The sequence below is a fragment of the Triturus cristatus genome, chromosome 2_1, assembly GCF_964204655.1.
Source record: "Triturus cristatus chromosome 2_1, aTriCri1.1, whole genome shotgun sequence".
Classification (NCBI taxonomy): domain Eukaryota; kingdom Metazoa; phylum Chordata; class Amphibia; order Caudata; family Salamandridae; genus Triturus; species Triturus cristatus.
In genome coordinates, this window is record NC_140581.1 from 1,190,955,401 (window position 1) to 1,191,027,489 (window position 72,089).

Below are 72,089 nucleotides of genomic sequence, written 5' to 3' on the forward strand. Positions count from 1 at the left end.
GCCCCCTGTGGAAGACAAAGGAGTCTGACTGTGCAAGCAAGCTAGGGGACACACGTACCACTGTGTCCCCCATCCGGATTGGAGTCATGGACTGCCCTATGGGCCTTGTATATATTGACATTTATGATGGTTATTACTTACATCCTTCTGAATAAAGCAATTTGTTTTTTCCTTTGAACACTACTGTTTATCTGGTATTGCTGTTGGTGGTCCTGCTCCATGATTTTGGGTGGTGATAATGTGTTGGGTGTGTGGGAAATGTAGTCTTGTGCTGGTCATAGGGTGGACCCTGGTATCTGTGTGCCATCACAAGCTGTTGGCTAAATTACTTTGTTCATGTAAACAGTTACTGCATGGTGACATCGTCCCAAGGTGTGTTCCTTCCTCTGTGTAACCTGACATCTTCCCTGCAGGGTGTTTCCACTATGTGGTGCTGAGCTGTGTCTACATCAGCTGGGGGTGTGACGGACTCCTTCAACTTTGCACATGCATGCTGAGCGATGTCTCCACCTGCATCATTCGTGGCATCCTTGGTGGTCACTGTACTTGTGTATGTAGACTGTTAACAAGACTTCATGTGGACATGTTCTCTTTTAGGCGCTATGCATGTGTGTACTCCCAGCCTCGCACACATGTGGTACATGTACTGCAGGGTCTTTGTGCACCTGACTGACATTTGTGGGCATTTTATCTGTGGGTACTCCACCCTTTGCGTTCCATGGGCACTGCTGGGAAGACTCTGCACCCACCCCTCCTGCGTCTGGGCACTGCTGGGAGGACTCTGCACCCACCCCTTCTGTGTCTGGGCACTGCTGGGAGTGATAGGCCCCCACCCCTCCTGTGTCTGGGCACTGCTGGGAGGACTCTACACCCACCCCTCCTGCGTCTGGGCACTGCTGGGAGGACTCTGCACCCACCCCTCCTGTGTCTGGGCACTGTTGGGAGGACTCTACACCCACCCCTCCTGCGTCTGGCCACTGCTGGGAGGACTCTGCACCCACCCCTCCTGCGTCTGGGCACTGCTGGGAAGACTTTGCACCCACCCCTCCTGTGTCTGGGCACTGCTGGGAGTGATAGGCCCCCACCCCTCCTGTGTCTGGGCACTGCTGGGAGGACTCTACACCCACCCCTCCTGCGTCTGGGCACTGCTGGGAGGACTCTGCACCCACCCCTCCTGCGTCTGGTCACTGCTGGGAGGACTCTGCACCCACCCCTCCTGTGTCTGGGCACTGCTGGGAGGACTCTACACCCACCCCTCCTGCGTCTGGGCACTGCTGGGAGTGATAGGCCCCCACCCCTCCTGCGTCTGGGCATGTACGCTCCATACATACACTGTTGGGGTGGGGGTACGGTCCGTACATTCACGGGTGGGGGTACGCTCCATATGTACACTGTTGGGGTGGGGGTACGGTCCGTACATACATGGGTGGGGGTACGCTCCATATGTACACTGTTGGGGTGGGGGTACGGTCCGTACATACACTGTTGGGGTGGGGGTACGCTCCATAGATACGCGGGTGTGGGTACGGTCCGTACATACACTGTTGGGGTGGGGGTACGCTCCATACATACGCGGGTGGGGGCACAGTCCGTACATACACTGTTGGGGTGGGGGTACGCTCCATACATACGCGGGTGTGGGTACGGTCCATTCATACACGGGTGGGGGTACGGTCCGTACATACACTGTTGGGGTGGGGGTACGCTCCATACATACGCGGGTGTGGGTACGGTCCGTACATACACTGTTGGGGTGGGGGTACGCTCCATACATATGCGGGTGGGGGCACGGTCCGTACATACACTGTTGGGGTGGGGGTACGCTCCATACATACGCGGGTGGGGGCACGGTCCGTACATACACTGTTGGGGTGGGGGTACCCTCCATACATATGCGGGTGTGGGTACGGTCCATTCATACACGGGTGTGGGTACGGTCCATTCATACATGGGTGGGGGTACGGTCCGTACATACACTGTTGGGGTGGGGGTACGCTCCATACATATGCGGGTGTGGGTACGGTCCGTACATACACTGTTGGGGTGGGGGTACGCTCCATACATAGGCGGGTGTGGGTACGGTCTGTACATACACTGTTGGGGTGGGGGTACGCTCCATACATTCGCGGGTGGGGGCACGGTCCGTACATACACTGTTGGGGTGGGGGTACGCTCCATACATACGCGGGTGTGGGTACGGTCCATTCATACACGGGTGGGGGTACGGTCTGTACATACACGGGTGGGGGTACGGTCCGTACATACACTGTTGGGGTGGGCGTACGGTCCGTACATACACTGTTGGGGTGGGGGTACGCTCCATACATACGCGGGTGTGGGTACGGTCCATTCATACACGGGTGGGGGTACGGTCCGTACATACACTGTTGGGGTGGGGGTACGGTCCGTACATACACTGTTGGGGTGGGGGTACGCTCCATACATACGCGGGTGGGGGTACGGTCCATACATACACTGTTGGGGTGGGGCTGCGCTCCATACATACGCGGGTGTGGATACGGTCCATTCATACACGGGTGGGGGTACGGTCCGTACATACACTGTTGGGGTGGGGGTACGTTCCATACATACGCGGGTGGGGGTACGGTCCGTACGTACCCGTGCCCACGCTGTGGAGTGCTTGTGCGGCCCGTACCCAGGCCTTTGGCACATGGGTACGGGCCGTACCGCCATTGTTGGGGTGACGTGGGTGTGGGCATGGTACGACTCGTACCCACGCTCTTAAGGCGTGGGTACGGTACGTACCTGTATTGTTGTGTTGCCGGTTCGCGTCGTCGCCCACTTGCGTTGTGGCGGACGCTGGCGTTGCTGGACACGCCCCCACCCCCTCGAAGTGACCAGGGCCTGGAGGTCAGGTATGTCCAGGGCATGTGTGCTGTGTGACTTGGGTGGGGGTTTTGTGTCCTGCCCCTGCCCCCCCTTTGCCCCTGGGTGTTGTTCTGACCTTCTGCGGCGTCTGCGTCGGTACCTGTAGAGGAGGTCGACTGCTATGAGGGCCGGGATGACTCGTAGGTTCGGGTCCATGTCTGTCCGTCGCGTACAGGTGCTCCTTGTGCGCGTCGTCCTGATTTCCCAGCAGTTTTTGGCTGCCGGAAAATATTCTCCGCGCGGGATGACGTCGGTGCGAATCGTACTTCCTGGTTCGTGGAACGCAGGCTGCATGCATCCCGACGTCACGTCGGCGCTTTTCCGGATGTCATTTGTAAGTTTATTTTCCTCGGTTGGTGTTTTGTACGATTCGTACGGAAATAGTGTTTCCGTGCGAATCGTACTTGCATGTTTGTAAAGTTTTGCAACCGGGTACGAGTCGGACGGAGAATACGCTCCGACCGACGGTTCGTACCCGGTTTCTCCAGGATCCTAATCGGCACCTTGCTCTTATAAAGTGTCACGATTTCCCTAATTGGCTTATTGCCCATTTTTTTGAGAATCAAAGATTGCCTCAATTATCCTGATTTTTTTTTATTTACAGTGTACAATGTGGGCTCCCTAGTGTCCCTTTGTTGTAAATACTAATCCCAAGTATACAAAAGAATTTGCTGCTTCAATAGGGATGCTGTGAGAAGGTGGCCTGGTATATGCTGTCCACTAATTAAAGTGGGAACCATGTACCAGCCCACACGACCCTTATGATGTATGAGATAAAAGATAACCTTTAGAAAGCTATCCTAGTGGTAGCTGTGGAGAGCAGCCTTCAGGCTTAATCTTGAAGGAATGTAAAGCTGCTTGTTTTACCAGAATATCACCTCCTGAATGACCAAATGAAGGAGAACCACACAGTAGTTATGTAAAAAGATGTATTTATTAATATATCACTTTCTCCGATCCTCTACACGAGGATAGAATACAAAGCACACAATACGAATTCAATAGAACAGTTGTAAGTAGCACAATACACACTGGGCTCCAGGGGGGGACCACACCATATACTAAAATAGTAGTATACCAGTCACGACTGAGATCAAGTCAAGGTCTGGAGCACGTAGAATCTCTGGGACCCCAAGGAACCACCCAAGGTGAGTAGACAGGGACCCCACGGAGGCTGAATGCAGTGTGGGAACACCACCGTGGGCTCCATACAATTCTATGAGGAAGTCGCTGTTACACTTTTAAAGTTTATGGAACCTTCCAGGAGGACTTTGAGTGAACACTGTGGAAATTAAGAGTTTGAAGAGCCACCCCACCCGTGGATACCGTAGTACCAGAGTGACCTATCCCAGGGGAGCCGGGTGCATAGGTCTGAAGTGGCACCGGAAACTCTCTTCGTTCTCAATGGAAGGCTGTGAAGAAGTACTGCTTCCGTGAAGGTGAAAAGGGTCAGGTGGAATCCAAGCCTGGATTCTAGAAGGAAGGGACCTGAAAGCAGAGGGGACAGAGTCTGGGTCACTTCCGAGTGGCCAGGGGCTTGGGAGACGAATGCCCACCCATTTTGGGTGCTTCAGGTGCGAAGAAGGGATGCTTGACTCTGCAGCCACGAGGACCAGGAGATGTCAAGGATGACCAGGAGCCGGAGATGAGCTGTCCTACGAAGGATGTCGAGTGCTGAGGGGTCGGAGTCCAGCGGGAGCACCAACAAGCCTTGGCAAAAGCAACCCATGCAGGAAGGTCAAGCAGGTTACGGTGAGTACTAGCAAGGTCCAGAATACTCACCAAGCAATGGAGAGTCAGGGCACGTCTGAAGCAACCAGGAAAGTCCACGAGAAATCAAGATGACCCTCAGGAGGACCCACAGGCCGAATGACAAGGAGTTGCGAGGGAACCTCAAGCAAGATTGCAAAACACCAGCCCACGGAGCACTCGGTGTGAGGAGGCTGGAGTTCTTTGGTACAAATACTGCTCAGGATCAGGACTACATGGAGTCCACTGCACAAGTGCGGGAATCGCCAACAAGTATATGCAACTGCAAATGGACGCGGTGCACAGGGGTTCGTGTTTTGCAGTACCTACGATGGATACTGGCCTCAAACTCGGTGAGAGGGCAGATCGACCTCAGTGACCTTCAGAAACCCACCTTCTGTGTTGCTGAAAACTTAGGAGTCAGCAGGAGCTCAGGAGCAGCAGACCGGTCACTTGCAGTTAGGTGCCTGTGAAGCAGGGTAGTGACCCCTTCACTCCAAAGGATATTCTTCTGTTGTCTTAAGTGCACCACAGGTCCTGTACGGAGCCTGCATGAAGCAAAGGCACAAACTAAGCTTTGGACGGAAAGGGGGACAAAGTAGAGCCCATTCGAGGTCCAGCGAAGTCCAAGGTGTCCAGACGGTCAAAGGTCAGTGGTTTCTTCTTTAGAATCTTGTCCACATAAAATCTAAAGTCTTGCAGCCAGGTAAGCCCACTTTTGTACCCACAGGACAGAGTTGGACAGATTCAGGGGACCCTCCTAGGGGAGGGGCAGGACAGAGGGGTGGCTACACCCATGTCCTTTGTCTAGTTTCGCACCAGAGCCGGAGCCAGTGGCTCCCAGAACTGGTTTGAGCTGGACTATTCACAGGGACACCAAATGTGGCCCAAGTGCAGACTTTCAGGCACTCTCAGAGTGCACCCACCCAGCCCCAATACACTAAATCCTACAAGATGCCTATTTTGCTGCCTTCCTCTGCTCTAGCTTGGCTCAGCAGCAGGAGGGCAGAAATGTGTCTCTGGTCGGCAGCATCCATTTTTTGCTGTCCGGGTCGAGAATACTGGCACCAGTTAGACCAGTGCCCCCACGAAGCTCGCTTCAGAAGGGTAGAATCATACCTCCCCTACCAGTTACTGTTGTGTAAATATGATTCCAAGGTGTTTGATACCAAACTCGATATGTTTCTATGCAGCCATTTTTAAGATAGCATTTATCGCGAGGTTTTAATCCACCTCTACCTATAGGTCCGACTGAGTCACAGACAACCCGGGAGAATGGTCTCCAAAGGCTGCAGGGGTGCTCTGCTCATGCAGGGGCACCCTCTCACATAAAACCCAGCACCCTGCCTTCAGGACTGTTAAGGCCTGCTATAGGGGTGACTTATAAGTTTTAAGGGTAGTGACAATTAGCTATAGTGAACCTATATCTAAAAGTAAGTGGTGTAAGCACCATCTTACCCAGGCTGCAGTAGCAGACCTCGAGTTCTATTTTGCATGGCCTCTCATGGGTGGCATAATACATGCTTCAGCCCATGGGAGGCCTCTGGGGTACCTATGCCCTGGGTATATGTGTACCATATACCAGGGGCTGATAATGGTACCCCAGTATCCAATCTGGAGTGTACCAAAGTACATGTATGTCAATTTAAGGAAGAAAGCAGATAGAATGGGGTCTTGATTAGCAGGATCCCAGTCAGACTAGTCAAAAACCGTGAGACATCAAGCAAAAAGTGGGGGTAACCATAAGAAGCAGATACTACTTTCTTACAGACGGTATTTACATGGTGAATCCTAGTTTTAACTTTTCCATGCCCACAAACCATCGTAAATCGCTTTTTCAAATTGAGTACTAGATCCTTAAAGTGCATGAATTCAGCACATTTTTCAATGACAGTCTGAAGCCCATTTTCAGTTCTCGACAAAAGAACTGCGCTGTCCGCACAGAAAGTCGGGATAGACGTTTGCCTACTCTAGGAACATTGACATTTAACATTTGCAAACCCTCATCAACTCCATTTATGTACAGGGAAAAAAGAAGTGTGGCAAGCACGCATCCCTGCCTGATTCCCCGTATTACCCTGAAGCTGGTGGTGCATTCTCCCTTTAGACCATAGCGAACTCTTGTACTCAAAGTCAGGTCTTATCAAGTCGTAGAAAGGTTTAACTCTTTCTGCGTAATCCAAAATGTATGTTTTGCCAAAGTTCAGGAAACCTAGTATTGATTGTAAGTTCTTTAATGATTTCGGAGTTTGGAGCAGCGCGCCTGTTTCTAAAAAGTCGGCTGCTAAGCTTTTCCATTCACTTCAGAGCTCATATATATCCTAGAAATAGGACATTGAGGTGTGCTATCTTTGATTTCTTAAAATTAAATTTCTAGCCTTCAGAGGCAAATCCCAATATTATGGTATTCACTCTGTTCAAGTGTTCCTCCAGGTCATCATCCGTTAGATAAACGTCATCCATATAGGACAATGCCTCTTCATCCAGTTTTTGAAGTAATTCAGTTACTCTGGCCAAAAATAACCCTGGGCTGATCTTATACCCCTGGGGGAGTCTACAAAATGATGCTGGGAGGGTAAAAAGACATAATATCGAATTCAAAATATCGACAGGACAGAATATCGAGTTTTTAATATAGAATGGACAGAATATCGAATTGCCAAAATATAGTGGTGAAGAATATCGAAAATCAGGTAAGAAATAAAATATCGATTTAAATAATATAGAAGTAATATCGACAGTCATAATATAGTTGTTAAAAATATCGATTTATTTAATAGTGTTTTAAGTGTTAGTATATGTGTTAAAAGTATGTATAAATTTTGGAATGTATGTTTGAATATTTTTAAAGTAATGAATTTTATGTTATTTAATTTTTGTGTAATTTAATTCCGTAGCGGGTTGTGGGTTTATAGGGGATTAGGGTGGGAAGTAATTTAATTATAGTACATTAAATAATAATTTTTAGGAATTATTAATTATTTTTAATTTAATTTTGCGTTTTACTTCTGTAGCGGGTTGTGGGTTTATAGGGGAATAGGGTGGGAAGTAATGTAATTGTTATTAGGTAATTATTAATTGGTATTGAAAATTAATTGGTTGTTGATTAATTATTAATTGGTACATAATTTTTATTAATTGGTAATTAATTAGTATTAATTGTTTAATTGATAATTATGTTAATTGTATTAATTTATTATTTGTAGCGGGTTGTGGGTTTATAGGGGAATATGGTGGGAATTAATTTAATTGTAAATAATTAATTATTGAAATAATTTTTGTATATTGCTAATTAATTTATTCTTAATTAATGATTAACTGGTATTAATTTTATTTATTAAATTTTGGTATTGAAAATTAATTGGCTAATTAATTATTAATTGGTATTTATAATAAAGTAATTATTAAATATTGTTTGATTGGTAATTAATTTTAATATTTTTATTTGGTATTAATAATTTATTTATTTTTAATAAAATATTAAATTATTATTTTCCCTACTATTGCACTCACTGGAGTGGGAATAGTAATTTGTACCCCTACGCTATCCAACACTTTCTCTACTATTGCACTCACTGGAGTGGGAATAATAATTTTTACCCCTACGGTATCCAACGCTTACCCTAGAGTTGCACTCACTGGAGTGGGAATAGTACATTTTACCCTCCCGCTATCCAACGCTTTCCCTACTGTTGCACTCTCTGGAGTGGGAATAGTAATTTTTACCCCTACGCTATCCAACGCTTTCCCTACTGTTGCACTCTCTGGAGTGGGAATAGTAATTTTTACCCCTACGCTATCCAGCGCTTTCCCTACTGTTGCACTCTTTGGAGTGGGAATAGTAATTTTTACCCTCCTGCTATCCAACGCTTTCCCTACTGTTGCACTCTCTGGAGTGGGAATAGTAATTTTTACCCCTACGCTATCCAACGCTTTCCCTACTATTGCACTCTTTGGAGTGGGAATAGTAATTTTTACCCTCCCGCTATCCAACGCTTTCCCTACTGTTGCACTCTCTGGACTGGGAATAGTAATTTTTACCCCTACGCTATCCAACGCTTTCCCTACTGTTGCACTCTCTGGAGTGGGAATAGTAATTTTTACCCCTACGCTATCCAACGCTTTCCCTACTGTTGCACTCTTTGGAGTGGGAATAGTAATTTTTACCCTCCCGCTATCCAACGCTTTCCCTACTGTTGCACTCTCTGGAGTGGGAATAGTAATTTTTACCCCTACGCTATCCAACGCTTATCCTACAGTTGCACTCACTGGAGTGGGAATAGTAATTTTTACCCCTACGCTATCCAACGCTTTCCCTACTGTTGCACTCTTTTTAATTAATATTACGTTAATATATATGTATTATTATTTTTTTTTACTTACATTAATTATTTATTAATTTTAAAGTAATTTAAGTATTTTTAAGTATGTTTCAGTTAATTACATGTTTTATTTCATTAATTTTACATTAATTTTAAGACATTTACAATAATTCGATATTGTGACGAACTATATTTTTTACAACGATATTTTGGATTCTATATTTTTGTACTTACCTGTTTGGAGATAGGGCTTCGATATTTTGTCATTCTATATTTTTACTTCGATATTTTGGCAATTCGATATTCTTCTTCTCGATATTTCGTCAGTGATCAGCTGGGAGCCTAACGCTGAGAATGTGGTTAAATACTTGCTTTCAGGCGATATATTCTGGTAAAAAAAATCAATTTGAGATATCTAGTGTCATTTTGTGTTTTTTCCGCACAATGTTATTCATTAGTGCGGCACTGTGTGCATATTGGACTGCAAATGTTATTGTGCAAGTGTTTAAATGACTGTAATCTAAAACTAGACGATATGAGTTGTCAGGTTTCATTACAGGAAACAAAGGATTATTCATTTGAGAGGTGCAAGTTTCAATCACCCCTTGGTGTTCAAGTTGATCTTGGATTTCCCTGACCTATTTTTAGCTTCTTGCTTTATTGGATACTGTCTCTGTGGAGTCGGAGTCTTTTGTAATTGGAATTATGTGGTTGGTTGAATCCTCATCCCATCCAACCTGGTTTTTATTTAATGCCGGGGCTATGGCTACCGCCCACTCCCTTGCATATGTGTGTTTTAGATATATTGGAACAGGGTTGGAAAAGGCTGGTAAAATTACTGTTTCTCCCCTAGGGCAGTCCATGACAAATACTGGCGGCCAATCTTGTTCAGCTAGCAGAATGTCGTAACCAAACATCAGATACTCCCAAACGAGACCTCTAACTTTCCTGGGCTTGTCCCCCTCCATTTGGAGTGTTATTTCATATAATTTATGTGGGACACATACCCTAGTATCAGGTGTTTCCACCGTGATATAATCATTCAAGTCCGCTGTCACCAGAAATACCATCAGGTTCTGGTGAGCTATTGTTACTTCTGCCGCACTGTCTAGCATCGTCGGAGCCCATTCCCCATTCATTAGTTGAGTCCTCAAAATTCTGGGCATTTCTGATCTTTAGACCTGCAACTTTCTTCTTTTTGAACTGAGGTTTTGATTTAGATTTATCTTCTTTGTTGAAAGTATATTCTTGAGCGTTCTGCTTGTCTCTGGACTTTGCACTCTCTTCTTGTCTTTCTGACCTTCCTTCTGTCTTGGAGTGTGTAGTTGAACCCTGATAGGAACGGGATGAACGTGTATCAGGATCCTGATACCTGTCAGGTTTCCTAATATTGTCCCTATTCCTAAGGTTGTACCTTCTTTCCGGGGGCTCCTGTGGTGGAGATTCCCCTCTAGATTGAGATCTGTTTTCTTGAACTTTTTTCTTATTGTTATTGTCCCACTTCTTCCTTGATGAAGCAGGTGTCTGTTTGAAAGTTTCCTTTTCGGGACTACCCATTAATTGGGGTTTTAATGCTTTTCCACCCAAGCTGTCTCTGCCTAACTCTGCATACGCATTCTCAATTATTTTAGGTTATTCATGTTCTTGTTGTAAAGGACTGAACTCCTTTAGGCGTTGTCGGATTGCCACTGATGCTGCTTCCCCCTTAATGTTTGCTAATATTATAGGTGATAGCTGGGCGTAATTACCTAGTAATTTCATCCCTAAAATCAGAGCAGGTTCTGCTCCGTACTCATTCTGTATTTGTCTTAGGACATCTGGTACTACTGCTAATGACGGGATACCATGTTTTCTGGTATATATGGCAGCAAAAACGGTACCCCAAGAGGTACAATACTCTATCTGTGGTGTTCTCCCCATGGGCAAGCAGATTGTCAGCATTCTGTGTTTTTCATAGGGGCTAGGATTGGGGAATACTGCCTCTAGCTGTGTTATTCTTTGAGCTACCCAGAATAGCATTTGTTCACGTTTTGCGGGCATTTTACCCATTACTACATGTAAAGTTTGTGGTGTGATTTTAGTTGCTGTATATTACCTGTATTTGTGTTTGTTGTAACCGTTGCCGGCTGGACCATAAGTGTCCCCATGACAAATGGGCCATGTTTCTGTACAGTTTTATTAATTCATTATGAAGTATAAGTAAGTCTCCTCCTGGCATTGTTTCAATGTCAGGATGTGGTGTGTAATCTGCTAATATTGGCCATGTCGCTCCTTCCATTCCGAGCAGACCAAGTCGTACTTCATTTCTTGTATGGGGGATGGCGCCTTTAACCAGTATAAATGCTCCTGATAAGTGAGCGGAACTTCAATGTCTCCATAAGGACAATATTCATTTGGTATTTCACTCGCTGTGTAGAAATGAAGTGTTTTTGTTCTTGCATTTGCAACTGGGAATGTAACCGATGATTAGATTACCTCTGTCCGAAATAATTTGTGTGCCTCAATCACGAAAGCTACTGGTCCACCACTGGATGTTAGACCGTGTGCACCTAGTTTTATGGTAACAGCATTTCCAACATTCTCCTCAATGGAAATTGCATCTGCATCTTCTTTCTCTGCTGAGAGATTTAGTTCTTGCACAACTCTATCCGCGTTTACTATTTCTTCAGTCATTGTTTTAAGAGAAGAAGAGTTTTTCATGGGAACCAATATAAGGTGTTTTGCAAAGTTTAGGAACAATGTGTCCTTCAAGCTTGATTAACCGACAGCCAATAAATAGGATGTTTGCCCACTCAGCTGTGGCGGAGTATGCACCCACCCACTCCAGATGTCTCTGGGGAATTGTGAGTAGGGGTCTCTGAGACTTAGCACGACTGAACTACTCACATTCTACTGTTAAATAAGAACCCAATCAACGTTGGTGGTGCCATGTCGTGTAGTTCCTATAAAACCTATACAGGATCTGTGAGTTCAGACAGCATACACTGTAGGATTGGTGTTTGACTGATTCTGAACACCCCCACAGGGTATATTGGACTTTTGTATCAGCTAGCTCACAGTGCCACTAGAATTTCCTCTTACCAAAGAGAGAATAGTTCTTAGCAACCATCGAACATGACAACCCTGATCCCTCAGGACCGTGGGAACAATATATTACTTTTCGCTCAGTCGCTCGTGCTTACTTAGTCTGTCTTAGAGAGTGTGACCGTGTGGGTAATTGCGAGGGGTGTGAGGGAACACAACACGGAAGGACTGGGGTAAACGTCTTTTATTATATACATAGAGTAGTAGTCTCTCAAGTTCTCATGTGGAAAGTGGCAGGCGAGAGTTCGACCAGGTCCTCTGAAAGATAACAGGAAGGGGTGAAATGTCCTCTCCTTGGGTCTACAGCCGGGCTACTTGGGGTCTTTCTGGTTCTCATATCTGTTTCCGCTTTTATTACCGTCGGGGAGGGAAGGGAGAAAAAGAAAAGAGAAAGAAAATGGGATCAATGTCTTGGCCTTTTCTTCTTATTAAGGTGCTCGTGCTACCGTCACCACAGGAAGGGTTGTGAAACTGGGGAAAGGTCGGTGTTGGGATCGTACACGCACAACACACCCGTGTACTCTATTCCCCAAAACCTCCCCACCACCCCCACCAGAACAATCCATGTAGAGGTACTCGCCTCAGGCCACGACCCCTTCCCAGGGCCGTGGCTTCAGGACCCGGGGCATCTTCTCCCTTCTCTGGCCCACTGGGTATGCGCGCTGTATACAATATCCGGGCGGTGTCCCACTGTGCTGGTCCCTTCGTGCTTCCTTCGTCTCTCTCCTTGGTCTGCTCCGTACGTGTCCCCTGCTCCTCTCTTCCGCCGATGTTGTCCGCCGCCTCTCTCTGTTCTGCTCTTGACTCCCGCTCCTCTCCTTCCGCGTTGCTATCAATCGCCGCCTCGTTTCGCTCCGTATCCTCCTCTCGCTGCTCCTCGCTCTTGCTGCTCTCGCCCTCTGTTCCGCCTCTCTCCTTAACCTGTGGGCATTTTCCTTCCAGATACGTCATTGACTCCTCCCCCCGGCTCGTTCCACCACTAGACCGCCACTCAGTTCCGGTGCAGTTGGTTTTTGTCTGTCCTGCCCCCACTTCCGGTCCGCCGCGTTCAGGCCCTCACTACACATCTCCCACCTCTGGAATGGACGGTGGGGCCATTCAGTGGAGGGGTTCCTGGACAGATAGTCGGCACAGACTTGTCGGGGGCCCGGGACATGCAGGTTCAGAAACTAAAAGGGTTGCAGTGCTAAAAACCATCGTAGTATGCGCGGGTTAGAATCCTTGTTCTTCACAAGCCAGGTGAGCGGGGCATGGTCAGTGAGTACTGTAAAAGGCCGTCCTAGCAAGTAATATTGCAGGGCTTCAATGGCCCATTTAGTGGCTAGGCACTCTTTTTTTATTGTTGAGTATGACTTTTCCCGGGTAAAGAGCTTCCTGCTGATCTATAGGAGGGGTTTGAGATCACCATGTGAGTCAGGCTGATACAACACGGCACCCAGACCCAGCCCGAGGCGTCAGATTGCAAAACAAATGGTTTATGGTAATCAGGACAGTGTAGTACCGGTGCTGTACAAATGGCATCTTTTAGGTTTTGAAAGCTGTTTTCTTGTGCAGTGCCCCAGGTTGTTATGCGGGAGGAGTGGGCTTTGGTCAGGAGGTCTGTTTGGGGGCCGGACAGTGATGAAAAATTAGGGATAAACCGCCTATAGTAACGAACGAATCCCAGAAAGGATCATATGTCATGTTTTGTCTTGGGGGCAGGGAGTGTTTTGATGGCCTTGACCGTACTCATTTGGGGTTTTATGAGCCCCCTCTGGATTGTATACCCGAGGTATTGAATGGAATCAGTGGCCAAGAGGGATTTTTTGGGGTTTATTTTGAGACCAGCGGTTTGAATGGCTGAAAACACCGCATGTAAGTGTTTAAGGTGTTCTGTCCAGCTTGGACTAAACACGACTATGTCGTCCGAATAAGCAGCAGCATATTCTATATGGGGTTTTAATAGGCGGTCCATTAACCTTTGGAAAGTTGCTGGTGCCCCATGGAGACCAAAAGGAAGTACTTTAAATTGGTAAAGACCGGAAGGAGTTGCGAAAGCGGTTTTCTCTCTCGCCTGTGGTGTTAGGGGTATTTGACAATAGCCCTTAGTGAGGTCCAGGGTTGACATATATTCGGCCTTTCCCAATCGCTCTATCAACTCATCAATCCGTGGCATCGGGTAAGAATCGAACTTAGTGATGCTGTTAACCTGAGGATGTCTATGCAAAAACGAAGACTCCCGTCCGGTTTTGGGACGATCACGATTGGGGAACACCAATTGCTTGTAGACGGTTCTATAATTTGTGATTGTAGCATAGCCGTTACTTCTTTTTCTACAGCTTCTCTGCGGGCTGCAGGAATCCAGTAAGGTTTTTGTTTTACTATAGTTGGGGTCAAGGATATGATATCATGTTGAATCATCGAGGTTAATCCTGGAATGGAGGAAAAAAGGCCGGGAAACTGATTTAATGTGTCTTTTAGTTGTGACTGTTGTTCCGGGGATAACATGTCCCCTGTAGGGGGTTCCCCGGTTGGGGTAGCATGAGTGGTCATGGTAGGGATCTCTAAGGGTTTTTCAGTGCTTACGGATAGTATGGAGCCTTCTGTTTCTTCCGACTCCTTAGGCTCTTCCCACTTTTTTAACAGGTTTATGTGATAAATCTGTTTACCCCCAGGCCTCTGGGGTAGTAGTACGCTATAGGTAACCGGAGACACTCGTCTTTCAATGGTTCTTGGTCTCGAGTTGGACACCCCGAGAGGGATGTTTGACCACTGCGAGTTGGAGTGTATGCATGCAGGAACCTCCGCGTCTCTGGTCAGTGTGTCGGCAAGGAAGTCCTGCTCTCTTCTGTCTGTCTTAGCAAGATGTGATGTATATATACCCATAGGTCTAAGGATGACGTTGGGCATGAACTTTACACATAGATATTATACAGGAGATGGTAGTCCTGCTGTGCTTCCAAGAATCCTCATGCATAATGTATGAGATTTCAAACTAGGGAAAACCCGCGTTCTGAATGCAGTGTCGTATCTAGGTAATAGGTCAGTCCCTGTAAACTGTTATAAGTGTCATGTAGGGAAGAATATAAGTGAGAGGTGACAAAGTTACCTGGGCCTATATTATGGTACCTATATGGAATATAACATGCCTATAGACATATAAAGCATTGAGTTTGGGGCTCGTAGCTTTTTTTCATTCTTCCTCAGCCTGACCATAGTAATCAAGACAAGCCACCCTCATTCAGCTAAAGCAAAACAAAAATCCTTCATCACCTGCTATTCCCAGGCAGTCTCCCATCCAGATACTAACCAGGCCCGACGCTGCTTAACTTCTGAGATCAAACAAGATCGGGTGCTTTCAGGGTGGTATGGCCGTAGGTATTCACCTAAAGAAAAACAAAAAGCCTAGTGCACCTCCTTTCCCAGGCGGTCTCCCATCCAGGTACAAACCTGGACCATACCTGCTTAACTTCTAAGTTCAGACAAGATCAGGTGCTTTGATGGTGGTATGGCTGCAAGTATGAAAAGCACTGACTTTGGGGCTCTTAGCTGTTTTTATTCTTTCTCAGTGCTGGCCACAATAAGCTAAACAAGCCACCCTAATTCATCTAAAGCAAAACAAACAAACAAAAAAGCCTAAAGCAAGTCAGGTGATTTCCCATGCAGATATTAACCAGCCCCAACCCTGCTTAACTTCTGATGTCAAACACGATCAGCTGCTTTAAGAGTGGTATGGCCGTAGGCATGAAAAGCACTGACTTTGGGGCTCTTAGCTTTTTCATTCCTCCTCAGTGCTGGCCATAGTAATCGAGATAAGCCACCCTCATTCAGCGAAACCAAAACAAAATGCATTCATCACCTGGTATTCTCAGGCAGTCTCCCATCCAGGTACTAACCAGGCCCAAAACTGCTTAACTTCTGAGATCAGACAAGATCAGGTGCTTTCAGGGTGGCATGGCCATAGGTATGGAAAGCACTAACTTTGGGGGTCTTAGCTTTTTTCATTCTTCTTCAGTGCTGCCCATTGTAAGCGAGACAAGCCACCCTCATTCACCTAAAGCAAAAAAAAAAAGCCTACAGCAGCTGGTATTCTCAGGTGGTCTCCAACCAGGTACTAACCAGCTGCAACCCTTCTTAATTTTTGAAATCAGACGAGATCAGGTGCTTTCATCGAGGTATGGCCGTAGGCATAAAAAGCACTGACTTTGGGGCTCTTAGCTTTTTTAATTCTTCTTCAATGCTGGCCATAGTAAGCAAGGCAAGCCACCCTTATTCAACTAAAGCAAAACAAAAAGACTACAGCTCCTGGTATCCCCAGGCGGTCTCCCATCTAGGCACAAACCAGGCCTAACTTTGCTTAGCTCCAGAGATCAGACGAGATCTAGGGGCATATTTACAACAACCGGCGATAATTATCGCAAAGCGCACTTAGCGCTAGGATAATTATCGCCGGCTAGCGCGGATTTTTATCGCTGAGATAGCGTGCTATTAGCAACGCTTATCTCAATAGCGATAAAAATCCCCAAACTAACTGGATAACTTGAGATTATCGCTGGAAACCCAGCGATAATCTCACGTTACCTTGTTGATATGGACTCACAAACTTAGCCATGATATCCTCCTTCCATAGGATATTATGGCTAAGTCAGTCCTGAAGCAGGTGTTAGGAAAGTAGCGATAACAGGTGTTATTGCTACTTTTCCTGACGCTATGCTTCATAGCGTGGGGCTTTTTAGGAGAAATGTCGCTTGCCAAGTTTTTGTCAGCGCTCAACTAACCACTCGAGCCCAGCTCCAGAGGTTCCGGTCCTACAACCGTTGATGGTTTCTAGACTCCTCGGGGCCGCTTCAGTTTGGAGAAAGCAGCGCTTTGTACTTCTCCTGCATTCACCGCGGTGCTACCTCGCAGACGCTGACGTCGATAGCGGCAGTCCAGGAGGGGATATGCCGGGAAAGAGTTCAACATCGCGATCTGGCCGCGGCAGAGGGGCTGGGCAATCTGTGGTCCTCCCAAGAACGAGGCAGATGGCGGCGGGGGAGAAGCCGGCGGAGAAGGTAGCAGATGAGATTAACAAATTTAATCGGCATGAGGAAGTTAATGCACAGCAGCCTCTCCAGCCTCTCCAGCCTGGAATCACTGTTCCTGCGGTGATGGAGAGAGACGCAGTACATAATACTCCAGCGATTCCAGCGATGTTTAAAATAAATAAACCACGAGATGAAGTGGCCTCAACCAGTATGCTAAGTAATATCGGGGGGGGGGGGACGCCCCAGAATCTGGTTCAGGACGTACAGCAAGTTATACAGAAAACTCCGGTAAGCCCAAGTCTGCCAAATTCTGAGAAGGGGATTCTGGGTGATGTAGTTTATGGAGGATTGGTGCAAGTCAATCTGGAGGCTGAATCTATTCTGCAACAACAACAACAGCGGCAGAACACTGAAGGGGCTGCAGTCGTTTTGGACCAGCCTGGTGCCGGTCCCTCAGTTTTGGAATTTAACGCTAAGTCTGGGAGCGTAGAGGCATCAAGAGAGCTGCACGATTTACCGGACAAGGTCTCGATAGTTGAGGATTTCTTCTCACTATCCGATAGGTCTTCAGTAGATAGTGCTGTACAGGAATGGCTAGAGGGGGGCAGTATGGGGGGAGAGGAGGAACATTTGGAGCTCTCTATGGATGCTTCGGGTCAAGGCGATCAAGTACCTAGGGGAGGGGTAGGGAGGGGGTCAGCGACCTCTTCTGCTTGGGATGAACAGAACTCTCCTAATTATGCTGCCTCTGCCATATCGGGTGGAATTACCCTACAGGACCAATTAATGCGAAGAAGTTCCATCTTAGTACCAGTACCAGTACCAGCACCAGAGGAGATTACATTGGCCACTATTTATGATCTGATTATGACCCACAGAGCAGAGACACAGGCTGGACTTTTACGCACTCAAAACGCATGCAAGCGACTGCAGAATGCTGTAAGACGGGAGGCTTAAACTTGTTCGGAGGTGGTTATAAGGATGACCGAGGCCGAAACAAGGATCTCTACATTAGAAGACGAACTATGTGCTCAGAAGGAAACAGTAGGATCCCTTAAGACACACAGGGATGAGCTCCATTGGAAAATAACGGACCTTGAAAATAGGTCCAGACGAAATAATTTAAGAGTATTGGGTGTGCCGGAGGGGAAAGAGGGTGCGGACCCGTTACGGTTTATGGTGGAACTGCTCTCAGAGGCATTCCCAGAGCTGGGGCACTGGGACTGGCAAAGGGAAGTCCAAAGGGCACATAGATTTCCGTTTGTACAAAAGAGGGGGCAGAGCTCAGAATTTCCTAGGGCTATTCTGATCTCGCTGTGTAATTTCAGAGCGAGAGAGGAGCTCTATGATTTAGCACGGCCAAATAAAAGGAGAAGTGCTAAGGGGTGTGAGTTTTTTGTCCGCCCGGATTTTTGTCAGGACACGGTTGGGCAGCGATGGAGGCTTAGACAGCTTATTCCAGAGTTTCAGGCTAAGGGGGCTCAGGTGTTTCTGCAAAACCCGGCTAAACTGAAGGTTGTTAAGGCTGGTCGTAGTCAGTTTTTTATCTCAGAGATAAAGGCAAAAGAATACCTTCAGTCAATGTGATAAATTGATAAGTTGGATAAGTCTCTATGGCTTGTGTCTTATATTAGTTGCCTCGTATTTACTGTTGGGGAGGTGCTTCATCAGGCACTGCGTGAGGCATCGCGTCAGGTGCCCCAGTGTACTTTAGAGGGGCTCTAGGGTATCTTGGAGTGTTAGCTAATAAAGCAGGGTAGTCTGAAGGATGTGGGATATGGAGTTTTGAACGTTATTTGTGGGGTATAGGGCTATGGGTGGTTGGTTGGACAATGGTTCTTTTTCGTTTACTATGAAGGTGGTTGTTGGGAGGTGGAGGTTGGGCACTGGGCTTTATCATCACCAAGGGAAGGAATTCCCAATGCTCCTTATGGGTGGTGTGAGGGGTGCTGGGTGGAGGGTGGGTGGAAGGTGGGTTCAGGGGGGTGCTGGGAGGGGGTTGGAGGGAGCAGGGGTTAACAGATTCAGCAAAAAGCACAGTTTTTATTTTGTATAGTCTTTATCAGACCGTCTCAGTTAAAATATGTAGGTCTACATATGTCAAGATTAAAAATGGCTTTATTATGTGAAAGGAAATTTGCTGTATCAACTGTATTAATTCTGTTGGATGTATCAGATGTTATATGTCATGTAAGATGTTGGGTGAAAAAACTCGATTTTGGTGGGGTAGATAGTATAATGTTAGGTGTCTGGCATCAAATTTGATAAGGATACGGGATGAGGAAACTAATATGTTGTACACTTAACATCTGTGGGTTGAATGACCCTGGGAAAAGAAGAGTTTTGTCCAGAATTATATACTCAAGCTCATGGGACCTCCTGTTTCTGCAGGAGACACATATTGCATGGACGAATAGGGCATGGCTCGGCTCCTTAGGGCTCGAGCTATTGGCCTGTACTACGCAGACAGTTAATGTTAAGGGTGTTGCGATTCTCACTAAAAAGGGATTAATTAAAATGAAGAAGTACAAAGCTGATAATTCAGGACGTTGGGTAATGATAGAGGCGCTGGTCTCACAGCAAGTTATTACATTATGCTCAGTATATGCTCCAAATGCGGATGACCCAGACGTCTTTCAATCGATTAACACAGAATTATCATCTTTTCCACATCCTATGATTATCTGTGGTGATTTAAATATACATCTCCACTCACAGGTGAATTTAAGGACAGCCGAGGCTTATATTGGCAGGAAGCCGCGAGGATTTAGGAGTCTGCAGGCGCTTGTCCAGGATCAAGGGTTATATGATGTATGGGCAGAACTCAATGCTGGCCAGGACGGATTTACGTATTTCTCTGCCCCACATGGGAAAATGGCACGGTTAGATTATTTTCTGGTATCTGGTGCTGTTTTATCGAGGGCTTCAATTAAGATTCTCCCTAAAATTATATCAGATCACAATCCGGTAGTTTTGGAGTTTGATTGTTTGGGCTTAATGGTCAGGTCTCAAAAATGGACATTTGATAGAAAGCTCTTGCTTAGTGAGGATTATTGTAACTGGATGGCTAAATGGATTCCCGAATTTATCCAGACGAATATAGGATCAGCGAGGATAGATATTGTCTGGGATGCATTGAAGGCGGGGATAAGAGGTGAGACATTAAGATTTGCTGCAAGGAAGCGCAAGATAGAGCGCCTAAAGGTTCTAGATGATCTAGGGACTCTCTCTCGGCTGGAGCAAAAATTGGTGCAAGAGATAAAGGTTGGAGGAAGTGTTAAGGAGGCTCAAGCTGAGGTGGCGGCTTGTCGGGCAAAAATTTATCAAGGCTATGTGGATGTGGTTGCTGCTAGCTATCAAATACATAGGAGAGAGCTTTATGAGTATGGGGAAAAGGTTGGTAAGGTTCTTGCCAATAGATTACGGCAAAGGGAGGTGGATTCTAGGATAGCTAAGATCAAAGATCTTGATGGAAACATGGTGGAGACCCCTTCCATGATTCAAGATGCTTTTAGAAAATACTACGAAAAATTATATACATTAGAACCAGTCGTAAGTGCAGAGAGGTATTTAGCGGGAATGTCCTGCGTGGGGGTAAAGGAACAGGATAAAGAGGCATTAACGCAGGAGCTCTCTCCAGAGGAGATTGAAAAAGCAATGATGTCATTAGCATTGGGGAAGGCTATGGGATCAGATTCGATCCCCTTGGAGTTCTACATTAAATTTAAGAGGAAATTAGAGAGGATAATGACCTTAGTATTTCAAGCAGCATTTGCCGGGATTCCTCCGACTTCTTGGTCTCAAACTATAATAGTAGTCTTTAAAAAAAAGGGAAAGGATCCTCAGGAGCTCTCCTCGTATAGACCGATTTCGTTAATTAATGTCGATAATAAGATCTATTCGAAGTGTCTGGCAATGAGATTGGGAGATGTGATCAGCCCCCTTGTCTCATTACAACAACATGGGTTTATAGCTGGGAGGGGGACCACGGATCATGTTAGGCGACTCATCGCGATATTCGATTGGGCCCAGGCAACGAACACTCCGGTTGGGGTGGCCCTGTTGGATGCTGAAAAAGCATTCGACAGGGTCTCTTGGGAATTCTTATGGGCCGTAATGAGATGGAAGTCATTTCCTAACGGATATATACGGGCAATACAGTCAATGTATCTAACCCCGAGGGCAAGTGTCCGATTGGGGGGGGAGGAGACACAGACTTTTTTGATTAGCAGAGGCACACGTCAGGGGTGCCCCTGCTCACCACTTCTGTTTGCTCTGTTTATAGATCCTCTCATCGAAAGGTTAGAGTCGGATCCGGTTATCCTACCGGTAACTTCGAGCTCATACTCAGTTAAAGTTCTGGCATATGCTGACGATCTTGCGGTTTTGTCATCAGATATGAGTAGTGCTATGCCTAGAATCGAGACTATACCTGGAAATTTCGGTATAGTATCCGGTTATAAACTAAATTTGGGGAAGACTCAAGTGCTACACTCAGAGGCCGGGTTCCCAGTGGAGTTAGGGGTGGGTGTGGCCACAGAGGCAATGTATCTGGGTATAATTATCTCACCTAAAATCCAAGACATCCCGAGTATTAATGTAGAGCCGATACTTGCCTCTTCAAATAAAACATTGGAGAGAATTAATCGGCTGCATCTTTCCTTATATGGAAGGGCTAATGTTTTGAAAATGTCTATCTTTCCTAAATTACTGAATCTGTTTCGGGCCATCCCTATCCTTTTTCCAAAAGAATTATTTGACAGAATAGAACGGATGTGTTCACGATTCCTTTGGGGATACCGTCGTTCTAGAAGGGCAATCAAATGGCTCTACCTGCCATCGGAACGTGGTGGCTTGGCTATCCCAAATTTTTACTTGTATTACTCAGTCTCGTTGTTTCAATTAATGGGTGTTTTGATTTGGGGTAAGATGGTGGTGCTGGATCCCGCTTTTTCTCCATCTATTTACGAGTGGTGTTTGGGAAATTCAGCACAAGGGCTACTTTTAAAAGTATTAGAGCCAAGCTACTATAAAAAGACTAGGTTTAAAATTATTCAGGCGGCCTACTCAGTCTGGAAGAGGCTTCGCAAATTGTTATCTATTCCCTGTATTATACGGTATACACCTTTAGATTCGACTGTCTTATCCCATGTGGTGTTTCAGGATTCCGTTATGCGTAGGTGGTCACAGCTTGGTATTAGGTTAGTAGGCGACTTGCTGGAGCAGGGTGAGATTGTATCTTTTTCAACATTACAAAACAGATGTGGGGTCGGAAAGGCGGATTTTTTTAAGTATTTGCAATTAAGAAGTGCCTTACAGGCCGCAATTGTGGGGGGGAAATGTCACCCCTCACAAATCCGTATTTTGGATTTAATAAAAGGGAAATGTAAAATAGGGCAATTATATGTGGAGCTCATGTTAATACAAACTGATGACCTGGGTAGGCAGGAGGCAATATGGGAGGAGAAAGTGTCGATAGTCAACTTGGACTTACAGCTGGTAATGCGAACGGCCAGTTCTATCTTGCTTTCTGGTAGTCTCAGAAGTCAATCGTACATGGCCATGTTCAATCTATACTATACGCCAGCAAGGATAGCCAAGTGGAAGGCTGGCAAGGGGACTAATTGCTCAAGATGTGGACTCTATGCAGCAGACTCGTTGCACATGTTTTATTCTTGCCCTGTCTTACAGCCACTTCTTTTGGATATCGAACGGTTCTTGTCACAATTTCTGGGAATACCAATTTCTGTTACGGCTTCTTTGGTTTTGTTTGGAATAGAATTTAGCACAGATATGGGTAGGCAGGCGTCATCCAATAGAGGTTTTAAGTTTATTTGTATGTCAGTTTTGAGGTCTTGTATAACATCTCAGTGGCTGGACTCTGAGCCTCCCGCCTTCACAAGTTGGAGGGCAAAACTTATTGCTATATATAATACGGAATGGGCATTATATAAACTGAAAGGGATTACAAAGAAAAAGCTGGGGGCGGCTATTTGGGAACCGATCAGAACTTGGATACAGCAATGATGTATTTAGTAATGCATTATTGCTTTGATTGTTTTGCTCTCTTTTTCTCTTTTTTTTCTTTCTGTCAAGAAATCAGAGATGTGTATATCTGGATTTTCTATGTATGGGTTCTATTTATTTCTCTGTTATAAATAATGGTCTGTAAATAATGAATTGTGCTGCTGAATCGAGAAAATAAATAAAAAAAAAAAAAAAAAAAAAGAAGGAAACCCAGCGATAATCTCACGTTACCTTGTTGATATGGACTCACAAACTTAGCCATGATATCCTCCTTCCATAGGATATTATGGCTAAGTCAGTCCTGAAGCAGGTGTTAGGAAAGTAGCGATAACAGGTGTTATTGCTACTTTTCCTGACGCTATGCTTCATAGCGTGGGGCTTGATGATAGGAGAAATGTCACTTAGCGACATTTCTCCTATCATGTCAGGTCAGGAACGCCCACTTTGCATCTCATTAGAGATGCAAAGCTGGGCGTTAGAAATCCCCACGCTAAAGCAAGGTTTCACGCGTTAGCGTGACCTTGCTAATATAGCGATAAAATTATCGCCGCTTTTCGGCCGAAAACGGACGCTAAAGCGGCGATAATTTATTATCGCCTCGTTGTAAATATGCCCCCAGGTGCTTTCAGGACCCTGCTTAACTCTTGAGATAAGACTTGATCGACTGCTATTAGGGTATAATGGCTTTGGGGCTATTATCTTTTTTCATTCTTCTTCAGTGCTGGCCATAGTAAGTGAGACAAGCACCCTCATTCACCTAAAGCAAAACAAAAAGCCTACAGCACCTGGTATTCCCAGCTGGTCACCCATCCAAGCCCAACCCTGCTTAACTTCTGAAATCAGACGAGAGCATGTGCTTTCATGGTGGTATGGCAGTAAGCATGAAAAGCACTGACTTTGGGGCTCTTAGCTTTTTTAATTCTTCTTCAGTGCTGGCCATAGTAAGCAATCAAGCCACCCTTATTCAACTAAAGCAAAACAAAAAGACTACAGCTCCTGGTATTCCCAGGCGGTCTCCCATGTAGGCACAAACCAGGCCTAACTCTGCTTAGCTCCAGAGATCAGACGAGATCAGGTGCTTTCAGGACCCTGCTTAACTCGGAAGATAAGACTTGATCGACTGCTAATAGGGTATAATGGCCATAGGCATGACAAGCCCTGACTTTGGGGCTATTATCTTTTTTCATTCTTCTTCAGTGCTGGCCATAGTAAGTGAGACAAACACCCTCATTCACCTAAAGGAAAACAAAAAGCCTACAGCACCTGGTCTTCCCAGCTGGTCACCCATCCAGGCCCGACCCTGCTTAACTTCTGAGATCAGATGAGATCAGGTGCTTTCAGGGTGGTATGAATGTTGGTATGAAAAGCACTAACTTTGGGGGTCTTAGCTTTTTTCATTCTTCTTCAGTGCTGACCATAGTAAGCGACAGAAGCCACCCTCATTCACCTAAAGCAACACAAAAAAAGCATACAGCATCTGGTATTCCCAGCAGTACCCCATTCAGGTACTAACCAGGCCCGACCCTCCATAACTTCTGAGTTTAGATGAGATCAGGCTTTCATGGTGCTATGGACGTAGGCAGAAAAAACACTAACTTTGGGGGTCTTAGCTTTTTTTCATTCTTCTTCAGTGCTGACCATAGTAAGTGACACAAGCCACCCTCATTCACTTAAACCAGCGCAAAGAAAGCCTACAGTATCTGGTATTCCCAGGTGGTCTCCAACCAGGTACTAACCTGGCCAAACCCTGATTAACTTTTGAGATCAGAGGTGATCAGGTGCTTTTATACTGGTATGGTTGTAGGTATGAAAAGAACTGACTTTGGGGCTCTTAACTTTTTTCATTATTCTTCAGTGCTGGCCATAGTAAGCAAGGCAAGCCACACTCATTTACCTGAAGCAAAAGAAAAAGACTACAGCTCCTGGTATTCCCAGGCGGTCTCCCATCTAGGTGCTAACCAGGCCCAACCCTGCCTAGCTTCTGAGATCAGAAGAGATCAGGTGCTTTCAGGGTGGAACGGCTCAAGGCATGAAAAGTACTGACTTTGGGGCTCTTAGCTTAATTAATTCTTTCTCAGTGCTGGCCATAGTAAGCGAGACAAGCCACCCTCATTTACCTAAAGAAAAAGAAAAAGCCTACAGCACCTGAAATTTCCAGGTGGGATCCCATCCAGGTACTAACCAGGCCTGACCCTGCTTAACTTCTGAGATCAAACAAGATCAGGTGATTTTTGGGTGGTACCTCCATAGGCATGAAACGCACTGACTTTGGAGCTCTTTGCTTTTTTTTAAATTATTTTTTAGTGCTAGCCATAGTAAGTGAGACAAGCCACCCTCATTCACCTAAAGCAAACCAAAAAGCCTACAACACCTGGTACTGCCAGGCAGTCTCCCTTCCCGGTAGTAACCAGGCCGGACCCTGCTTAACTTCTGAGGTGAGCTTTCAGGGTGGTATGGCCGTACGCATGAAAAGCACTGACTTTGGGGCTCTTTGCCTTTTTTTATTCTTTCTAAGTGCTGGCCATAGTAACCTAGACAAGCCACCCTCATTCACATAAAGCAACAGTAAAAAGAAAAAAACCTACAGTACCTGGTATTCCCAGGCAGTCTCCCATCCAGGTACTAACCAGGCCAGACACTGCTAAACTTCTGAAATCAGACACGATCAGGTGCTTTCACGATTGTATGGTCGTAGGAATGAAAAGCACTGACTTTGGGGCTCTTAGCTTTTTTCGTTTTTCTTCAGTGCTGGCCATGCGAAGGGAGACAAACTACCCTCATTCACCTAAAGCAGAACAAAAAGCCTACCGCAGCTGGTATTCCCAAGCAGTCGCCAACCAGGTACTAACCAGACCAGACCCTGCTTAACTTCTGAAATCAGATGAGATCAGGCGCTTTCAGGGTGGTATGAACGTTGGTATGAAAAGCATAACTTCTTAGCTTTTTCATTCTTCTTCAGTGCTGACCATAGTAAGCGGCACAATCCACCCTTATTCACCTAAAGCTACACAAAAAAGCCTACAGCCTCTGGTATTCCCAGGAAGTATCCCATCCAGGTACTAACCAGGCCCGACCCTGCATAACGTCTGAGTTTAGATGAGACCAGGTGCTTTCATGGTGATATGGACGTAGGCAGAAAAAGCACTAACTTTGCTGGTCTTAGCTTTTTTCATTCTACTTCAGTGCTGACCATAGCAAGCGACACAAGCCACCCTCATTCACCTAAAGCAACACAAAAAAAGCCTACAGCATCTGGTATTCCCAGGTGGTCTCCCATCCAGGTACTACCCATGACCAACTGTGCTTAACTTCCGATATCAGACGAGATCAGGTGATTTGAGGATCGCATGGTCTTAGGCCTGAAAAGCACTGACTTTGGGGGTCCAGCTTACTCATTCTTCTTCAGTGCTGCCCATAGTAAGCAAGACAAACCACCCTCATTCACCTAAAGCAAAACTAAAAACTAAAAAAGCCTACAGCAGCTGGTATTCCCAGGTGGTCTCCAACTAGGTACTAACCAGCCGCAACCCTTCTTAATTTCTGAAATCAGACGAGATCAGGTACTTTAACGGTGGTTGGCCGTAAGCATGAAAACCACTGACTTTGGGGCTCTTAGCTTTTTTAATTCTTCTTCAGTGCTGACCATAGTAAGCAAGGAAAACCCCCCTCATTCACCTAAAGCAAAACAAAAAGACTACAGCTCCTGGTATTCCCAGGCGGTTTCCCATCTAGGTACTAACCAGGGTCTTAGCTTTTTTCATTCTTCGCAAGTGCTGACCCTAGTAAGCAGCACAAGCCACCCTAATTCACCTAAAGCAACACAAAAAAAAGCCTACAGCCTCTGGTATTCCCAGGCAGTATCCCATCCAGGTACTAACCAGGCCCGACCCTGCATAACGTCTGAGTTTAGATGAGATCAGGTGCTTTCATGGTGATATGGACGTAGGCAGAAAAAGCACTAACTTTGGGGGTCTTAGCTTTTTTTCATTCTACTTCAGTGCTGACCATAGCAAGCGACACAAGCCACCCTAATTCACCTAAAACAACACAAAAAAGCCTACAGCATCTGGTATTCCCAGGTGGTCTCCCACCAGGTACTAACCTGCCGCAACCCTTCTTAATTTCTCAAATCAGACGAGATCAGGTGCTTTCACGGTGGTATGGCCGTAGGCATGAAAAGCACTGACTTGGGGCTCTTAGCTTTTTTTAATTCTTCTTCAGTGCTGGCCATAGTAAGCAAGGCAAGCCACCCTCATTCACCTAAAGCAAAACAAAAAGACTACAGCTCCTGGTATTCCCAGGTGGTCTCCCATCTAGGTACTAACCAGACCCAACCCTGCTCAGCTTCAGAGATAAGAGGACATCAGGTGCTTTCAGGGTGGTATGGCTGTAGGCATGAAAAACACTGACTTTGGGGGTCTTAGTTTTTTCATTCGTCTTCAGTGCTGGCCATAGTAAGCGAGACAAGCCACCCTCATTTGCCTAAAGCAAAATTAAAAGCCTATAGCTCCTGGTATTCTCAGGCGGACTCCTAAGCAGGTACTACCCAGGCCTGACCCTGCTTAACTCTTGAGATCAGACTCGATCAACTGCTATTAGGGTATAATGGCCATAGGCATGGCAAGCCCTGACTTTGGGGCTATTAGCTTTTTTCATTCTTCTTCAGTGTTGGCCATAGTAAGTGAGACAAGCACCCTCATTCACCTAAAGCAAAACAAAAAGGCAACAGCACCTGGTATTCCCAGCTGGTCACCCATCCAGGTCCGACCCTGCTTAACTTCTGATATCAGACAAGATCAAGTGCTTTCAAGGTGGCATGGCTGTAGGTATGAAAAGCACTAACTTTGGGGGTCTTAGCTTTCTTCATTCGTCTTCATTGCCGACCATAGTAAGCCACACAAGCCACCCTCATTCACCTAAACCAACACAAAGAAAAGCGTACATCAGCTGATATTCCCAGGTGGTCTCCAACCAGGTACTAACCAGCCCCGACCCTGCTTAACTTCTGAAATCAGATGAGATCAGGTGCTCTCACTGTGCTTTGGCCGTAGGCCCGAAAAGCGCTAATTTTGGGGTTCTTAGGTTTATTCATTCTTCTTCTGTGCTGACCATAGTAAGCGAGACAAGACTAAAATCCGTACGCATACTAACAGTAGTATATGTAATAAATAGAATACTGCATGATATATGTTGCTTTTATGATGTCTTTGTAATGTTGCTCGAGAGGAGGACCCAAAAGGGTGAATATAAATGCTTTAAATGTTGCTAAAGGCTATATAAATCAAACACATAGAGGGATTAGTAAGGGGTTAACATTAGATTTTATTATTTCTATGCATTAATTACTCTTTTGTGTTTGTTTCGCTTAAGTTGGAGTTTGGGCCTAAATTCCAAAATGGCCGCGGACGCGACACGACGAAGTGGCCACTGTCCCAAGAGGCATGGGGTGAAGTGCGCAGAAGTGACAAAGTCTTCCAGACCTCGTCGTGAACCCTGATCTCTGTGTACCGAAGCAAGGACACTGTGGGATGGCGGCCAAGACGAAAGACAATAGGCTTTCACAGTAAACCAGAACGGACCGACATTAAATGAACTTGTGACATCACCCCTTGAACTGTACCAAAATCCTAAAAAGACTCCATCGGACGATCTCAACCAACCAATCACGACCGTATTAAAATAACGAAATGTATCTTCTTGGTTTGATTTTATTATAAAAATACGCGGTAGAATAGAGAGGGTCTCAATCGTTCTTTCCGATGACAACGACGACGACGGTGACGCTACGCGAACTCTACTACTTAGGGTGACTGCTGTGTTTTCCTGAATCCTAGATGGTCCAAATGCTGCCCAATTAACTGATGACTGCGAACTTTCCTAATTCGATGGGCACTGACAGATGCTTGCACGCCTCTGGTCTTTACCGATCCTTTGAGACTGTAGTATTCTGAGCAAAGAACTTTGAACTTTTAGACGAATGACGACAGATTTGAGTATGCAGACCCAATGACTTAGAGGACTTCAGATAGTCAGATTAGGTAAATATGATGTTCTGCGATTTACTTGAAATTTGATATAAACTTTCCAAATGCAAATCTAACTTTTCAAGAAATTTTAGATAAACAGATATTGATTAACAAGAAATGAGTTTGTGGTTTATTAAGAAGGGTAAGATCTAAATCTTGAAATGTGTTTTAGCTGGTTCTAAATCAGGGGAACAACCTTTACAACGCAACTTTTACAACGCACTACCATTACAACGCATTTTTTACAACGCATAATCCATTACAACGCATGACATTACAACGCATGACACTACAACGCATTTTTAAAAACTACCTTTACAACGCATTCCATTACAACGCATACTACCATTACAACGCATACCATTACAACGCATAATATTACACTATACTATCCAACACTTACCCTACTGATGCACCCCCTGGAGTTAGAATAGTAATTTTTACCCCTATACTATCCAACACTTACCCTACTGATGCACCCCCTGGAGTTAGAATAGTAATTTTTACCCCTACACTATCCAACACTTACTCTACTGATGCACCCCCTGGAGTTAGAATAGTAATTTTTACCCCTATACTATCCAACACTTACCCTACTGATGCACCCCCTGGAGTTAGAATAGTAATTTTTACCCCTATACTATCCAACACTTACCCTACTGATGCACCCCCTGGAGTTAGAATAGTAATTTTTACCCCTATACTATCCAACACTTACCCTACTGATGCACCCCCTGGAGTTAGAATAGTAATTTTTACCCCTATACTATCCAACACTTACCCTACTGATGCACCCCCTGGAGTTAGAATAGTAATTTTTACCCCTATACTATCCAACACTTACCCTACTGATGCACCCCCTGGAGTTAGAATAGTAATTTTTACCCCTATACTATCCAACACTTACCCTACTGATGCACCCCCTGGAGTTAGAATAGTAATTTTTACCCCTACACTATCCAACACTTACCCTACTGATGCACCCCCTGGAGTTAGAATAGTAATTTTTACCACTACACTATCCAACACTTACCCTACTGTTGCACCCCCTGGAGTTAGAATAGTAATTTTTACCCCTACACTATCCAACACTTACCCTACTGTTGCACCCCCTGGAGTTAGAATAGTAATTTTTACCCCTACACTATCCAACACTTACCTTACTGTTGCACCCCCTGGAGTTAGAATAGTAATTTTTACCCCTATACTATCTAATACTTACCTTAAATGTAATTTAATATTATGCGTTGTAATGGTATGCGTTGTAAAGGTAGTATGCGTTGTAATGGTAATGCGTTGTAAAGGTATTTTTTAAAAATGCGTTGTAGTGTACTGCGTTGTAAAGTCATGCGTTGTAATGGATTATGCGTTGTAAAAAATGCGTTGTAAGTGCATGCGTTGTAAAAGTGTGCGTTGTAACGTCATACATCCTCTAAATCACCATCAACCAATCCAACTATTTGGTCCATTGACCACGTGGGAGGAGTGTCTTGATGTTTAGGATTGAGATCTGTAGGTGGAAGGGGTATTGATGTGTATATTGTAAATTAAACTTTTCTTTCCCTATAGGTTATAAGGTGTTCCCCTCACATGTCGAGCGCTTGAACCGCTCATCCCTCCAACTGCGCGCAGACCGGTGAATAGTTAGTGTGAGTGTTGGTGTTATGCGCCCCACCAATGACTGCATGTGTGAATGAGTTAGATTCTTCGAAAGTGCTGACCCTAGTAAGCGGCACAAGCCACCCTCATTCACCTAAAGCAACACAAAAAAAAGCCTACATCAACTGATATTCCCAGGCGGTCTCCAACCAGGTACTAACCACGCCCAACCCTGCTCAACTTCTGAAATCAGATGGGATCAGCTGCTCTCACTGTGGTTTGGCCGTAGGCCTGAAAAGCGCCAACTTTGGGGTTCTTAGCTTTATTCATTCTTCTTCAGTGCTGACCATAGTAAACGAGACAAGCCACCCTTATTCACCTAAAGCAACACAAAAAAAAAAAGCATTCAGCACATGACATTCCCAGGCAGTGCCCTATCCAGGAACTAAACAGCCCGACCCTACTTAACTTCTGAGTTTAGACGAGATCAGGAGCTTTCAGGGTTGTATGGCCGTAGGCATTAAAAGCACTCACTTTAGGGCTCTTAGCTTTTTTATTTCTTCTTCAATGCTGGCCATAGTAAGAGAGACAAGCTACCCTCATTCTCATAAAGGAAAACAAAAAGCCTACAGCTTCTGGCATTCCCAGGCGCTCTCCCATGTGGATACTAACCAGGACCAGCCCTGCTTCACTTCTGAGATCAGACAAGATCAGGTGCTTACAGGGTGATATGGCTGTAGGCATGAAAAGCACTTACTTTGGGCTCTTAGCTCTTTCGTTTTTCTTCAGTGCTGGCCATAGTAAGAGAGACAAACCACCCTCATTCACCTAAAGCAGAACAAAAAGCCTACAGCAGCTGGTATTCCCAGGCAGTCTTCAACCAGATACTTACTAGCCCCGTCCCTGCTTAACGTCTGAAATCAGATAAAGCCAGGTGCTTTCATGGTGGTATGGCCGTAGGCATGAAAAGCACTGACTTTGGGGCTCTTAGTTTTTTTCTTTCTTCTTTAGTGCTGACCATGGTAAGAGACACAAGCCACCCTCATTCACCTGAAGCAGAACAAATACCTACAGCAGCTAGTTTTTCCAGGTAGTCTCCCACCAAGGTACTAACCAGGCTCAAAGCTGCTTAACTTCTGAGATCAGGTGCTTTCAGGGTGGTATGGGCATAGGCATGAAAAGCACCAACTTTGGGGCTCTTAGCTTTTTTCTTTCTTCTTTAGTGCTGGCCATGGTAAGAGACACAAGCCACCCTCATTCACATGAAGCAGAACAAATACCTACAGCAGCTAGTATTCCCAGGTGGTCTCCCACCAAGGTACTAACCAGGCTCAAAGCTGCTTAACTTCTGAGATCAGGTGCTTTTAGGGTGATATGGCCATAGGCACAAAAACTCTAATGGAAGTCAGCGCACTACTAGTGTTGTCTCGGAAACAATATTAATCTTTAAAATTTCTCCTACTGGAACCTGAATTGCGTGCAAACTGGAAAAGGTTGCCACCCTAATGAAACATGAAAAATCAGATGCTATGCATCTGTATACCGATTGCACAGCTTGAAATATGTTACTTATGCATGTACTCCACTGAATCTGCGCTTATGTACACTTGTTGAATAAAACAAACAACTACATGATCAATAATGATATTAACATTTACTCATTGAGATCATGAGCTTATGCTCCTTTTAAATGCACAAACATTATGCTTGAACCTTCAAATGAATAATCAGTTGTATTGAAAAGGTAAATTGCTTATCAATATGCTGATAACTGAAATGTTCAAAAACAAATATTCTTTTACAGAATGACGATTGAAGTTGATGTAGCCCAATGCATTTCGGGATTTTCTGTAATCCCTTCTTCAGGGGCCTGTATATAAAAGAAGAATAGAGAACACAGAAACATATTTGTGACAATTGACCGTCTGCATTACACTGTCATGAATATGTCAACTAAAAATTGACAGATACAACGTCTGAATGACCAGAGTGGCCTTGCTCCACCTGTACTTGTCCAGCACGCAGAATTGTAAATAGAAAGATCAAATGCTAGACCCGTGTGTTAATGTATCAGTGATTAAAAACAGACAGAACCTAAAACTCACGAAAAACCCTTTGTGCTCCTCTTCCTGTTAGTAATGACAACGAGTGATAAGGTTCTCCCACGGAGTGAGAAAAAACGAGAACAAAAACAAAACTGAACTGCTGAGGCTTACAAGAAAACCGTCGTCTGTACGTGTCAATTTCTGAAAATCAAGGACTTTCTGACCAGAAAAGCTCAACTGCGATGTTGTAAACTCCGAGGCACTGGTGTGTCGTTAATTATCCAGTGAATTGTAATCTCGAACTCTCCCTTTAACTCATTACCACTGTCCGGGGACCTGTATTCAATGAATGGAAATAAGTTCCATCACTACGCTGTTCAACGTGAACTAATATCTCCTGGCCAATCACAGTAAACAAAGTTTATCATACCTCTGTCCTTTGCTGATGAGTCCGTTTCTGAAAGTTGTAAACTGTTAAAGATGAACACCACCTTGTACCCGAACTCGGTACGAAAAAACGTCCAACCTGCCATAATCAAACAACATACCTGAAAAGAAGATACCAGGTTAGATTGGTAGAGCTCCTTTATTGCGATCCAGATACACAGAACCCCCGGCAGCAACTGCCAACCCCGACCGCTCCACATTCCCTGCACGGAACCTTCATTCCAGGTTCCGTGCAAAGAACCTGAACACGGAAAGAACCCCAACACACCCCCCTTCCTTCACAAAAAAAAACACACACCCCTAATTACATAAAAACAAATATTACCCACATGGAAATGCATTAATCACAAAATACAGGAAGTCAAAATCTAACATAGTCCTGTAATTTAACAGGAGATAACCTGGTTCTGGCAGGAAGAAACTTAGTTCTCAAAGGACCCTGTTGAGAAGCAAGGTTGCTTCCCGAAGTGCGACCCCTGGGCGTATCCATGCTGGAAGGTAGAATTGTACCCTGTGTATCGACACCAAATCTGCTTCTCACAAACTCCACTTTGAACTTAGGTACAACAGAAACAGCAGACTTATTCCAGACCTTGCCATTATCCAGAACAACCACATGATCTCTCACCTTACTGACCTTAACCGGAGCAGAAAACCGAGAGAAACCCTTACGAACAAGAACTGGTTTCTTTTTTTTTTTTTTTTCTTTTTTTTTTTAAAACCTTTATTTTAGATCAGTGACACAGCTATTCAGCCGACAACCCGGCGGTACGGCAGCTTTAGAGATTCAACACATGCTTGCGTCCACATATCACTGACAGGAGAGCCAAAGGTTCTATTTTGCATGAACATAAATACAACTCGAAACACAAGCAAGGCGAAAGGTACTGTAAACACCAAGAGAGGTTCCCATCAGGGGGACGAGCCCCATCACGTCCAACAGGCACAGGTCTATAGTAAGGGAAAGGAGGGAAAGGCAGAGACTCTAGAAACAATCACATATCAGCGGGAAAGTCAAAGCCGGAAAAAGACTAAGGGGAAAGTTGCTCCTCAGGCGGATCCGGGTCGGGGGGCAGGCATATGTCCCCTCTGTACTGGTTCCATGGCCCCCACACAGCGTGCCATTTCCGAGGGCGCCCTCGAGCACAATACACTGTCTTCTCCCTAAACATGCTCCAGTCCATGTTTTCCATCCACGCTGTCAATGTGGGCGGCCTATTGGAGCCCCACAGCCGAGCGATATCGCGCTTGGCTACCATGTTCCCCAGGGTCACCCACTGAGTCTGTGCTGCGTTGTGGTCAGTAGGACTCCAGACATTCAGGAGACAACATCGCGCCTCAGGCTGCATAACAATTCCTGTCACCTCCCCCATCGCCTCGTGGACTTGCCTCCAGAACTCCATAATCGCACCGCATTCCCAAATAATATGGAGGAAGGTACCCACCATACCACAGCCTCTCTTACATAAGCCCTCCTCAGAGAAACCCATGTGGACCAACCTGGGCCCCGTCACATAGACCATATGGAGTATTTTAAGCTGCACCAGCCGCAGGCGTGCGGGGATAGCGACCTCTTTGGGAGAAGAAACTGCGTACTGCCAATCCTCATCATCCAGTTCAAGGCCGTCCCTGGTCCATTGAGCGCGCAACCCTAGGAGAAGATCCGCCCGAACATTGATAAGCTTCTTATAAATGAGCGAGATCGTACTCTCTGGCATGTGACCATCCAGGATCCGATCCTCCAACGGAGAGGACTCGGGTACCTTCTCCCCCTCCACAAGGACTGACCGCAAGGCGTGGCGCACTTGAGCATAACGGAAGAACTCCGTGCTCCCCAGCTCGTATTCCTTCTGCAGCTCCTCGAACGACTTTATCTTACCCTTAACCAAAAGGTCTCCAACCTTGGATATGCCGATCAAATCCCATTTCTCGAACCCTTTTGTGCGCCAAAGCTTCCCCAGAATCTCGGAGTCAAACAGAGGGGTGGCAAGGGTAAGCTTACCCCTCCAGCCCAGCGAGTCCGTCGCCACCTTCCACACATGGACGGCCACTCTGGTGGGCCCCGTGAGGGTGAGGTCCGACGATTTCGAATACAACGCTCTGTGGTAGTTACCCCCACGGAGCAACCAGCGGTCCATGGCGAAGCCAGGGCTCAGCGCCGGACCATAGACACCATGGTTAATCGCGCTCAACTGGGTGGCCCAGTAATAACGTCGAATGTCTGGAAGCGCGATACCACCGTCGTACCACGGAAGCGTCAACTTAGCGACTGCGATACGCGGATGCCCGTCCCATAAGAGCGCGCGCTGGTGACTTTCGATCTCACGGAAATAGCTGGCCGGGACCAGGTCAAGAGTATTCTGCAGGGCATAGAGGAAACGGGGAAGGGACATCATTTTAAACAGTGCAGCGCGGCCAAGGAGGGAGAGCGGCAATCGCCGCCAGCCCGCCACATCCCGCCGCAGGCGCGCCAAGGGAGGGAGCAAGTTCTTCTCGTAGCGCAAGATGGGGTCGGTGGAAATAAAGATCCCCAAATACAAAAAGCCCTGCTGGGCTATCTGGATCGAACAGTTACGCGGGACAGGCGGGACATCCCCACACAGGACATACAAGTGTGACTTCCCCCAATTAATGACTAGGCCCGAGTTTCTACCGAAAGATGTCAAGACGTCACAAACCACTATCAGAGATTTCTTAGGCGAGGCAAGATATAACAGAATGTCGTTGGCGTAGAGTGAAATACGGTCTTCGTGGTCAGGCGACCAGCGAATCCCACGTATATCCGGGTGCCACCGTATCCACGCCGCCAACGGCTCAAGAGCAAGGGCAAACAGCAACGGCGACAGGGGGCAACCCTGCCGGGTGCCTCTCCCGAGCTCGAAAGGTGCCGACGCCCGCCCGTTCACCACGACGCTTGCAAGAGGCCCCTCATAGAGCAGCCTCACCCACCCCACGAATCCAGGCCCGAAGCCGAATTTGGCCAGCACCGCCCACAAGTATGCCCACTCTACCGTATCAAAGGCCATCGTGGCGTCGAGGGACGCCACAATAGCCGGCTCTCGCATCGTACCCGTCCTGGCAATCACTCCATGGAGGCGTCTAAGGTTTAGTGCAGTGTTACGGTGCGGGATAAAGCCCGACTGATCCGGGTGGATCAAGTCGCCAAGTACCCGGACCAGGCGGTTCGCGAGAATCTTGGGAAGGATTTTCGGCTCGGCGTTGAGGAGCGAGATCGGCCGATAGGAACCACACCTATCCCGGGGCTTTCCGTCTTTATGTATTACCACAATCGTCGCCAGCCGTTGATCGAGCGGAAGAAACCCGTTCTCCCGCGCCTCCACGAACATGGCGGTCAAGTGAGGAGCCAACTTATCCGGACAAAGCTTGTACAGCTCTATCGGCAGACCATTTGGGCCCGAAGCCTTGCCGGAGCGCAACGCACGGATAGCACCTGCCACTTCGTCTACAGTGATATCACCATCGAGGTCCTCCCTATCAATGGCGGAAAGGCAGGGCAGAGCGATGTCACGCAGAAGATCACACGAGTCCTCAGTCGGTCTATCCGAGACCGAGGCGTATACCGTACGAAAATAGTCCGAGAAACACCGGACTATACCGTCGGGATCAGTGACAACCTCTCCCCCATCCGTCAACAACTCCGGCACCACACGATTAACACGCTCCTTTTTGTCCAGCCATGCCAGCAATTTCCCGGCCTTATCACCAACATCATACAACCGGCCCTGCTGCTCCCTGTGGAGGGTCTTGGCGGCATTTGTCACCAGATCCCTATACTCCAATTGCTTCAGGCTCAAATTGTGCAGCGTGGACATCTCAATATCCCCCTCCAAGGCCAACTCTAGAGCCGCTATCTCGTCCTCCACTTGTATCACCTCGGCGTCTCTCCGCCGCTTGGCGGCCACTACCAAGGACAAGGCTTCTCCTCTCAGTACAGCCTTAGAAGCTTCCCACAAGGACACCGCGGAGTCAACTGAGCCCTGATTTTCTCGAAAATAGTGGTCAACTGTCTTCAGCAACGCGCTGCGCAGCTTGGGGTCCCGAAAGTACCAGGGGTTAATGGGAGCCACCCTGCCCCCCGCCACCCGGCCTATGTCCAGACGTGCCCACACCGGTGAATGATCTGATATGCCCCGTGCCATGTGCCTAACCTCAGTTACCAAAGAGGCGTGTGCCGCCAGAGTGAGCAGATAATCAATCCGGGAGAGACTCCTGTGGGCCCCGGAATGGAAGGTGTATTGTCGCTGAGTGGGGTGCCGCAGCCTCCAACAATCTACCAGGCCAAAAGTATCAACAAAGTCGGGAAGCCACTTCTGAGCCCCCCCGGTGTCTCTGGGCAGGTACCTATCTAGCATTCCAGAACCAACCGCATTGAAGTCCCCTCCCACAACTAGCATCCCTTCGGGGAGTTCCAACAAGGCCTTGCCCAGATCAGCAAACGTGGAGGCCTGCAAGGCAGGAGGGACATAAACAGAAACCAAAACCAACGTTCTGCCCTCCCACCTCCCCGACACGGCCACAAAGCGCCCCCTATCATCAGCAATAGTGGAGTAAACCTCAAATGGTAGGGAAGCTCTGACAAGTATGCCCGCACCCCTGGATCCCGAGGAAAACCCCGAGTGAGCAATGAATTTGTAGCCCTTTCTGTTAAGTGCATAACACATATTCCCTATAAGGTGGGTCTCCTGCAAGAGGACCACATCTGGCAAGGTCCGTTTCAAAAATTGCAGGACTATCCCCCGTTTTATACGGTCCCCCAAGCCATTAACATTCCAGCTGAGTACGTTTAAGCCCCTATCCCCCATCCCTGAACACAAAGAGACCTCCCCCCCCAGAGAACCACAATCGGACAATTCTGACAGTCATTGCTACGCCTTGCAAGAAAAAACAACAACCCCAAACAACAACCCCAACATCCTGAAACCCCCCCCACCCTGCACCCCTGCGTCAGCTTACAAAGCCCCCCCAACTTGCAGTGTGCCTGTCGCCCTACCAGAAACAAATCTACAAAAAGCACCCCAAGGGAGGAAAGAGCCCCTATCTTCCCCCCGCCGCCCTCCCATTACTGCAATAAGGTGCGAGTCACTGTCCAGGGCTGAATCGAAGCAGGCCAGCACCGAAGGTATCACTTCTGCCCATCCGGGTCGCCTTCCACCCCATCCACGCTGTCACGGCCGGGCTGTCGCCGAGGGAGTGCATCCAACCAGTCCCCTGCCATGTCCGGCGATTCGAAGAAGAAAGTCCGATCCTCATATACCACACGCAGCTTAGCGGGGAAAAGCATGGCATACTTCAGGTCCATATCCCTAAGCCGCCGCTTCACCCCCAGGAAACTTTGCCTCTGTTTCTGCACCATCTGGGTGAAATCAGGGTAAAAGCTCACAGAGGCATTTTGAAAAGGCACCGGGCCTGTCACCCTCGATGCTTGCAGGATAGCGTCCCGATCTCGAAAGTGGAAGATCCGGGCGACAATCGGCCGCGGGGGGGCTCCCACCTTAGGCCGTCCGCCAGGCACTCGGTGAGCCCGCTCCACCGCGAAAAACTTGCCGAGGCCCTTTGGCGCAAGATGATTCACCACCAGATCCTCGACGAGGAGGTCCACGGAGAGCTCCTCCGATGTCTCCGGGACCCCAATAATGCGCACATTATTGCGCCGGGCCCGACCTTCAAAGTCCTCGAGCCGGCGAGCGGAGAGGTCATTCGCGGTTCGTAGCTTGCGGACCTCAGCCTGGAGTTCCGAGACATCGTCCGCGAGGCCAGTAGTCTTGAGGTCCAGGGACTTGACCCGCTCATTAGTTTTCCCCAGGTCCGCGCGAATCAAGTTGACATCGACCAAAATCATGTCCACCTTGTGCGCCAGGGTCTCGAACTGTCGCCCAATCGAAGATTGCATCCCATCTATCGCCCCCTTGATATCCTGCAATGATAACTCCGAGGCTGGGGATGAATCGGCCTTCTGTGCTTCCAGCGACTGTCCCGATCCACCAGGCGACCCCTTCTGCTGGGCATAACGATCCATATTGTTGGATTGGATATAGCCTCCCCGCCTGGTAGTCTTAGACTTCGACCTGTCTGCCTCCGATTTGGTCGACATCTCGGACAGCAGAACGGCCAGTCGCAAGAGGACGTCCCTCACTCAGGTAGAGGAGACAGGGACGACTAGGTCTTCGACAGCCAGTCAGGACCGGGTGGAGGTCTTCCAGACAACAGAGGATCTGTATGACGCACTCCCAACCCGGAGCAAACAAAGGGCGAAAAAGCGAAAGTGAAAGTGCCGCGGCATCCGTCCGTCAGTTCACACCTCCCAAGGCCGCTGTTGTTCAATTAGTGACCGGGCATCCTGCCAACGCAAGCCCCTGGCATCCTTCGGAGGTAGGCCGCAATCTTCCGCCGTGCACAACTTCGGTCCCCGGTGGGCGATCTTGGCCCGGACAACGTCAATCGCCCCAGCTGTGACTCATCTGCAGGATTCCGTGCATGAAAATCAGGATTTAGGACAGGATGATTGCCGGAGGGCGCGAGGGTAGCGGGAGCTCAAGGCTCACGCGGCCATCTTGGTCAAGCGCTAGGCTCCTCCCCAAGAACTGGTTTCTTAATCCTTACCCAATCCCCTTCACACACAGAAGACTGCTTGGAACAATTAGAACCATACTTGGCTTGAGTGGCAGCTCTAACATCCGCCACCACACACAACCTTAGTGGATCCACTACCTTCCTTAGCATCTAATCTTTGTTGAGCTTGGAACCTGCAACTCTCCCCCTCAACAAAGAAAATGGAGACATTCCAGTACTACAGTGTGGGGTAGTCCTCATCGCCCACAACACGTCTGAAATCACAACCTTCCAATCAAGACCATTAATGGAGGCCAACTGTAACTGTTCCTTGATGACACGATTAAAACGCTCAACTAACCCATTACTACGTGGATGATAAAGGGAGGTAAGTGTATGTTTGACCCCATGCTTGCTCAGAAAATCTTGCATCTCAGTGGACACCAACTGCGTACCATTATCCGTTACCAATTCCTCTGGAAATCCCTCCCGAAGGAAAACCTCCGTCAGAAATTTAATAATAATACTTGAGTTGATACCATCCACAAATTTAACCTCTGGCCACTTGGACATATAGTCAATCAAAACTAGCACATATTTGGGAGAACCCCCCAAACCACTGAATGGACCAGCCACATCAAAAGCCAATTTAAACCAAGGTGCTTCCTTGACAGCAATGGGACTGACCGAGGATGGGCAAGTTACCTGAGATTTGTCACTCAAGACACACGCACCACAATCCCTAACGCAATGTTCGATGGACCTATCGACACCCGGCCACCAAAAATCTTCCCTCACCCTCCGCTTCATTGCTCGAATACCCAAATGGCCTTCATGGGCTAAGTCTAAAACCTTCTTCCGTAATGACAAGGGAACAACCAGCAACCCACCCCTACGCAAAATCCCATCAACCAGAGACAACTCGTCACTAATTCTTGAGTAAGGAATCAATTCCACAGGAATAGTAGTACTGTTGGGCCAACCCTGAGTTACCCAATCAATTACCCTGCAAAGCTCCACATCTTCAGAAATGGCCAGTTTCCAATCCCCTTCAGATAAAGCAGCTCCCGTATCAGCAACAGTACTGACTGCACACACCATTTCCACAAAATCATTTGCAGGTTCAGTGACACTATCAGAAAGAGGCAACCTTGACAAACAGTCAGCCACACAATTCTTCACACCAGCAACATACTCCAGACAATAATTGAATTCATTCAGTCTGTACTGCCATTTAGCAATACGAGGCGTAGCTCTACCACCACCTTTGGTGGTAAACAGGTCTACCAAAGGCTTATGATCAGTCCTGAGAACAAAAGTGTTTTCCCACAGGAAATTATGAAAATACTGTACACCCCACCATAGCGCTAACGCTTCCTTTTCAATGGTAGAATATGTTTCTTCAGCACCACGAAGTGTTCTAGAAGCAAAAGCAATAATTTCTTCCCTATTGTCCGATCTCTTCTGCATTAAAACAGCGCCTAGACCAACATTGCTAGCGTCGGTGGTGACAATGCATTGGTCATTGATGTTGAAAAGTTTAAGTGGCTGTGCATGTACTATAGCCTCCTTGAGTAACTTAAAATCAGACGCACATTGATCAGACCACGTATACTTCACATTTTTCCTAAGAAGACCACACAAACATACAGTTCTATCTAAAAAGTTGGGTACAAATTTTGCGTAATACTCAACTAGCCCCAGAAAAGAGCGTAATTGATCTTTGTTCATAGGTTCAGGTGCATTCTTAATGGCATCCAGTAACTTCATTTTTGGTTCTACACCCTTAGCGGAGATATGGTGACCAAGGTAATCTACCCCTTCTTGCAGAAATCTGCATTTGTCTCTTCTTAATGTCAAACCACTCGACTTGACTATGTCCAATACATGCCTAACTCTAGCATCGTGCTCCTGTATGGTCTTCCCGTGAATAAGAATGTCGTCCTGGAAAAACACCACCCCCACAGTGTTCTTGAACAGGTTTCCCATGAGACGTTGGAACACTGCGGAAGCTGATGCCAAACCAAACGGCATACGTAAATATCGGAAAGCTCCATCAGGAGTCACAAATGATGTAAGATGTCTGGAGTCCTTGCACAGTTCAACTTGGTGGTACGCAGAAGATATATCAAGAGAAGAAAAATACTTGGCACCCTCCAAAGTCGACAACATCTCATTAATGTTGGGTAGAGGTTGTCGATCCACCCAGATGCACGCATTCAGATCGCGCAAGTCCACGCACATCCTAAGAGACTTATCGGCCTTGCGCGCTAAAACAATGGGTGACAACCACTCAGACCCTTCAATAGCTTCAATCACCCCCAATGCGCATAACCGTTCTAACTCATGTCTCAATTCACCACGCATACTGAGTGGTACTTTCCGTACCTTGTGCGCCACAGCCCTTGCACCTTCTTTGAGAACAATGCGGTGTTGAAATCCCTTGAGTTTGCCCAACTTTCCACTAAAAACCTCAGGGTAACTCTTAATCCAATCATTTTTAACGCACACATCAGTCGTGATAGTATGCACCGGAGCAACATCCGAAAGACTAGCATAATATTGTCTAGCTTCCCGTTTAGATAGAACCATGTCAGCATGATTTGGATCAAGGATGATTCCAAGTTCGCCTTGTTCATGCCATCCTAGCAAATTCGCACCTTCCTCCACTATAAATACAGTACCGAAAATGCAATCACCCTTGAATTCTAAGTTCCCCTTGAATTTGCCTATCACCTTCTCTCTTTTACCACCATAAGCAAAAATTCTTATACTGGAGTGGACTACTGGAATATTGCCCAAACCTTTAAAATCCTTGACATTAATGAGAGTAAAAGGAGAACCGGAATCAGCAAGAAACTTCATGCCGTTCCCATTCACATTTATAATACACACAGGACTTTTCCTTCTTTGACCCTCTCCGATAGAAGCTATTTCTACAAACCCTTCTTCTTGTATAGATGACGAAGATAACATTAATAGTTCGTAACGTTCGTCATCTTCATACACACAGTCCTCTTCTATGGCCCTCACAGTACGAGGAGGTACCCTATGTGGTACAGTTGCTTTGCACATCCGCGCTAAGTGTCCCTTCTTCCCACACTTGAAGCAAGTCTGATTTATGGCATAACAAAACTTGAAGTTTCCCAGATGAGAGGTGCTACCACAACGATAACACGAAGGATGTTGTTCAACTCTTGTTTTCGGGGAATTAGACACAGATGGTGTCCGGGAAGCATTGACGTTAGTACCCTTGACTAATTTAACAGGAGCTTTTGTGGTGACCAGCTTGACCTCAGATGCAGAAGTGGTTTCAGATGTCGATACGGGTGTATTTAACTCTTTCATACAGAGTTGAGAATGTTCAACACTCTTTGCCAAGATAAGAGCAGTCTCAAGGTCAGGATCATCAGAGGATAGAAGCTTCTGTTGAACTTTCTTGTCACATGTGCGCTCAATAAGCTGATCGCGAATTATTTCATCGCGAAATTCTCTATAGTTACACTTAAGAGCCAAAATTCTGAGAGCAGCAACAAAGTCATCAATGGATTCACCAGGCATCTGTGCACGCTGTAAAAATTTGTGCCGTTCCAGGACTACATTGCGCTTAGGATTAAACCTTTTATCGAGAGTTTTTACTAAGGAAGCATAATCATCAACAATTAGTGCATCCCCATCTTCACCTCCGCTGGTGCACGTCCTCACCGACTCCAGAGGTAAAGTTTGCAAAATTGACCTGGCCTCAGCACCTACATTGTACATTAGTAAGGCCTTCTTTTTCTAGGATGTGAAAGTATCTCCATCGATTGCTTCCAAATAAGCCTCAAAAGTGGCCTTCCATTGTTGCCATAGCATAGGAGGAGGACCAGGTAACTGTAGAAATGGAGGTGGAGCAGCAATGTTATCCATTGTTAATCTTGCGTGGGTGAGTTGCTGCCACTTAAGATGAACACTATCCTGCAAATGCCACTTTGGAATCTTTCCACTGCTACCAAAAGTGTCTTTTAAACGACAAAATAAAAATACTAATAAAACTTCAAAATTGCCTTCTTCTGCTTGAAAATGCTTTCATGTGTAAATAACCGTACAATGTCTTCTTCTGCTAATAAATGCTTTCACGTGTATATGACTGTACATCTCCACAAAGCTATGGATTGCAGGTTAAAAATGCTCCTTCTGTATTATTCTATCTGCCATGTCGACAAGTCACCCTTCGCTTTTGAAAGAACAACAGGAATTAGCGCTGAACTCCTCGCACGGCCTTAATCCAAAGCGCATGCTTCGGAAACGCCAATTGCCAAGGTTACAGTAAACAACAAACAACCAGGCAAGGAACGTCAGAGGGTGACGCTTGCGCTGACGCCGCGCGCCGATCTACGCGCCGAACAAATCGCCAGAAAGAGGGGAAAAACCAAAATACACCTCACCGCTGAGGATCGTCGTTGGCATGAAGAGGAGCGGAGGAAGATTCCAGGTCCACCAACCCCGCAGCTCGATGACGCTCAATTTCTTCGTGTTTGCCGTGTATCGACAGCAGTGCAGGCAGAAAAAAAAACAGAATCACGGAACAGGTGAAGGGGGACTGGAAGCTGGACCAGCCCGTCGCCAATGAAAAGAAGATACCAGGTTAGATTGGTAGAGCTCCTTTATTGCGATCCAGATACACAGAACCCCCGGCAGCAACTGCCAACCCCGACCGCTCCACATTCCCTGCACGGAACCTTCATTCCAGGTTCCGTGCAAAGAACCTGAACACGGAAAGAACCCCAACAATACCACATCCTCTGATTAATGACTGAAGCAAACCAAGTTCTCATAATTATCCCTCAAAACCCACGTATTCTAAGCTGTTGCATCTAAACAATTCTCAGTATTCTTTACCTAAGTTCTTAAACGCTCTGGACCCGCTGCTGCTTCTGGCCTGAAAAATGAACGCGGTCACCACGAGCGTGCGCAGTTACTGGCGATCTCTCGAATCAGCTGTGGCATGTGTGTATTGTACCCGCGCTGTGCGCGTGCAATGATGTTAAAGGAAGGACTAATTCTAAAGCCCTCCACTGGTCCCAATCTAAGATGGCGCGCCCGGCGCCCGCTCGAAGCTGATCTCTGATGTAATGAAAATGCAATTACATGAAATTCCTTGAATATAGACAACGTTGCCACCAAGAATGGTGTGGCTTGCTAATAACTCTAAAGCTTATGTGTAAATGAATGAACAAATCTCATGTAATGTGCACCATCCGTGAGAAAATAAAAATGAAAAAATAAAAATAAAGCATAACTTTTGAAGAAAGTAAGAAACAGAAACTAATACAGATCACAAAGAATATGCTCTCTTAATTGGTTGTGATTAAATCTCAACTCCACAAGATCATGCTGACAAGAGGTGTAAAAGCAAAGTATAGTTGCCCGCAAAGAAATGGTGAGGACAGTACTTACAATCTTGATGTATTTACAGGAAGCAAACAAATTCTATTTTATCATTTAATCCTCCTGGTACAAGTGTGTATAAAAATTTAACCCACCAAACCTCTCTTTGTGACAGTATTCTGGAGGTGTCTGAATCCAATTTTAGAGGTACCACGTCAAGTATTGTGAACTTTAATTGAGCTATAGTGTGTTGATGTTCAATCCAATGTGTGGCTAAATGGGACTTCTGGTTTTTAGTCCGGATTGAACTTTTATGTTCCGAAATCCGAATTTAAATTTTTCGTGAGGTTTTACCCACATATAAGAGTCCGCAAGGACACTTAATGGTGTAAATCACATTCCGACTGTTACAATCTCCCTTGTATCTCAGTTTGATGACTTTCCCTGAGTGCGGATGATTAATGACATTCCCTGACATCACATTATTACAATTAACGCAATTGTAGCATTTGCGCATGCCTGTGAATGGTATTGAGTAATTCTTTGATGTTCCTACTGCGCTTGTACGCGAACAAGGGCTGCTCTTGAAATAGACCATTAAAGTCAGGTTCGTGTTGGAGTATTTCCCACCTATTTTTGATGATTTTACTAATAGAGGGTGATGTGATGGAGTATTTCGACACAAATACTTGTCTACTGTGGCTGCTCCTGGGTTGTGACCTTAGTAACTCACTGCGGTCTTTGAGATTAGTTTTGCCCAATGCTGTATTGAGGACTTGTTCCGGATAGCCACGTTCACCAAACTTCATGCTTTGCTGAAGTAGTGCCTCCTCTAGTATCCTCAGATCTGATGTTATTTTCTTGGTACGTAATGATTGTGAGAATGGCAAGTTGCGTAACAAAGAGGGAGGATGAAAACTTGAATACAAGAGAAGATTATTCCTGTCAGTTGGTTTAGAGAATACTGAGGTTGAAAAAGAGTTACTTGTTTTGGTAATCAACACATCCAAAAATGACAAAGATTCTGCACTGATATTGTGTGTGAATTTGATACGATTGTTTTTGTCATTCAATTCTTTAATGCTGGATTCTAATTTGGCTCGTGTGTCAGTCCAGATCAAAAAAATTTTGTCTATGAACCGCACGTAAAATGCTAGATTGATGCTCCAATCAATGTTGTTAAAAATGTGATCTTGTTCAAATTTAGACATGAAGGTGTTGGCGTATACTGGCTCCCCGGAAAAACCCATGCTAGTGCCACTGATCTGGAGATAATACTCTTCGTGCCATTGGAAATAACTATGTTGAAGACAGAATGTTAATAATTCTAAAATGAACACCTTATTAACCGCCAAATCAGGCAACTGCAAGAGAGCCCTTTCACATGCATCTATACCTTCAGCTAATGGTATTGAAGTGTAAAGTGATGTTACGTCTATAGTGCACAGGAGCCAAGAAGGGGAAAAGTTCTCTGTGATATTATTCAGGAGATTCAAAAAGTGTGTGGTGTCCTTAACATAGCTTCTCCATGATTGGACAAATCTTTGGAGAAAATGGTCAATAAATTGACCTGCTGGTGTGAACAAAGACTCACAACCTGAGACAATGGGACGAAAAGGAGGGTCTTGTAAATTCTTGTGGACCTTAGGCAACATGTACAATGTTGGTCTTCTAGGATGTGTTACTGTCAAAAACTGCGAACTTTTTGGGAGATCCACGCCATTTCCTCTGCATGATCTAAAATCTGAGACAAAGGTGCTGATTCGGATCCTGGTAAAATTTCCCCCGTCCGAATTGAATCTGGACTTTTTACCGTACGAATCGTACAAGTAGCGTACAAACTGCCAAGTACGATTCGCACGTGAAAAACTCCATACGAATCACATCGGGAACATTTCCCCACACGTCCTCGGGTCGGAAATTGTGTCCAACACATCCCCGGACGATTTACAATACGAATCGGAAAAATGAAGTCCGACCGCGCAAGTACGATCACTCCCGCCCTTCCGATTTCACAACTGTATGGAAAAAACACCGTACGGACCGAACTCCCATAGCAACCATGGAGACACGTGCCCGCATACGCGCAGAACACCCCACCACAGATCCCGCATGTACGCGCAAAACGCCCCCAGGCCGCGGATCTACGCGCCAAACACCCACCAGTGTATGCATGGAGCGTACCCCCACCCGTGTATGCATGGAGCGTACCAACTCCCCACCCGTGTATGTACGGACCGTACCCCCACCCCACCCGTGTATGTACGGACCGTACCCCCACCCGTGTATGCATGGAACGTACCAACTCCCCACCCGTGTATGTACGGACCGTACCCCCACCCCACCAGTGTATGTACGGACCGTACCCCCACCCCACCCGTGTATGTACGGACCGTATCGCCACCCATGTATGTACGGACCGTACCCCCACCCCACCAGTGTATGTACGGACCCTACCCCCACCCCACCAGTGTATGCATGGAGCGTACCCACACCCCACCAGTGTATGTACGGACCGTACCCCCACCCCACCAGTGTATGTACGGACCGTACCCCCACCCCACCAGTGTATGTACAGACCCTACCCCCACCCGTGTATGTACGGACCGTACCCCCACCCGTGTATGTACGGACCGTACCCCCACCCCACCAGTGTATGTACGGACCGTACCCCCACCCCACCAGTGTATGTACGGACCGTACCCCCACCCGTGTATGTACGGACCGTACCCCCACCCCACCCGTGTATGTACGGACCGTACCCCCACCCCACCAGTGTATGTACGGACTGTACCCCCACCCCACCAGTGTATGTACGGACCGTACCCCCACCCGTGTATGCATGGAGCGTACCCACACCCCACCAGTGTATGTACAGACCGTACCCCCACCCCACCCGTATATGTACGGACCGTACCCCCACCCGTGTATGTACAGACCGTACCCCCACCCCACCCGTGTATGTATGGACCATACCCCCACCCGTGTATGTACGGACCGTACCCCCACCCCACCAGTGTATGTACGGACCGTACCCCCGCCCGTGTATGTACGGACCATACCCCCACCCCACCAGTGTATGTACGGACCGTACCCCCACCCGTGTATGCATGCAGCGTACCAACTCCCCACCCGTGAATGTACGGACCCTACACCCAGCCCCCCCTGTATGTACGGTGCGAAACACCACCACCGATGGACGGTGCGGACCAACACACTGCCCGTGTTCGTACGCACCCTACCCCAGGCCCACACACCAGCACCCTCACCCAACATCGGGCATGTACGAGTCGTACTAAGCCATAGCAAAGGACAGCACTGTACAACAACATGGCCCATGTACGCACCGTACAGACGCTAAAAACACTCCTACTGAACCAGGACAAACCAAAAAAAACACAAGGAGAGTCAATTCGAGGCACACAACACCACAAAACATATCCAACAAGGCCAAATACATCCTATACACTGACCTGCAACTGACAAACAGAGAAACAGAGGCCCAAACCACTACCACTCCTTATAACACACCCACCCAAAGTACAAACACAGCCACACCCACAAATGGACCAATAAAAAGGCCCAACACACACAAACCATGATCCTTTGCAACAGATCCACTGCTGCCAGACCCCAGAGACAACGTACTGCACCATACTTCAACCATCAATACACCTTACACTTGCACTCCTTCACACAACCACCATCACAAACACACCCTCATCACATTCACACACACACACCTGCACACCCACAACCATCCACACCCACACCCATCCACACCCCCACCCCCACCCCCACAACCATCCACACCCACACCCCACACCATGCCCACTAACAAGAATCCAAAGTTCACAAAGGACGAGCTGGAGTCCCTTGTCGACGAAATCATCAGAGTCGAGCCACAGCTCTTTGGAACATTGGTCAGACGGACCAGCATATCCGAAAAATCTGCCATGTGGGAGAGGATAGTCAATTCCGTGAATGCTGTTGGGGCCACCAGAAGGACCAGGCATGAGTGCCAAGCCAGGTGGTACGATCTGCGGAGGACGGTCCGCCGCAAAATGATGGATGAGCACAACCAGGCCAACATCACTGGAGGAGGGCCGCCCCGCAGACCGGTACACTACGATCCCTGGGAGGAGAAGGTGATGGCCACGCTGCCACCGTTGGGAGTAGACGGACTAGAAGGAGTCCGAGAGCCTGGTGAGTACACAAACAACTCACCTCACATGGGGGGAACGCCATATACAACCCAAATACCAGTCATGCACGCAACCCCCCCAAAGCCAGCACCGGACACAACCACACTCCAAAAACACACACATGCCACTAGCGCCTCCATGCCCCATGCCCCAAGCAAGGCCATGCCAAGTCACAGGCCACACAAAACACCAACACAAGACAGGAAGTCCCTGATGCCGGGAGGGTGGGCCTCAAAACTAACATAGAGCAACTCTGAAGCACACAACAATGCCCTCAGCCCATATGGCTTAGGGCACAGCCATACAAACAGTGTGTCCCCACACAGTACTGTTTTGCCTGCTAATGGTGGCCGCGTTGCAGGACGACATGGGTATGAAGGCACAATTTGCACATAACAGCAGCCAATGAAGACGCAGCACACTGAAAGAGTGTCAGCACACACCGCCACAGCAGCAGCGCAGACTCAGACACTCCGCCCAATGGGTGCCGGCAGAGAAGAAACAAACTCACATGAACAAGCCAATGGCCTTTGCAACACCTGCAAACTGTGTGTGCCCAGGAAGCTGGGCTGAGGTGACAGAGGGTGACACACAGAGGGAGGGAGAGGGGCAGTAAGAGGGACAGAGACAGAGGTGGACACAGGGAGACAGACAGAGGGAGGGAGGAGGCTGACAGAGGGAGGGAGAAGGGGAGACAGAGGGAGACGAACAGAGGGAGGAGGCTGATAGAGGGAGGGAGATAGAGGGAGACGGACAGAGGGAGGAGGCTGATAGAGGGAGGGAGAAAGGGAGATGGACAGAGGGAAGAGGCTGACAGAGGGAGGGAGAAAGGGAGACAGAGGGAGACCAAATCACCCTTGGGTGGTGTGGCCATGTCCGCTCGTCAGCAGGTGGACTGTGTGCATGTAGACAAGGTTTGACAGTGCCTTAACCCCCCCTTCAACCCTTGATAAACACTAGGCCATGTGTCAATCCGTGCACAAGTACATCCGTGCTGCAGGCCCAAACAGAACCTTACACCCAGTATACCTACCCACTGTGTGCGTCAGAACCCTGTCACAAATAGTTAAGTTACCTACCTGCATTCTCAAATAGCATGGAATAAACACCATTTGGCCACGTACAGTGCAACACGTAAGGCGGCTCTGCATGGCTTGCTACGCCCGCTCACTACACTGCTGACTGCGTGCACAAAATATGCATCAACTAAGATTGTGTCACACATAGGTAAAGTGTCGACAGCTGTGGCCAAGGGACATACCCATGCACAAGTGCACTGTGTGAGGAATGCTAGCCAAATCAAACCACCCAGAGGAACTGTGGCAAATCAAAAAAGAATGAAACATGGATGTCGCATGTAACACAATTAACACTGTCTCTCTCACACACAGGTCAACGTCATCGATCTCCCCCCAACACTGGGGGGGGAAGACTCACAGGACCAGGCTCTGCGTGAAGAGGACCCCACCGGCAGCTACGACTCTCACCACTCCGTGGATGACCCAGACCAACCTGGCCCCTCTGGTGTCCAACCACCTGCAGCACCTGCGTCAGGTACAACTGTGCCAACCACCACCCCCATTCCTGCCACATCCCAGGAGACACCCAGGAGCCCTGCCCGCACACAACAACCCAGCCAGTCTGTCCAGGAGGGACAAGGTTCTCCGTGCACCCAGGAGGAGGCAGGCGACACCGCAAATGCCATCCCTCAGGGGTCCCGGAGACCCGATGTGCCCACAATGGCAGGCCAGGCGCAAGTGGGCAGGGGTGGTGGGAGTGGAGGACGGCGGAGGCGCGAACCTGCCCAGTTGGCTCAGGCGCCCGGCTATGGCACACGTCAGAAACATCCTGGACGCATACCGGTGTGACTCCAGAGGCATCGCCCAGGTAGTGGGGACCCTCAATGAGATGAAGACCCTGCAGGTTGAGCATCATGCCAGGATGGAGGCAAGACTGGCAGAGCTCCTGGCGGTGTACAGGGACGTGAGCCAATCCCTCCATCAGATCGCCCAAAGCCTGGCAAACCCTCCCTGTGCCACCAGGCGTAGAGCAGCACCAGAAACAGGGAGGGAGGAGGAGGAGGATTCATCTGACGGAGCGTCCCTTGCATCGTCAAGGCAGCCTTCTGAGGGTCCCCGCAGGAAGGTGGGTCGTCCACGAAAAAGACCGTGAGAGTCAGCGGAACATCACCATCTCCCAGGTCACCTGGCCTGGCACCTGGCCCTCTGGCCCAACAGCAGCAAAGGACATTTTCTGCCACATGGCCTTGCTGGTCACTGTCTGACCAATGTTGACAAAGACTGTGGCACAGACTCTGATGACTTTCAATGGCAAGGACACCAACTCCCCCTGTGAACTTTGGATTCTACACTCCCGCCAAGCACCTCTTGTCACCCCCCCAAACACGTACCCCAGCACTAATAAAATTCATGACAATCACAAGATGATGCCGTCATTTTGCATTATTCCACTACATGTGTGTGTTGTAAAGTCAAACCATGCCTGATTTCAGAAGTAACTCCAAACATCCATACCCTGGGGTCTGAGTCTGGCACAGGACACACATGGGTCACAATGTACCATCCAAGACAGACATGGAGCACCATACTCACCCGTGATGGGCCCAACCAGCTGAGGGGGTGCCCGCACAACTGTGTCTACAGACCTATTTAGAAGAGCAACAGTCATGCGCAGAGGTCAGGGATCATGTGGAGTGTCCTGGGGTGGGAGTCCCAGGTATGTGTAGACACATGGCAGAACCATGTCCTGCATGCTTGAGTCAGGTGGATGTGGAGAATGGTGGGCCAGCCAAGGTTGGATGCATGGAGATGGCACAATTGGGTGTTGGATCACAGTGCCACAAGGTTGTGTTGTGGTTGTGGGCTGCATCCTGAGTGTGTGCGTGGATTGAGAAGGTTATCCTGCAGCTGGCAGTGATCCACTCCCCCCATCTCTGTTGGACGTTGTTGTGGCCTGGTTGCCGGATGTAGTAGCAGAGCTGTGCAGATGCACCCTGGATGTGGACAAGTATCATGTGATTTCTAACGCACATGTCCGTAGAGTGCAGGGTAGGATTAGACACGGATGTCGTAGTGACCTGGGGGATGGTCTCCCTCTTGCCTTGAGGTGGATGGAACTGGGGATCTTGTGCATAATGCAGAGTGTGCTGCCGCATGAGGCACAGATGCTGCTGATCAGCATAGCACATGTCAGCAAGCAATCCATGATGAACACCAGCTCGTTTGTGTGGACACTGGGTGCCCTTGCTGCAGGGCCTGCAGCAGCATGCGCCATGTCAAGAAAACAATGCCACAAGTAGCACACAAAGACAAGGATCTCAGGAAGGAACTATGCAAAAGGTGTATGTCAAGGAAGGAATGTCTGGTTCAACATCGCACACACACACACAATGGATTCACATGCAGCACAGTGGCCGTCGTGGAGACTGACATGCCACAATACCTACACAGCCATGGACATCATGCACAATACAGAATCTAATCCCTGACAAACAGCTTGCATCTTGCTACTCTACACATAGACTCATATGCACCATCTCTGAGAACAATGCCAGACATGCCGCATGCCCAGTGGCAACAGACCACCATTGACAGAGATGAGGCACCTTGGCGGCAGAGGGACACCTTTATTACTCATGTGTGTCGGAATGCTAATGCAACTCTGTCAACACATACACAGGTCATGTGGATGAACACGTGGGACCAACACTGGCACCTCCCTTACCACCACAGATGCTGGAAATCCATGGCACTGGCACACAAGTGACAGGTTACAGCTCAACACCCCCTGCTGCTCATGGAGAGCCTGCTATACACCATTGAGCCCCTAATGGGGATTTCACACACCATGTCAACCCGGTGCAACCCGTATGTTTCCGAGGCCAGTGTTACACACATTGATGGCTCCATCACAATCCCATTACAGATGACTGTCACCAAGTCTGACCAACAATTCAGGTGAATTCTGCTCCAGGTCATGTGCCCCATGGTGATTCGACATGTATGTAAAGTATCCAAACATGAACAGTAGCAGTGCACACACATTCCAAACAAATACCACTCCCAAAAAGCCGTGCTGCATCCCTTACCCAGATGAGATTTTCGAATTTGTCCGTGCATGTAACGCTGATTCAGCACATGTTGCTGTGTTCATGAGGAATAGCAGGAGCACAACAATGCCACCAGCAGACAGCATGCGCAAGTACCTGTGGATGGGAGACACACCAGAAGTCAGCCAAAATAAGCACATCCGCATTCATGTGCATGTACTCAACACGTATTAGGTTGTCAACATGCTAGGTGACAATGATGACTCTGGAAACACATTCTTCTATTGCACCATCACTCGAGTGACACATCCAAACATACCTCTGACTCACTTGGAAGACATGCAGATGGACACACACATTGCAACACTTGCCACACACGGCCCAATGCGTGCACACTCAGACTCTGAAACTCACCACTAAGCAAAGAAGTCGCGTATGAGCCGACTCCGCATGTCCTCTACCGCCTCCTCCTCCTCCACATCACTTGCCTCGTGCCCAAGCCCTTCATCCTCCACGGGTGGATGGTCCTGCTCATCTGGATCCAGGATGAGTGGCACAGCTTTCTCCACTGCCATGTTGTGCAGCATGCAGCACACGAGGAATATCTTGCAGATCTTCACCGGTGCATATGGGTGTGTGCCACCGGTCTTGTGGAGGCAACGGAATCGGCTCTTCAGGAGGCCAAACGTCCTCTCTATCACTCGCCTGGTCCGCCCATGGGCGTTGTTGTAGCGGTGATCGGCAGCTGTGCTGGGGTTGCGGAGTGGCGTCATCAGCCATGGCATGTTGGGATAGCCAGCGTCCCCTACATGGAAACATCATGGACAAGAGTGGGTCAGGAGGAGCAGTAAGACAGGAAGATGACGTTAAATACAGGACTGCCAGAGTATACCCACCAACAATACATGCTCGTTCGTTGCGCAGCTGCAGCATCATTTCAGGCACCCTGCTACGCCTCATGATGTACGCATCGTGTGCTGATCCTGGAAAACGAGCACAGACATATGAAATCACCATGCTGGCAAGACACACCGCAAGGGCATTAATGGAGTGGTAATGCTTGCGGTTACGGAAGGCTACCTCCTGTGCCTGTGGTGGTACCAAAGCCACATGTGTTCCATCTATGGACCCAATGACATGTGGCATCCCTCCCAGGGCATAGAACTCACGCTTGACAGCTGTCAACTGCTCAGGAGTTGGGAATTTAATGAACTCATCCAGGTGCTCCAACATGGCCTCTAAAAAATCATGTAGAACACGGCTGAACATCGTTTGGGACATGCCACCGACATGGGCAATGGTATGTTGAAAGGTACCCGTGGCCAAGAAATGTAGGGCTGCCATCACCTTCATCTTGGGTGTCAGTGCAGTAGGATACCTGTGTAGCGGTTGGAGGTGTGGGGCCAACCGTCTCGTCAGGTCCTCAATCAAGCGTTGTGGGAAGCGGTAGCGGCGTATACAGTCATTTTCCCGCATTTCAGCCAAGTTCGGAATTGGTCGAAGGAGAGGCGGAGCCCTGCAGTGAATTAGAAGGGACAACGAAGAGTGAGTACAGCACACCACCAATGTCAATGTACAGAGCACATGCTCAACAGGCAATACACATATGCTACATACAGAGTCAGGTCTGTGCAATATGCCCTGGACACGTATGCCAGGCATGTGACATTCCTACCAAGAGCCAGCTACGAACGTTGATTCTCAACCTCAATACGCCATGCCATGAAACTAGCTGTGGGCCAGTGTAAGTGAGCAGGCAGACGCATTACGGGAGTTACAGACATCCAAATATGTGCAGAAGAAGGATGTTTATTGCACAGACAGGTTGCGGAACACTAGAGGCACAGGTCACATGTCATAGAATAAGGACACACCACACACCTTGCCATGAAGGATTACATGTCAAGATTGATCACACATACATTGTGAGTATGCAGATATGTCCGTGTTTTGGAACACCGTGTCGATGCATACATACACACCTAACGCCGGATTACACATGTGTGCTGGTGTGCGTAATAGTGTGCCATGCCCATCTACACACAGACACATGTTGGTTGCAGCAACAGCAGATGCATTTGACCCAAAACCTACAGCAAACCTATGGGAACACGTGACACACACATGACATAGCTACAGCGTGCAACGCGGGCATTCACTTGTCAGGGGTAACATTCCGTGTACCTGGCATCAGGGAACATTTGCGGGTGTCGGTGACTGTGCCATGGCAGTGACGCATGGCCCACCAAGTCAGTACTACATGCACACATGTCAAAGGAGTGAAGGGGATGTGTGGCACATAGGGCACCATCACACGTGACATGTGTACACAGCCCATCATACTGTAATTAGCTTCACACCTCATGAGTATGGTGCCACATCACAGCCTGACCCACCTGTGCCCGACACATATAGTACTGCACAGACGATGCCTTGATGTCCAGCCTTGGCCATGTATGACAGCTCAATTCATTCCTGTGTGTCGCCTGTCACCACTGTCAGGTGTGAATCCCACCGTACATACGCTCCGAGGGCGTGTGTGGGGTCCCTATCACTATGGTGGTGCTGGCGTATGCGTACGCCATAGTGATACGGACCGTACACGCGTGTGTACGGTCCGGACTACTATGGCGTACACGTACGCGAGCACCCCCATAGTGATAGGGACAGTACACGCGTGTGTACGGTCCGGACTACTATGGCGTACACGTACGCGAGCACCCCCATAGTGATAGGGACCGTACACACGCGTGTGTACCGTCCCTATCACTATGGGGGTGCTCGCGTATGTGTACGCCATAGTAGTTCGGACCATGCACACGCGTGTGTACGGTCCCTATCACTATGGGGGATGCTTGCGTACGTGTACGCCATAGTAGTGCGGACCGTACACACCGTACGTGTACGCCAAAGTAGTCCGGACCGTACACACACGTGTACGGTCCGTATCACTATGGCATACGCATACGCCAGCACCACCATAGTGATAGGGACCGTACACACGCGTGTACGGTCTGTTGCAATGCATTTGGGGTGCCCTAGGGCTGTGGGACGCACCGTACATGTGTTGTGATATAGGATTGCCATAGGGGACACATGAGGGACAAGTATAGGGGCCTAAATGCATGCTGGTTGTCATGGAGACCGAGTTTCAGGTTTGAATTTTGCACCATGTGGCCAGCAGAAGTCGGTTGGAGACAATATACTTTGTTGCAATGTGGTTGTTGACATTACATCATGCTCAATTTTAAAACCATGCATAGCCTGTCACTGGGGTAGTTTTAAATTGATTGGAGGACACGTAGGATGCAAATGTGACTGAGCCAATCACTCTGTACTCCTGTAAATGAAACAGGCCAGCTAGGAAGATATAAGGCAGCCAGGTCCCTTGAGAGAGCACTTGCCTGCACATCCCTTCAATCCACAACACTGCTGCTGCTTGTCATTCCTCTGGCACCATGTCCAGGTCTGTGGAGAGGGCCCAGCCATTCACCATGGAGGAGAATTTGGCGTTGGTGGATGTGATCCTCCCACAGTACAGGGGAGCAGGTGAGTGCAGACCCCACTAGCTTAAACTGTGCCCCTTTTTTTTACTGTGACTTCTGGCATTGTGTCCAGGTGTGACAGACATGCAGGGTTCTTCATAGTGGTTCCCAGGGGGGGGGAGGGCTCATGCCTCCCATGCAGAGCATGCTGTAGTTCCTGTGTGCACAACGCACAAGCATGGTGCTTACTGTGACGATCACTGCATGGTGCATGCCGCTTTCGGACTGCCTAATCCTCCTGGAAATGTTGTTCCTACAGTCCTGATGTGAGTCTGTGCTCCCCCCAGGGTGACAGGTGCCAGGACCCACAGATGTGTGTCTGTTCAGTGTACCTGTGGTGAGAGTGTCCAAATGATGTGTTCGTCCCCTGGACATTGGTGTGTGTGTGTGAGTCCCCTGTCATGTGGGTGTGTGCATATGTGGAGTGTTGCACCCCAGCTGCATGTGGGATGGATACACCCTGCTCATCTGATGTGAGCAGGGAGCTGTGCTGGATGTCTGCCGTGCTGAGACAGCCCCACATCTGTGACACCCCCAGTCTAGTGGCACATGTGCAGAGTGAGGTTTGTAGCGGCAGTTGCCAATGCCAGGTGATTGTTCAGTGCCTGTGTGTGTCTGTGTACTCTGCTGAGGTGGCGTAAGTGGGCTCGGGCATGTGACTGCTTAGGGGTACTGTTCAGATTCCTGTTGTAGCTTGGGATGCACAGTGTGAGCCTGCATCATTGATTGTGTTGCACCCCTCATGCCACCTGTGTACTTTCAATGGCACCTACTGCCTTTGCCCATTCCCAGGAGGATGATGTCACTATGACAAAGGTGCAATGAGTTGGATGCATACTATGGCCTGTTCAAACATTCATAATTTGTAATATGTGTGTCTCTGTGTCATTGATAAGGTGGATTGATGTTTTGTCACTTTTGCATCCTCACAGGTAAGCGTCTGTGCCAAGGGGGAGATCTGGAAGCGAGCTGTCAGTGCCGTGAGGAGTACGGATGGTCGGAAGCGGCGTCTAGCCCAGGTGAGGAAACGCTGGCAGGATATCCGGTGCTGGACGCGGAGGATCGCACGGGTCCTGCTGGGGGACTCACCTGTGAGCCGTAAGAACCATGGGCGCCGCCGTCTGACCCACATCCACAAGCGTGTGCGGGCGGTGGTCTTCCCCGACTTGGACAGGCGCTTAGCGGAGAAGCAGCGGCAGGAAGGGGGTAGGTACATGTGTGTTTGTTGTGTCTCACCAGCATTTGTACGTGCGCTGTTGCATGGATACACTGCCAGTGTTTAAGTGTGCAGTGCAGATCCTGTTACCCAAAGTATAGCGGTGCTGTCCTTCCTCCCTTCCCCTCCTTGCCATGTGTTCCCTGGGCTGTGTGTAGTCACTCTTGCACAAGGTTATCTAGGCTGCCAGTTTATCCAAGTGCCCAATGCTTGCAGCATCATGTGTGGGGGTGGTGTGTAACAGGTTTTGGGACCTTGCCTGTGCCCTGTCCAGTTCAGGACTTGTGGGGTCCATGTCAGTTGGAACTGATGCTGAGTCCAGACATAGGAGTGTGTCTCAAAAGTGTAATGCCTTACAGCATGCGTGTCCTATTTTGTGGCCTGTGCCATGATGTGCATGAGTGTGAGATATGCAGAGTGCAGGGATGGTGGCTTGTGTTGCAGTCATTACCATTCTGGACCATGGAGTTGTGTGGCCACTACTGTCCCCTGGGGCATCTCTTCCTAGGTATCATGTGTGTAATCAATAATATGTGGACAATCTCAGTGTCTACAGCATGGGTTGTGCCCTGTGCCATTGTACCCTGGCACCATTTGTATTGACATGAACTGTGCTACATGTGTCCACTGTACAGGCTGACCTTATTTTCCTTCTACATACTCACGGGGGCCAGTGCCTGTGTGTCTTGGTACAATTATCTGATGATGGCCATTTGTAAATGATATATTTGTACAGGCGCACCAGGGGTATTTTGTGTCCAATAAGGATTACCTGCAGGCCATGTGTATTTATCCCAGACTCAGAGATGTAAGTGCTTCCTCTGTCTCAACAAATTATCTCATGTAGGGGGTGGTTGGTGCGGGCAATGCCTACATGTCCATACCTGAAGTCTCCTTGCTAGGTGTGGCCAGTGTGTGATGTTTGCTGGACATACACTCAAGGTGCAGTGACCCTTTCATGTTGGCCATGTTTTCAAGTTTTACCTTTGCAGCACGTGCATTAAGTAAATAGACATGGTTCCTGCTCATCCCTTTTTACGCCAACGCTGTGTGGTGCAGATGCTGTGCTGGATTATCCCCATAGCCTGGCTCCTCTGTCCAAATCCATATCATGTTATATGGTATTGTGTCATGCTCTCCATAGTTTCTCATTGGCATGGTGTGTCAACCAACTGTGTGGTGCAGGGCCTACATATGTACCTTGTATTGTGGATGTTGCTCATGTCGCTTTTCAGCCTATGCACTGTGACCTATATCGATTTGACTCATGTGACATATGTATACAGGTGTCTGATTATTTCCTGTCTCTTCACCTTGTCCACAGCATCGTCGGGGGAAACCGAGGGAGACACCGGCACGGACCGTGAGGAGGGAGCGGGCACCAGTGCCAGCAGTGACATCTTGGCTGGCACATCAAGTGGAACGGAGGCCGAGGGGAGTGAGCCGGAGGACCTGTCCAGTGCCACCACAGAATATGAAGCTGACGGGTCCGAGGCTGAGCTCTCCGAGGAGGCGGAGGTTGCTCCAACAGCTGTAACCAGCACTCCATCTCTCCCCGCCCCCTCCATTGCCATCACCGGCCTCCCACTTGCTCGTGTCCCTTCCCGGCGTGCTCGGTCACCACATGTCTCCTTCCTGCCAGGCACCGCACCCCCTGCCCCTGTCTCCACTGCTGCCACCAATGCCGAGTCTGTGGACATCATGCGGCAGATGCAGGTTGGTCAGACTGCGATGCTTAATGTCCTCCATGGCCACAGCCGGGTGCTCAACCAGATGGAGGCATACTTGGAGGGCATTTCAGCAGCGCAGGCTGACCAACGCAACTTGCTGAGGTCCATAGACTCGACACTGACGGCAGCAGTGGGCCTCCTGCAGCACTTCGTCCCACCCCCTACCCCTGCACCATCCACACTTCCCACTCCCATGCCTGTCCCACATACACCCAGACGTCAGAAAGCACGCACCCCACCAGACACAGGCACCACACCACTAGGGAAGGCAAAGCGCACACCTCCTGGCACGCACACAGAGGGTGAAGTAGGCACACCCACTGGGTCGGGGGGCAATCGCAAGACACGCAGCCACAGTGGGAGTCCACATTCGGCACAATCCACTCCCTCCAAATCCACTCCCCTCAGCTCTCCTGGACAAGAATCCTGCAAAGATTCCTTCATGGCTGCTCTGTCCCTCAGCCCCAGTGTGGCACCACCCCGCAAGCGGTCAAAGCAGTCCCCGGTCAGGGGAGTTGAGTCCCCCCCTGTCCACACCCTCCCGCAGTAGCGCTGCGACCCATCCCTCCGACCCACCCCCTCCTTGGGGCATGTGGTTCCTTCGGGTGCAGGGGAGACGCTGGGGGACCTTGCTCACGTGTGCAGCGCCATCCTGACCACCACCTTTGGCACTGCCCCACCCCCTGTGGTGGAGTCCTCCGTCCCTGCACCCACAACGCCTACCCTTGCCCCTCCTGTCCCTGCGGTGCCTGGTCCTTCCCCCCCACATGATGCCCCCCCCCGTGGAAGACAGGGTGGTCTGAACTGTGCAGGCAAGCTAGGGGACACGCGTGCCACTGTGTCCCCATCCAGATGTGACTTATGGACTGCCCTATGGGCCTTGTTAATCTTGAACTTTGGCATAACAACCATTTTTTGATCCAGCTGAATAAAGCAATGTTTTTTTTCCTTTGTACACTACTGCTTTTCTGGTATTGCTGTTGGTGGTGCTGCTCCATGATTTGGGGTGGTGATAATGTGTTGGGTGTGTGGGAATTGTAGTGTTGTGCTGGTCATAGGGTGGACCCTGGTATCAGTGTGCCATCACAAGGTGTTAGCTAAATTTCTTAGTTCAGGTAAGCAGTTACTGCATGGTGAGATTGTCCCAAGGTGTGTTCCTTCCTCTGTGTACCCTGACATCTTCCCTGCAGGGTGTTTCCAATGTGTTGTGCTGAGCTGTGTCTACATTAGCTGGGTGTGTGACGGACACCTTCAACTTTGCCCATGCATGCTGAGCCATGTCTCCACCTGCATCATTCGTGGCATCCTTGGTCGTCACTGTACTTGTGTATGTAGTCTGTTCCACATGTTCCCTTTTAGGCACTTTGCATGTGTGCACTCCCAGCCTTGCACACATGTGTTACATGTACTGCAGGGTGTTCATGCACCTGACTGGCATTTGTGCCCATTGTATCTGTGGGTACTACACCCTGTTTGTTCCATGGGCAATGCTGGGAGGACTCTGCACCCACCCCTCCTATGTCTGGGCACTGCTGGGGGGACTCTGCACCCACCCCTCCTATGTCTGGGCACTGCTGGGAGGACTCTGCACCCACCGCTCCTATGTCTGGGCACTGCAGGGGGGACTCTGCACCCACCCCTCCTTAGTCTGGGCACTGCTGGGAGGACTCTGCACCCACCCCTCCTATGTCTGGGTACTGCTGGGAGTGATAGGCACCCACCCCTCCTATGTCTGGGCACTGCTGGGGGGACTCTGCACCCACCCCTCCTATGTCTGGGCACTGCTGGGAGTGATAGGCACCCACCCCTCCTATGTCTGGGCACTGCTGGGGGGACTCTGCACCCACCCCACCTATGTCTGGGCACTGCTGGGAGTGATAGACACCCACCCCTCCTATGTCTGGGCACTGCTGGTAGGACTCTGCACCCACCCCTCCTATGTCTGGGCACTGCTAAGGGGACTCTGCACCCACCCCTCCTATGTCTGGGCATGTACGCTCCGAACATACACGGGTGGGGGTACGGTCCGTACATACACTGTTGGGGTGGGGGTACGCTCCATACATACGCGGGTGTGGGTACGCTCCATACATACACGGGTGTGGGTACGCTCCGAACATACACGGGTGGGGGTACGCTCCATACATACGCGGGTGTGGGTACGCTCCATACATACACGGGTGTGGGTACGCTCCGAACATACACAGGTGGGTTACAGTCCGTACATGCACTGTTGGGGTGGGGGTACGCTCCATACATACGCGGGTGTGGGTACGCTCCATACATACGTGGGTGTGGGTACGCTCCGAACATACACAGGTGGGGGTACGGTCCGTACATGCACTGTTGGGGTGGGGGTATGCTCCATACATACGCGGGTGTGGGTACGCTCCATACATACACGGGTGTGGGTACGCTCCGAACATACACGGGTGGGGGTACGGTCCGTACATACACTGTTGGGGTGGGGGTACGGTCCATACATATGCGGGTGAGGGTACGCTCCGAACATACACGGGTGGGGGTACGCTCCGAACATACACGGGTGGGGGACGGTCCGTACATACACTGTTGGGGTGGGGGTACGCTCCATACATACGCGGGTGGGGGTACGCTCCATACATACGTGGGTGTGGGTACGCTCCATACATACGTGGGTGTGGGTACGCTCCGAACATACACGGGTGGGGGTACGGTCCGTACATACACTGTTGGGGTGGGGGTACGCTCCATACATATGCGGGTGTGGGTACGCTCCGAACATACACGGGTGGGGGTACACTCCGAACATACACGGGTGGGGGTACGGTCCATACATACACTGTTGGGGTGGGGGTACGCTCCATACATGCCCGTACCCACGCTCAACAATGCTGGTGCGGCCTGTACCCAGGCCTTTGGCACGTGGGTATGGGCCGTACCGCCATTTTTGGGGTGACATAGGTGTGGGCGTGGTACGACTCGTACCCACGCTCTTAAGGCGTGGGTACGGTACGTACCTGTGTTGTTGTGTTGCCGGTTCGCGTCGTCACCCACTTCCGTTGTGGCGGACGCTTGCGTTGCTGGACACGCCCCCACCCCCTCGGAGTGACCAGGCCCTGGAGGTCAGGTATGTCCAGGGCATGTATGATGTGTGACTTGGGTGGGTGTTCTGTGTCCTGCCCCTGCCCCCCCCCTTTGCCCCTGGGTGTGGTTCTGACCTTTTGCGGCGTCTGCGTCGGTACCTGTAGAGCAGGTGGACTGCTATGAGGGCCGGGAAGACACGTAGGTTCGGGTCCATGTCTGTCCGTCACGTACAGGTGCTCCTTGTGCGCGTCGTCCTGATTTCCCGGCAGTTTTTGGCTGCCGGAAAATATAATCCGTGCGGGGTGACGTCGGTACGGATCGTACTTCCTGGTTCGTGAAACGCAGGCTACATGCGTCCCGACGTCACGTCGGAGCTTTCCCGAATCACATTTGTGAGTTTATTTTGTCCGGTCGGTGTTTTGTGCGATTCGTACGGAAATAGTGTTTCCATACGAATCGTACTTGCATTTTTGTAATGTTTTACGACGGGGTACGAGTCGGACGGAGAATATGCTCCGTCCGACGGTTCGTACCCGGTTTCTCCAGGATCAGAAATTGACACCAAAATGTCTATTATCTTTGCAGTGGGGTCTTGGTATAATTTCAAGTACGTATTAGTGTCTTGAAGATGTTGCTCTACTTTGCTAACGTAAAATGTTCTGTCCATTATGACTAATGCTCCCCCTTTGTCAGCCATTTGAAATTCTAATCTCTCATCTTTAGCTAAATGCCGTATTATGGCAGCCTCATGTTTTTTGAAATTGGTGACTGTGGGTACTTGAAATTTGAGTAGGGACATGTCCTTGCGAATAAGTGTCTCAAATGTGTCTAATGTTTTGTGTGATACAGGTGGCATAAAGACGCTTTTGGGTCTGAACTTCCTGAGTTCAAGGTCAAAATCGTCTTCTATAGGGCTTTGATCTGTTGAGCTGGGAACTACATTGGTAAAGAAATGTTTCAAGCGTAAATTCCTCATGAATTTAAATGTAGCTACCTCTAATTCAAAAGGATTGGTTTGGTAAATAGGTACGAAAGATGTACCTTTGTTCAGAACTTGCAATTGGCTGGATGTCAGTTCTATGGAAGAAATATTAATTACAAGATTTTCCCTCTGCTTCACATGCTCCTGATGTCTCCTTCTTTTGGCCCTCCTTGTTTTTTTGGATCTGGTGGGCATCCGATCGACTGGCCGCTCGCTAAAAAAGAAGGATGTGCTTGAGATGTTGCTGGTTGAGGTGCTGTTGTTGTTGCTTGGTCCTCTACACCAGTTGATTCTGTTTGAGTGTTAATGGGAGCCCTGGCAGGATCTAATTCGCGGTCTGACACAACTGATTCCAGGGAAGAAGTATGAGGTTTCTGGTAAGGTTGTCTGCGGGCATACACTTCTGCCCATGTGTACACCTCGTTTAATTTGTAATCAATCGTGTCCAGTCGGAATTTACGTAGTTTTCTCTCTTGAATTTCTTTACCATAGATGTCTAGCTTGTTATTAAGATCATCTAAAGTAAGTTTCCAGTAATCTGCCTCGCATCGGGTCGAGAGATCTGTTTTTATGGCATTCATCTCTTCTTCGAGTTCTCTGATGGTTCGTGATAATTCTTCAATCAGTAAAAGGATTAAATCTAACGAACACTTATTAAGGATAGCTTGCCATTTCTCCATAAAAGTTTTATTGAATTGAAATTTGTAAAGAAGAGGCTTGATGGGTAAACGTAAACCCAGTGGAATTCGTTGTACCTTGTGATATTGTAATAATGTAGAGGCGTGCAGTCTTTGACTTAATGCTCTTCGTGCTATGAATTCCAGTTGTCGGATCTGTTGTGAGATAGACCCACTCTGGACGTTAAAAGACGGTGTGTCCTGTATTAATGCATAAATGTCCTTAACTTCTGCTGCTGAAAATGTCAATGTTTCTGCTCTGTTGTCAGTTAAGTTAGAAATGCTATCGAAAGACATGATGTTTGACGTGTTAAGTGTGCTGCTGGCTAATGATGGCTGGAAGTAATTAAGCACTCTAATGGAAGTCAGCGCACTACTAGTGTTGTCTCGGAAACAATATTAATCTTTAAAATTTCTCCTACTGGAACCTGAACTGCGTGCATAGGCATAAAAAGCACTGATTTAGAGGGGAATTGGCTTTTTTTATTCTTCTTCAATTCTGGCCATAGTATGCGAGAGAAGTCACCCTCATTCACCTAAAGCAAAACAAAAAAACTACAGTTTCTGGTAAGCCCAGGCAGTCTCCCATCTAGATAGTAACCAGGCCCAACCCTGCTTAACTTCGAGATCAGAGAGATCAGGTGATATCAGGGTGGTATGGCCGTAGGCATGAAAAGCACTGACTTTTTGGCTCTTAGCTTTTTTCATTCTTTTTCAGAGCTGACCATAGTAAGCAAGGCAAGCCACCCTCATTCACCTAAAGCAAAACAAAAAGAGTTCAGCTCCCGGTATTCCCAGGTGGTCATCCATTTTGAGCCATCACAAAATTACCCATCCCTTTCCAGATGCCAACTTTAGCAACTCTCAGTTTTCCTCTTCTTCTCTCTGAATTCCGTCAGTTACTTCTTTTCTTCTAAATCTTTCATCTTTTTGTATAGCTTTTCTTTCATCTCCTCTAACTGTATTTCTTCATATTCCCTCTTTCATTTCTTTCCTTTTCCTTCCCTTTCTGTATGTATTCTTCTTTTTCCCTTTTTTCTACAAAACTTGCATGTGATCATTATTATCAAAACTATTGTCATTATCACAACTACTGGCAATAATATATGTCCAAAAAACTCTTTCCGAAATTAATAAACCACTTACCTATTGATGTGATGCTTTTTGTTAGTCTTTCCCATTCACCGTCAACCTCCAATTGGGTCAAATCTTTATGAATTCTTGTAATATTTTCAATATACCCTTTAATTTCCTGACTTTTGTTCAGAATGTAAGTGCAGCAATGTTGAATTTTCAACATACCACAGACTCCGCCCTCTTTTGCCAATAAGATATCAAGCGCAAGACGATTTTGTAAAACCATAGACCTTATTGCAACCATTTCTGTATTAATCATTAAGATTCCTCCAGCAGTATCAGTTGAAAGACGATCAACTGCTGTTGACAATTTGAAAATATTATGTGAATTTAGAAGGACTCCAACTGAGGGTATTAATGCACCAAATATATCTCCCGCTATTTCAGAAAAACTAGCTCTTCTTCTTCGTGTTAGTCTATTAGATAGTTCATTGATTCCATTGATTCTGTTCACATGGTAAATTTTCGGAAATACTATTCCAAAGTAACAGCTACCATACCACCGTGCAGGTAACCTATAATAGCCATTATTCCTGCATAAATAGTATACTCCTGAAAATATCGGATCATTTCCCCCTTTTAGTATCCATCCCCCTAGAATTAGGAAGTTGTGTTCACATTCACTGGAACCAAGGAAAAGGTTATTAGAATCAGTATCAACCTATGGAGGCAGAATTTTCCTTTCTTCACAAAGTCTAGGGACATTGAAGCATGAGCCTCGCCCTTTGCATAACTTCCCTCTCTCTCAGTCCACGGAGGTACATGGGATTTCTGTTCAGCAGCTTTCTTTGTTAAATCCTGTCTCCTTTCTTCTACCAAATTTAAAAACTCTTTTTCTTCTTCACGCAATATACATTTTAGGTTATCTCTGTGTGCCTGTGCTATATCTATTGGGCTTGTTGTTAAGAACAATTCACCCATGAACTGTGCATCTTTACTACTAAGTACTGGATTCATATTCTTTTGAATAGGTAGTTCTGAAAATACTACATCTAAGTTTGAATAAAAATGCTGGAGCTTACCGGTTACATAAAAGAAACTTGATAGAACGCTACATGATACACCATATGTTAAAGGTATATGGTGGTAAGTTACCCCTTCTGACACGGATGAGGGTAATTTCATACAAGCATAACAATCACTAATCTCCATTGTATTAACGTACTGAAATAACAATTTAGTAAACACATTTAAAGATGACTCATTATTTGATTCATTATGATTATATATTGTCTAATCTACTTTTCCTAATTCTGTTTTAGTTCCTTCCACTGCATCCGCTTTCTCTTTAGTTACTGTATTATTCTTATTACTTGTTACCATTAATAAAGGCACCACTACTGTTAGAAATAACCATACTAATGTTAATAGTAAAATACTACATATACAAACTCTAAGACATCTATGTTTCTGATTTTGTTTCAATTGTTCAGTCACTTTAACTTCTGCCATTTCCAGTCTAAGAAAATTTCTTTTCTCTTTTTCTTTATTTATTTAAATTTTCTGTATATACAGTCTTCTTTGTTTTAAGGAGGTCTTACTTTGTTTTCATCAATCTGTATGCAACATGAACTCTCTCTGATTCTTCACGTAAATCTAAGTTTTCAAAATCCTGTTGTATAACATAGGTCTACTCAGGGGCCTTGTATTTTCTATTCAGAATTCTCAGTCTTGGGCTTCTTCGTGTGAGTTTTACTAATGTCTTTTAAGATTGTGTTTGACTTGAAACCTCATTTACTGCTCTGGTTTCTTTTCTGACTTGCTTAGGTAGTCTCTTCAATCCACCTGGCCAATTATCTCCTTTTCTAACTCTTTTGACCTGAACTGTACTTTCACCTTCGCCGTCTTCTTCCAAGGTTCTTTTATTTTCACTTCGTCTGGGCACAATCTGTTCTTGTTCTTTTTCACTTTCTAATTGTCTTTGTTCGGTATTTTCTGTATTGTGATTTTCTTCTACCTGTACCTGCTCAGGTCTTATTGTTGTTACATCTTCTTCTGCCTGAACTTGTTCTTCTTCTTTCTGATCCTGTTCAGGTCTTATTACAATTTGTTCTTCTTCTGCCTGAACCTGTTCTTCTACTTCTATCTGATCCTGTTCAGGTCTTATTATGATTTGTTCTTCTTCTGCCTGAACTTGTTCTTCTTCTCTTATCAGGCCCTGCTCAGGTTTCTAAGTAGATTTGTTCATTTCTTCCTGAGTGTGTTCTTCTTTCCCTATCTTTTCCTTTCTAACGTCCTTTCTTCCTAATTTGATTCATTTTCTTGTTTTGCTAACAACTTCAGGTATTTCAATCACTGATATCCATTCCTCCTGGCTTGTACTTGGCTGTTCGTCATATAGCTGTCTTTCAGAATCTATCACTCTAAATTCTTCGACTTCACAACTTTCAGTTTCTGACATTTCAGCTTGATCAGTCAGTTGCTGCTCTGGTTGTTCAGATGATTTCAGAACTCTTCTGGTACGACTAGCGTGAATCCAATTGGGTAAACCTGCACACTTCACTGCTGTGGCAGTGACCAATATGACTTGATGTGGTTCATCCCACCTGGGTGCTAGACACAATTTCCTCGCGTGTTTCTTCACTAACACCCAGTATCCAGGATTCAAATCAGGCGCCTGGTTTGGCTGCCTTGCAACTGCGTCTTCTCCCAACTGATGAGAGACAGAACGTACCACATCAGCCAATCCAATACCTGATCATCAGTTATATTCATCAATTTATTGCCAAGAATATATGCTTGTCTCATTGCCCTTCCCATGAGTATTTCATGAGGAGTCAATCCTGTTTTTCTGTCAGGCAGGAATGCTTCTGAGACCCATCAATACAAGAGGCAATGCGTCTGGCTATTTTAGCATTGTGGATGCACACACCTTCCCTAATCTTGACTTGATTGTGCCGTTAAGCTGTTCAATTACTCCAGAAGCCTCTGGACGATAAGCACAGTGCAGTTTTTTTCAATGTTAAATGCAGCACAGATTAATCAAATTATCTCATTATTAAAATGAGGTCCCCTATCTGATTCCAAAGTGACTGGAAAACCGAATCGAGGTATCAACTCTCTCAACAGTAATTTAGCAACTGTGAGACTGTCATTTCTTCTAGTGGGGTATACCACCACCCATCTCGTGAACAAGCACAATATAGCAAGAACATACTTCAATCCATTGCACGGAGGCAACTCAATTAAGTCTAACTGTAGCCTTGTGAATGGTCCTTCTGCCTTTCCAATTTTTCCCCAACTAACCACTGTTTTTCTGCCTGGGTTTTGCTGTTTACAGATTAAGCATCATTGGCAAAGGCTCTCTACAACTACCCTAAACTTTGGATTGTACCAATTTTGTCTGAATAGTCTAATCATTGCATCCCTACCAATATGTGTTGTCCCATGATATACTCTTGCCATTTGAGAAAGCAAACAATCTGGCATGACTGGTCTGCCATCTGAGTATACCCACACTGCATCTTCTGTCCTCTTTGTACAGCCTGACCTTATCCAGAGTTCCTTTTCCTTTTCCTCAACTTATTCCTACAACTGTCTGACCTCATCCCATGTTTCCAGAGCTGAGAAAAACATAAGTTGGCAGCTGGTTTCACCTGTTTCCATTTTTCTGTTGATTGCCATTGTATTTCTTGCACAGTATTGAGCAATTTGGTCTGCATACATATTACCTGCCGTCACATAGTCATTTCCTGACCGATGTGCAGCACATTTTACCACATCTATTTCTTTTGGTAATTGTAATGCTTCCAACAAATTACATCTTTGCTGTTTCTAATGGGAGATCCTGAAGAAGTCAGAAATCCCCTCTGCATCCAGAGCTGGCCAAAGTTGTGCACAACCCCAAAAACATATTGACTATCCGTAAATATGGTTAGTCTCCAATTCTTGCCAATTTTGCATGCCTTTGTTAAGGCCACCATTTCGGCTACTCGTGCAGACTTGACTCCCCGTAAACAGGATGCTCCTGATATTTTACATACAGCATATGCAGCACTTAGCCCTCCTTCTTCCGTTCTCAGACATGACCCATCCACGAATGATACATGATCTGATTCTGTCAAGGGTACTTCTTTTATGTCTGGGCGGGGCTTAGTACACAATTCAGTCACATCCAAACAGTCATGATCAACTTCATCTTTCACTTTTTCACAACATGGGTCTGGTAATAATGTGGCAGGATTCATTATTGTAAACCTTATCACTGTCACATTTTCTGCTCCCAAAATCACTCTTTCATACTTAGTCATCCGACTAGAAATGAGGTGCTGTGTTCGAGTCCTTGTTAAAAGAATCTCGACTGAGTGTGGCACATAAACCTTTACAGAATGTCCAATCACAATCGATTCACTTTGCTCCAGACTTATACAAGTAGCAGCTACTGCTTTTAAGCAGCCAGGTAAGGCTGAAGCCACTGGATCCAAAGTAGCAGAAAAATATGCCACTGGGCGTTGGCTTAATTCATGCCTCTGCGTTAGAACTGAGAGTGCACAACCTTCTCTCTCACATCAAAATAGTGCACATTCTTTTGAATAATCAGGCATGCCCAAGGCAGGGGCCTTACATAGACAATTTTGCAGTTTTACAAAGGCTTCCAAACATTTATCATTCCAATCAATTGGATCTTTCGCTCTTTTCCAGCTTAATTGTCTCAATGGTTTCGCCAGCATGGAAAAACCATTTATCCACTGCCTACAATACCCAACCACTTCCAGGAACATTCTCATCTCCTTCTGTGTCTGAGGTAGTTGCATTTGTTTGATTATTTTTATTATTTCTGGGGTCACTTTTCTAACTCCTCTTTCTATATTACACCCTAAATATTTAACTTCTTGTTGACAAAACTGCAATTTTTCTAGAGAAACTCTGTGTCCTCCTTCGGCCAAATGGTTCAGTAATGCAGTTGTGTCAGTGACACAATCTTCTCGTGTCTTTGATGCCACCAATAGGTCATCAATGTACTGAACCAGAACTGATTTTCCAGGCATAAATAATGACTCTAGACACTTTTTCTGAATTTGATTGCAAATTGAGGAACTCTCTGTGTACCCTTGAGGAACTCGGCACCATGCCAAAACACGATCTTCAAACCAGAATGCAAAAAGATACTGGCTGTCTGGGCGTAAAGGTATGGAAAAGAAGGCTTGGCACAAATCAATTACTGTATACCATCTTGATTTCCAGGGTATTTGATAAAGGACCACTGCTGGATTTGGCACCACTGGGCAACAAGGAACTACAATTTTATTAATCTTCAGCAAATCCTGTACTATCCTGTACTTACCACTAGGCTTTTTGAGTCCCATAATTGGCAAATTACAAGGAATACTCATTATTTCTTTCAGAATTCCTTGCTCAATCATTTGGTTAATTACGGGAGCAACTCCTGTTTTCACTTCTGGGCTCATTTTGTACTGCCGTGTGTTTGGATAAACTGCACCTTCTTTTACCACTATGTTCTTGAACGTTATCACAAGTTACAATGTTTTCTAAAAACGATGGTTAGAGATACAATAAAATATCTTAAAAAAATACACAAATTTCATAATACATAGGAAATAGTAGTGGTACTAAATACATAGGGTACTTTAAAGTGCGAGTGCAGGTATTTAAGCTCGAATATATATCTCCTCTAGCTATGCCATCAATCATTCATATAGGACACCACTGGGCCCCATATCTCCATGCCCAATTTCTTTTTCTGGAAACATTTAATTTCATATAGACTGTATTCTATGTTGATTATAGACAGAAATAGAGCCCTCCAAAGTTCAAAAGAGGGCACATCTTTCTGGAGCCACATTGAAGCAATGCATAGCCGAACCACAGCTGTTGCAATAAAAATAAAATACCTATACCTATAGGCCAGTTGATTTGAGTCCTCTCTCTCAGTTACCGCCAACAATACCTGAGCGGATGACAAGCTTACTGGGCCCCCCACAATTTCCGTAAAAAATTTCTCTATGTGTACAAACAGTCGTTAAGTGTCTACATGCATAAAAAATATGTACAATATCAGCATCGTCTGATCCACATTGGAAACATTTCACATCATTTGTCATCCCCCATTTAGAAAGCTTGGCTGGGGTGTAATAAAGATTAAACAAAGTCTTGTAGTGTTGTGCATGGAGGTTTGCAGGTATATAAACAATTTCCCTGCTAATTCAATAGTCCTATCCCAAAATATCGATGGAAGAAGTGTCGTAGCTGTGATGGGGGTATACTGAGATAACCTCTCTAACCCATACTGTCTTCGCACTGCTTTCCACACTTTATAAGCTGTGTTCACAACCTTGAACCTGGTTTTCTTGTAGTAGCTTGGGTCTAC

The 72,089-nt window shown here is 47.3% G+C and overlaps 13 pseudogenes; all 13 read right to left on the reverse strand.

Moving 5' to 3' along the window:
• Nucleotides 1-15,284: 15,284 nt before the first annotated feature.
• LOC146866599 (5S ribosomal RNA) lies at nt 15,285-15,403 on the reverse strand (annotated as a pseudogene).
• Nucleotides 15,404-15,870: 467 nt separating this feature from the next.
• LOC146866600 (5S ribosomal RNA) lies at nt 15,871-15,989 on the reverse strand (annotated as a pseudogene).
• Nucleotides 15,990-24,987: 8,998 nt separating this feature from the next.
• LOC146866601 (5S ribosomal RNA) lies at nt 24,988-25,106 on the reverse strand (annotated as a pseudogene).
• A 104-nt stretch (nt 25,107-25,210) lies between these two features.
• Nucleotides 25,211-25,329, reverse strand: LOC146866602 (5S ribosomal RNA; annotated as a pseudogene).
• Nucleotides 25,330-25,655: 326 nt separating this feature from the next.
• LOC146866603 (5S ribosomal RNA) lies at nt 25,656-25,774 on the reverse strand (annotated as a pseudogene).
• A 318-nt stretch (nt 25,775-26,092) lies between these two features.
• Nucleotides 26,093-26,211, reverse strand: LOC146866604 (5S ribosomal RNA; annotated as a pseudogene).
• Nucleotides 26,212-26,547: 336 nt separating this feature from the next.
• On the reverse strand, nt 26,548-26,664 carry LOC146866605 (5S ribosomal RNA; annotated as a pseudogene).
• Nucleotides 26,665-26,906: 242 nt separating this feature from the next.
• On the reverse strand, nt 26,907-27,025 carry LOC146866606 (5S ribosomal RNA; annotated as a pseudogene).
• Nucleotides 27,026-27,131: 106 nt separating this feature from the next.
• Nucleotides 27,132-27,249, reverse strand: LOC146866607 (5S ribosomal RNA; annotated as a pseudogene).
• A 104-nt stretch (nt 27,250-27,353) lies between these two features.
• On the reverse strand, nt 27,354-27,472 carry LOC146866608 (5S ribosomal RNA; annotated as a pseudogene).
• Nucleotides 27,473-28,012: 540 nt separating this feature from the next.
• Nucleotides 28,013-28,130, reverse strand: LOC146866609 (5S ribosomal RNA; annotated as a pseudogene).
• Nucleotides 28,131-31,325: 3,195 nt separating this feature from the next.
• LOC146866610 (5S ribosomal RNA) lies at nt 31,326-31,444 on the reverse strand (annotated as a pseudogene).
• A 535-nt stretch (nt 31,445-31,979) lies between these two features.
• LOC146866611 (5S ribosomal RNA) lies at nt 31,980-32,088 on the reverse strand (annotated as a pseudogene).
• Nucleotides 32,089-72,089: the final 40,001 nt, after the last annotated feature.